Here is a 67783-nt window from a genome sequence, read left to right as displayed (position 1 = left end):
AGTTTTCATGATGAAAACAAGCATGGTTTAGTCAATGTCGACTTAGGTGAAGTTTAGGTTGAGGTTTAGCTTCTTTATTGAATTTTGAACCTCAAAACTTCGAGTTTTGGTTTTCCTAATTATTTTGGAACCCCAATTCATTGTTGGTGCAATGATAGAAATTTGACCATGTTTTTAGGGGGAGTTACTCTTTGAAAACATAAAAATCTTTTCAAAGACCTTAGAAGGGGGTTAAACCTTCGTGATGAATTAATACTCAGGGTCGAGTATTGGGGAGCAATGGAAGATTGGTTTTCTTCATTGTTAGGATGATAAATGCTCTCAGCTGAGCATTGTGGAGTAGATTACTGCTCAAGGGAGAGCATTGGGTTAATGAAGGGGATCAAACCTTCATTGGTTAAGTGAAAATGCTCTCGGATGAGCATTGTGAAGACGATTACTGCTCAAGGGGGAGCATTGAATACAATGAATGGGAGTTTCATTGGGAAGTTGATGCATGCTCTAGGATGAGCATTGTGAAGTGAAGTAGAGCTCAAGGAGGAGCTTTGGAGACAATGAAGAATATGAGATCTTTATTGTGGGGGTGTTAACAACATGTAAGGTTGTAAACAATAAAGAGTTAACTCTTAAGGAGAAGAGTTTGTTTTCAGTTTTTTATGTGTGACAAAGGGGAAGAATGGAAGGTTAAGTTAGACCTTCATCCCAAGTAGGGGGAGTTTGTCCTCTAGGAAAGGGAGAGAATGAAGGAAACCTTCATTCATGCCTTGTTATGAAGAGATTAAGGTTATGAGATTTAGCCTTGTGATAAATAAGAGGTTAAAGCTATGAGATTTAGCCTTGGTTAAGGAAAAAGGTTAAGGCTATAAGATTTAGCCTTGGTTTAAGGAAGCAGTTAAGGTTATGAGATTTAGCCTAACTTAGAGGAATTGTCAAACATCAAAAAGGGGGAGATTGTTGGGGTAATTTTCCTAGGTCAAGTTTGACCAGTTTGACCAAGCTTGAGTTGAGTCAAGCTTGAATCGAGTCAAGCTTGAGTCGGGATTTGAGTTTTGATGTTTGACAATATATGGAGATTGCTAGAGCAATCATCTGGTTGACAATGTATGGAGATTGCTGGAGCAATCGCCCGATTGTGGAGATAGTCAAGGGATTGACCAGGTTGATGAGAAGACAAGTCAAGTGGGTCAGTGTTGACCGGAGACTTGACCGGGTAAGTCCTAGCTGGAGTTTAGGCAATGGGAAAGTCCTAATTGGAGTTTAGGCATCTGGAAAAGTCATAATTGGAGGTTAGGCAAGAGAGAAGTCAAGTAGGTCAAGGGTGACAGGAGACTTGATTGGGAAAGTCCTAATTGGAGATTAGGCAAAGGTAAGTCCAACAGGAAAGTTGGCAAGAGTGAAAATCCAAGTAGGTCAGTATTGACCAGACTTGGTGGTGAAGTCCTGATAAATAAGATCAGACATTTGGAAAGTCCTAGTATAGCTAGGCAAAGGGAAAGTCCTGATGAGGAGCTAGGCAATTGGAAAGACCAAGTGTGATCTTGGCAGGGCAAGTCCTAGGGTGATTTGGCTAGGAGAACCTGATAACTAGGATGAGGCCGATGGAAGCTCCAGAAGGCAAGACATGAACAATGAGGAGATATCCGAGGGACGCAAGGCTGATGGAGGAGGCTAGAAGGCTAGTTCGAGGTTGGTCGGGAGTAGCCAAATGCTAGGCATGCAAACCCAACAGGTCACGGTTGACCGAGAGTTGGGTTTGGGGAGCTGGACTTGAGTTTGAGTCAAGTCCAGGGTGTCCAATCGATCAGGCGATCGATTGAACATACTCCAATCGATCAGTGGATTAATTGGAGTGTGCTGCGAAGGAAGAAATAACCCAATCGATTGGTCGATCGATTAGGACCATATTTCGTGAGCACAGAGTCTTTCCCAATCGATCGGGCGATCGATTGGGAGCTGCCAATCGATCTGTCAATCAATTGGGCAGGGGTGTTCTCGCGCGATCGCGAGAAGCACAGAATGCTTCTGGATCGACCCACCGATCGATCCAGATGTTCCCAATCGATCGGTCGATCGATTGAGATTCGTCCGTTGCGCAGATTGCAGGTGGTGGACGGCTGGGATTGTCCGGATGTGACGTGACAATCGATTGGGGATGAATTTGATCGATTGGAGCTACTGTATAAAGCCTAGGCGGAGCTTTTTCTCAGCATATCTCTTGCGATCTTTTGCGCCGTTCTTCAGCGATTCACAGCGAGCTTCTCCGATCTACTCACGCCAGTTCTTGAAGGCACTTGGGGAGTTTCTCCAAGGTTCAAGAGGCGACGACAAGCACAAGTAAGCAAGAAGAGGAGTTTGTTACGTTGTATTTTTGTTTCCTCTTGTTGTATTTGTGTTGTGTTGTGTGTGAGTGTTGTACGAGGCTTCTCGGCCTCCGGTTGCGACCGAGAAGGAGGTTTTCATAGTGGAGTGAGCGTGTCGTGTGGATCCTTGGATTAGTCACCTCATCTTAAGGTGGATACCAAGTAAATCCTAGGTGTTAGCATTGGTTGTTTTTGTCTTTGTATTCCGCTGCATATCATCAAGACGCAACCGATGAACACGCGACGAGACGCTATTCACCCCTCTCTAGCGGACATCAAGGTCCCAACAATATCGACAAGTCAAAGAAGTGAGTATGAATGTATTTTTTGATGTTATGTTCATTCGAAAACAAGTTTGAAGTAGTTTGTTAAACAATATGACAATGCTTTGAAAAGCAAGATTGAAAAGAAAGATAGTTTTGATTTTGCGTCTTTCAATTTAATAATCTAGTCATCAGTGGCAATCCAATTGAAAAGCAGTTCCAAAGTGTTTACACTAACAAGATATTCAAGCTGTTTTAAAATGAATTGCGAGATTTGATGTTTTGTAATACTTCATTTGTGAAGCAAGAAGGGTTAACACTTTTTCTTGAGATGAAGGAAATTGTATATGGGAAAGAGGGAACAACTAAAAAAAAAATTTCCTTTTGGATACAATATAGTGAGTTACAATGTCAGATGAAGTATTTGTGTCGTCTCTTTGAGTTTTGTGGAATTATGTGTAGACATTTGATGTTTGTTCTGGTGAAATGAAATGTCACTATAGTTTCAGAAAATTATATTTTGGAACGATGACGCAAAAGCATTAAATGTGGATATCAAGGAATCACCAATATTTATGATGATTCTTGTCTCAATGCAGAGGAAAGACGAAGATATAATAATCTTTAACCATTGTTACGGGAACTGAGACAACTTGAGTCAATAAATGATGAGAGGTGCTTTGTTTTAGTAGGGATTTTGAAAGAAAAAAAAAAAGATTTATGAATATCAATATTGGTGATTCATTAGATGGTGATCAGAACATCAACATAATACATGAGGAAGCAAGAAATGATAGCAAAAAGTTTCATAGTCCACTAAAAGTAAGGTCTCGTGGATGTCCACATTCTAAAAGAAAACAATCTAAAATTGAGCAAATTGAGACAAGGGCAAAGACAAAGTCAATTTGCTACTTTGGTGTTATGTTTTGGTGATAGTTGATTTTACTTTTATTATTTGTTATAGAGTTCTATAGTTGATAGAAAGCAAGATGAGTTATCAAATATTGAACAAATTGACAAGTTTTTAGGTTGGTTGTTGTTCAAGTACCATTGTTGTTCAGGTTTTAATTATTTTCCATTTTTTATCTTTTATTTCAGAAAAAAAGATCCACAAGTGCTTCTTTTTCTTCTTGTTGTTTTTGTTCTTCTTTCTTATGAAATTTTGTGATTAGTTTGTTTTTGCATGCTTCGATAATGCAGGTTAAGGAAGGGAGCCTGTGATTGCTTGTTCTGTGACTAGCAATGAAACTTCTCATTTGATGTAACTATAGAATGCAAGTAATGATATTCTCAAACTATGTAACTATAGTTATTGAAATTTCTACTTCAATTGTCATTGAAATTTCTTGATATTTACTTATACTAGTCTATTCTCAAACTAATGTAACTGCAAGATGCAATAAAAAAGCTTCTCATATGGATAATGCGGTTTCAGCATGAGTTTCTTAGAGTCTTGAGTTATGTTTTGCTGGAAGATATTAGTTAACCCTCTTTTATAGTCTTAAAAACTAAAACAACTTTGGTATCATTTCTTTCACTATACAAGTATTGTAACGTAAGAGAAATTGGAGAATGAATTCAATTTATTATATTGTATTATTGTATGCTTATGTTGGTACTAAAGTGAAAGATGAATCTCTCATGAGGATTGTTCTTGCAGATTGAAGACCATTGTTTGTATCTTGTTTAAATTCTATTTTTTTCAACTACCATAAAAAAGGCTTCATGGTGATGAAAGGAATTTCGAAAGATCATAATGATGAAGCTCAAGAAATCAAATAAACTATTTTTCCATAAATCCTATATCTATAAAAATCGAAGAGCCATAACGAAAGGAACTTCGAACATGGTAAGTTGCCACAAACTCCAAAACATTAGCTCATTTTTAGAACGTGATATCTATAAGAATCTATAAACAATAGCTCACAAATTTCAAATAGAAATCTTAGAATTAGAAACCAAAAGTTCCTCACCTACTGCTACTCATCTATCTCCACCATAAACGCATGCACATTGCCAGATTTAACACTGAGAAGGAACATTAAACCATGAACTACATATCAAAACCTCAAGCACCATACATTTATCAAGCTGATTGGATAGTTGTCTCATACATTAAATCATAAAACACTTAGAAGGAACATTCAAAACCCAAAAACATCTTTCAGTACTTCAATAGTTATTTGCTTATAGCATATTACATCAACCACCTCAAAATCATCAAAATTCAAATAAATACAATTACAGCGATAACAACTCTAAACTTGAACATATTCCATCACTCAACTTCATAATAATAGAGTTGTTCATATCCTCCAAGAGATTATTACAATCAATTGCACCCTCGTAACTATTAACATTTCTTCAATTCACTAATTTTCATATGTAATTTTTTGTTATCTCTCTTCAAATTATTAATAATTGACTTAGTTCTATTTGTTAGGTCATATCATAAGAAGAAGCTACATCCTCTTCCCCGAATATCGAATAAATGTAATGAAAATCCAATAGTTAAAAAACATATAAATACAGTTGATTTTGAAATAATTTTATATAAAGAAAATTTACTCTAGATTTTGGGCATGAAAAAAATCATCTTCGTAGATTGGTTTCCTTCCATGATATCCAGAGAGTATCTCTTAGCCCACAATGACATAATATGTGGGGAGTTTGACCTTGGTCATCATATATGTGTCTTCAAGTGAAAGATGTTGCTAATGAAGAGTTGGCTGCTTTGTTCCCTTGTCCTGTAATTTTTTCGAGTCCAACCAATTATATCATCATTCGTAAAAATTGATACAGAGAAATGAATTCACCATATCATTTCTCCCTAGTGTTAATATAACTCTGATAGATGCAAGTATAATGAAAAAAACCATGGCTTCCAATGATACCTCTTGATAGTATGATTTAAACTCTGATAACTAATAACTACTCTTACATACTCATAACCGAGTTTGCAAGCTGAAATTATCTAGGAGGGACAGAATAACACCTTTAAACTATACAGATTAAACTAGAAAATCATATAGGATGCTGACCGTGAGTGGAACAAACATAACACTAAGCTCAAATTCACACAGAAGAGAAAAGAAAAATTACCGAGTAGAATTTTTCATTCTATTTCTAGAAAACGAAGTGATCAATAGAAACATAATATACAGACAACTAAGGTCATCCCAAATCAGCTGATCCTGTTTGTGCGCTGAGTCGATGGACGTGGCGCTCTCTGCTGCTCTCAGGTGATCTTCGCAGCGATGTAAGCCTCCGTTGAACCTGCAACGAAGTCGGGCCGGGAAGGGGTTCCCGGCGACGACCCTCCGACGCTCAAGTCAGGCAACGACGAGATGAAGCAGAGACAAAATAACGACTATAGCTACAGTAGATGGGAGAAAAAACCATACCTCTGTCGAAGTCTGGGGGTCTTTATATAGGACCCCGGAGAGGCGCGTGCACGCTTCTCAAGGCATGCACCTTCCTCAAAGCATACCTCAGAATGGCTGTGTCAGAAAAGCGTGCCTGACACTATACCGCAACTGCCCGAGCATATCTCTGCCACGGCAGCGGAAACTTCCCCCGTACGATCCTTGGTATAGCTCGGCTGCTGACCATGCTGTTTGTCAGCGGCAGGTGTCTCGAGAATGATATCACAAACTGCCTCTTTCGTCCTCTTCTAAGCCTTTTGTCGCTACGTGGGCCGGACGGGCTAATTGCTCGGACTCCCAGGCGCTCGGGTATATATTCACCTCGGTCCGGGCGAGACGGACGCTCGATCACATGCTCGGACAGGGCACCAGCTAGTTGTTCTGCAGTTCGGCCGAGCGACTCGGCCGAACTCGGCAAAACGACTCCTCTATAAGGGAGCTTGTGAGTGTCGGAAGCTCGACCCGAGGTCGAGCTGTCTTCATGTCGGCTCAACAACTACTCCGACCGGTCGGTCAGGTGACTTCCGCCCTACTCAGTCGGAACTTTGACTCTTCCGTGTCGTTGACCCCTTCCTCTATGGGCCCCCGATCCTTACCATCAGATCATCAGCCATAGAATAAGGAAAATTATCACAGGTAGGAAAGGAGAGGAGATACCGTCGCGGGAAAGGGAGAAGGTTACATCCTGCTCTGTGGGCTGTGAACACCGCTGCCAGGTCGCACGGAGGCGGCAGCAAGCAGAGCTTGTCGTTTGGCAAGAACTCGGCGAGACAGACGACACAGTCAAAGGGCCGCTTACTGCCAAGGATCACAGATCAGGATGTAGAGAAAGAGGGGGAGGGCGTCAATATGGCTCCTCGGTGGGGAACTGGCGACGAGGGCGGCAGCAAGCGAAGCTTGTTGTCTAGTCACGACGTAGTGGGTGGAAGGATTGCTAGATCTGGCGCCTGTGGGGGTCAGTGGGGAGGCGACAACCAAGGGTGGAAAAGAAGGGAGAAGCGGCGATAAGGGAGAAGCGGCGACTAGGGCAGGTAGGAAAAGGGAGTTACGATGGCACGTTTCTTTTATTTTTTATTTATTTTATTCTACTTAAGATTCATTGATTTATCCTGAGACTTTCTTGCCTTTATCTTTTCCTTTGGGTATAATTTATCTTAAATGAAAGCAAATTAGGACTTTCTTGCCTTTCTCTTTAAGTGCTCCATTTAGCGAAGATCTCCCTCATATCTTGACCATTTGTACTAATGGGTAGTAGTTATCCGTGATTTATCTCTTTCGTGTTGACCTAGGGATGAATTAACGGGAGCGTTGGGAGCAAACGAATCATCTTTTTACCAATAAGTGCTCCATTTAGCGAAGAAATGTCGCAAATAAAATTGCAAGCAAATTAGCGAAGAAAGAAACCATAAATTGAATACAGCACAAACCACAAATTCTTTATTCTTGTTCCGTTAAAGCGATCAGTGCAGTTCTGCGCCACCGGAGGCATCGAGATTGCTTCCGGCGACATCGATGACGAAGCGATATCTGACGTCGTTGCGCTCCAGCCTTTTGAACGCTTCGTTGACGTACTCCATCTTCACCACCTCGATGGTGGAGCTCAGCCCCTTCTCCACGCAGAACGCCAGCATCTCCTCCGTCTCCTTCATGCTCCCGATAAAACTCCCCGTGATCGACTTCCTCCCTGCAACAGAATCCATCGAATCCTTATTTTAAACTGTAAATAATTAATGTCCGGAGCAATTCGGCTAATGGCTACATCACCTAGCATGATCATGGGAGTGAGGAACTGGAGCGGTTGGTTGATGACGCCCATGAGCACCAGCTTGCCGTCGAGTTTCAGCAGCGCCAGGTACGGCTCCAACGGGTGGTGCACCGGCACGGTGTCGATGATGTAGTCGAAGGTGTCGGCGGCGGCGGCCATGGCTGCCTCGTCGGAGCTGACGAGGTACGCGTCGGCGCCGAGGTGGTCGACGGCCTCGGCGCGCTTCCGGTCGGAGGAGCTGATGACGGTGACGTGGTGGCCGAGCGCCTTGGCGAACTTGACGCCCATGTGGCCGACGCCGCCCAGTCCGAGGATCCCGCCCCGGAGGCCGGCGGTCGTGAGGCCGAAGTGCTTCAGCGGGCTGTAGACCGTGACGCCGGCGCAGAGGAGCGGCCCCGCTTGCTCCAAAGCCAAGCCCGACGGAATCTTAACCAAGAATCTGGCAGCGAACGACCGACACGTTGACTACTTGACTGAGAAATGAGAATCGACCTTGACGGTGGTCAATGGATTCAATCAGCGAAAACTCACTTTTGGTGGACGACCATGGCGGAGGCGAAGCCGCCCTGCGTCGGCTTGCCGTCGAAGTAAACGTCGTTGTAGGACCAGATCTTCTTGTTGCAGTACTGCTCCACCTCGTCCCTGCACGGCCGGCACTCGCCGCAGCACCCCACTATGGCGCCGGATCCGACGCGGTCGCCGACCAGAAACCGCCTCACCTCCGCCCCCACCTCCACCACCTCCCCGACGACCTCATGCCTGATTAAAACATACCTCAATCAAACCAACAGTTAATCCTAATAAATTAAACTAGTTACCAATATCAATTCATTACCCCGGAACCATGGGATACTTGGACATGCCGAGGTCATTCCTGGCCTGGTGGAGGTCGGTGTGGCAAATGCCGCAGTAGAGCACCTTGATCACCACATCCTCCGCTCCCGTCTTCCTCAGGGTGTAGGCGTAGGGCGAGAGCAGTCCGGTGGAGTCCCTCGCCGCCCATCCGGTGACTGGCTTCTCAGCCTCGATAATGCTGCCCATTTTGATACAGTGACGAGCTCGTAAGAAAGGAGAAGGAAGGCGAGGTGTGGTGTGGTTGAAGAGATATGGTGGGATTTGGATGATTTAAATGGAGTAGCAAAGAGTGACGGCAAAGAAAGGTGGTGGGTTCCTTTCCAGTGGAGCTGAAGGTGGTGGATGGCGTTGTTGGTGCTGGTGAGAAAAGGGATGGTGGAGTTGATCGATTGCAGCAGGTGAGAGACGGAGTTATCATGTTCATGTCATGATGACAGATGCTTTACGTTAGGAAGTTCGAAGCCCTGCATGCTTTTCAAAGTAGATCAACCCTCCTCCTGTAGCGGACTTAAATATAAACTCAGAATGGAGTTGTTTAAGCTAGCTTTAGTTATAATAGATATTTTTATAATTTGTTTTCTTTAATTAATACCAGTGATAACACGAATAGTGTAATATAATATATTAAAATCATATTGATCCTTTATAATAAAATTATATTAATTAAAATATTTTAACATTAAAATATTAAAGTAGAATTATTAGGATAAAATATATGACTTTTAAAAATCTGAATTATTTGGGTCTTTAAAAATTCGAATTATTTAGATTTTCGAGTATCATCCTTATGACTTCCCTATGAAAAAAATTAATTTAATTTAATATTATATTTATCTTAGTAAAAAAAAACTAAGAAAATTATATTTTTTAATATTATCGGTCTAAAAAATTATAGAAGTTTTTTTATCATAATATTATCAATTCTAAGATGTAGGACTAAAAAGAATTATATTTTTTTATATAAAACAACCAGAGAAAATTAATAATGAAAAAAAATTCATAATAATATGCACTGAGTCTTGAACTCTATATCACTGATTTAATTATTTCACTTGTGAAATTATTAATAAATTTTGAAATTATTTTTAATGTAAATAGAAAAAAAAGATATTAATATAAATTTATTTTAGGTTTCATTAAAAACTAGTTAAAATTAGTTAGTGAAAAGAAAAGATTTTTAATAGAATAGTAAGATTTTATGTATTTAAATAAAAATAAATGTTACGTGTGTGAGGACGGGTGCTTCGCAAATATTTTATTTGAAGAGGCCCATCTCACATTTCCGGTAAGCCCCGCCATACTCTACGCGATAGTCCAACAAACGCACCAATCATAGAAGCAGGTACATTTGGAAGGTAGCCAGAAGGCCTGCTCATTATTTCTTTAGCCGTCAGAATAGAATGATTTTCTTTATCGATATGGATGCTTTTCTTTTGGACCTAGTCTCTCGTGACCCGTATTTTACCGTTTATGTTATTGGGGGAATCTCATATACTCCCAAGATAAGGATCGGGTGCATTTTTGTTGATAGTAACTTTCAAGGATGCCATTAGACAATCCCCACTTCGCCAATTAGCAGCCGCCGCTGGCTACTATTTCCGATTGCCCTCTTCTCTCCTTCCGTGGAAGCGATCCAGCGAACGAAATCGAGTTCGACGAGGATTTCCATGGTTTAAGATGCTGGTTTTGTAGCCGGATCGGGTAGACGAATTTTTGCTTTCTGTCAAAGATCGTAGCTTACTTTGTCCCCGGATTCATTGGCGGATCTTGGAGATCGAGGTTTTGGGTTCAGAATGCAGCGGCAGAGCAGGTACGAGCGGCAGGGGTCGATGAAAAGGGAGAAACGGGTCTTGGAGGAGGTGGATGGCGAGAGCTTGTGCCCCGAGCCCAAGCGCGCCAAGGTGCCTGCGCTAGCGAGGTAAGACCAGAAACACAATTTGGGGGTTTTGTTTTTTGCGACACACTGGAAGTACAGGTTAGCCCGCATTTGTTATGTTGGAACTCAATTAGTTGGTTCTTCGTACGAGCTTCCTTGCTCTCTGCTTGAAAGCTAAAGACGAGAACTTCGGTAGCAGCGGAAGCGAAGTGTTCGTGGATTTGAATTTCTATGACGCTTAGGACTCGTTGTTTGTAGTTTCGAATTGCTTTGAACGGTATTTATGTAGAGAATCATCAACTTAAGGTAAAATTGTAGCATCGCAATTGGCATGGTAGATGCATTCCTCACTGGTCTGTCTGGCGCTCATAAGTATTTCTGCTATGCCATATCTAGCACACTATTAGTTATTCCTCACAGGGTCTTGAATGCAGACTAATTTTTTGACTGCTCACCAACTGTGTTAAGGTTTAGTTGGTCAGTGGGGAAGTTTTTCTCACTTCACCAATGCATATTGATATGAAGAAACTGTTGTAGCATATGCTTGGGGATATGATAATGTTAAAATCTCACTCTGATAACTGACCTTACATTTTTAGATCTAAAAATTAAAAATAGTTGCTTTTTTATATGCCTGCTTTTCTTGCCTCTGTTGTATTGGTAGAGGAGCAAGGTGCTGAAGATAGAAAGGACACTTACAATGAGATAAAAGAAGTCATGGTTGAATTAAAATGAGAACAAATACACACAAATGTCCGTTTGTTGATGATTGGAGATACATGAAACATGGATAAAAAGTAAATAATTTTTTCAGACCCAGACTGAACATAACATTGGTTATGAAGGACTTTAAACGAGTCATATACTGGTAAAGTGAGTGAAATATGATATATCATACCTTCATTGACATACCTTCTTAAGAAGGTAAACTTCATACCAATCCTAGGAAGAATCTATCTTGATCTTTTTTGTGCCATCATTTATCAATTTGTATTACTTGCAGTGTGATTGTTGAAGCATTGAAAATGGACAGTCTACAGAAAATGTTTTCTTCATTGGAGCCAATTCTCCGTAGAGTTGTAAGGCATTTTATCTTCTTCACGATAAACTTTCATTCTTTAGCTAATATCTAAGAATTCCTTGGTCTACTAAATTCAATTACTTGATGTTTGTTAATGCCGTAGTTTTAATCCTGAAGAATTGCAATTAATTTATTTCACACCATTGCTATATCCTAAATATTGGTGTTGAAGTCACACTGCTACACTGTTATGAGGAATAAATATACATTCCATACCATCATTGATAGAGCACTTTCAGTTATGGGAAAGTAGTTACTTTGAGTCTTTGAATGTTAACTGGAATCTTTTTTTAAAACTAATTTAAGAGAAAACATAAGGTTAAATTTTACTTTGTTTTAGTATCTTTTATGCCATCTCTAAACAGTTTTCAGACTCTAAGATGTGTATTTATAATTCATTTTGCAAAACCATTGATAACTGTCATTTGAGGTTGATTAGCCAGTTACACTCTTTTTCTTCTACTCTTTTGTTGAAATATCCCCTGCCCCTTTATCTTTATATACTTATCCTATGTTTTCTGGTTTATATGTCACCTAGTTACTTTTTTAGTAGTGTTCTTCTCATTCTATAGTCATTAATTCATGTTACTGTAAATCCTTGTCTTTTTACATTGGTATCTATTGATGGTATGTTGTTGTATGGTGCTTGACCAGGTGAGTGAGGAAGTGGAACGAGCCTTAGCAAGACTAGGTCCTGCCAAAATTGGTGGAAGGTAATATAATATGGCATCATGCTTACAATTAGATTTTTTTTTTTGTCTCAACTTGATAAATCAATATTTAGGATGTCTTTATACAATTATATCAATGGAAATATTTTGACAAAAATACTTAAGCTGTTTGTGTTTTATTGTCAAATCATTTAGGTTGCATAGATGATTTTTTACATATTCAGCAAAACATTTTTATAATATTTAATGCTACTCTAATTACTGAATTTTTTGTTGAAGCATAAGGTGTTTAAAATTTGAATCTCATTCATTGTGCTTAACACATTTTTTTAAATACATTATACAAAGATTCTCCATTTTTGCTTGTAAACTTGCTTATTGTGTTAAGAAAAAATAATTTTAATCTCATCTAGTGCAATAAAATGTCAATTATTATCAAACCTATATGAAGTCTACTTTTGCACAATATTTTCTTGGATCTAATAAAAATTTCAGCAGTAAGATCTAGTTCCTGGGCAAATCACTTCTGTGACTAGGTTCAAAGAAGGCCTTCAAATTTATCTGCTTCACTCCTTTTTTAATTTGCTTCTTTTTCTCTTCGATGAAGTGTGATGTTCTTCAATTAAAATCAAGTTGATGTCAATGAGTCAGGTTTTACTATGTCTCGCAGGAGGGAGATTATGGGAATCTGGCTCCATGAGTTTACTAACTAGTGTCACATGATTACTTACATGAACACATTATTGAATTTCTGTTACAATTTTTCTAACTTAAAAGAGTGCAGGTCATCACCTAAACGAATTGAAGGACCTGATGGGAGAAATCTACAGCTCCATTTGAGGACAAGATTGTCATTGCCCCTTTTTACTGGAGGAAAAGTAGAAGGGGAGCAGGGTGCTGCAATTCATGTGGTTTTACTAGATGCAGACAGTGGTCATGTTGTAGCATCTGGACCTGAATCATCTGCGAAGCTCGATGTTGTTGTACTCGAGGGTGATTTTAACAATGAGGATGATGATCCTTGGACTGAAGAGGATTTTGATACCCATGTAGTCAAAGAGAGAGAAGGGAAAAGACCAATTTTGACAGGAGATTTGGTTGTCTCATTGAAAGAAGGTGTAGGAACTCTTGGCGAACTTACATTTACTGACAATTCAAGTTGGATAAGGAGTAGAAAATTTAGGCTTGGCCTGAAGATTGCCTCAGGTTTCTGTGAGGGCATTCGCATCCGTGAAGCAAAAACAGAAGCTTTCACAGTTAAGGATCACAGAGGAGAATGTAGGTCCCATCTGCACTATCCTTACTATCTTTTTTTATTTGAAATTACCTAAATTTTCTAATGAATTTGTAGTGTACAAAAAACATTATCCACCTGCCTTGAATGATGAAGTTTGGAGATTGGAAAAGATTGGGAAGGATGGTTCATTTCACAAGAGGTTGAATAAGCAAGGAATATTTAAAGTTGAAGATTTCCTCAAATTTGTCATTAGAGATCCCCAAAAATTGCGTAAGGTTAGTTTTTATTTCAATGTTTCTTTTTCTTAGCCAATGTTTTACATCTTATTTACTATACTGTATAATATAGATTCTCGGAAGTGGTATGTCCAACAAGATGTGGGAGATCCTTGTGGAGCATGCCAAGACTTGTGTCTTAAGTGGAAAGTACTATGTATACTATTCTGAAGACTCAAGAGATATTGGAGCAATCTTCAACAACATTTATGAATTTTGTGGCCTTATTGCTGATGAACAATTCTATTCTGCTGAAAACCTTAATGACAATCAGAAGGTCAGATACCTTGAACAATTTTTCTCCTGTCATATGTTTATATTTAATAATAAACCGTGTTAATCTTGTTTACTTATATTGCAAATGTGGAGGTTGAAGTACTAGTTATAATGTTGAGTATTCATAGTGTTGAAGAAAGGATGCTCCCTATTGGTTGTCTTCACCTAGATGCTTCTTCATATTTCTGATGTGTAGAGTAGTGTGTAGGGACAGCACAATGCACATAGAGCTTGCGAGGCGGTTGACTCAACGAGGTTGAGTCAGTATGTAATCCAGTCATCTTCAAGTAATTGTGAGATCGTTCGCTTGATGGATTAAAGCTATGATACGAGGTGAAGTCAGAGTTGAGAGGAGAAGGATTACATGAAGTAAATTGAGCTTAGTGCATCTGAGACATTGGAGGTCTAGCAAGGTGGACTCTAGGACAATGAACATTGAGTGGTTACTGGTTTGATGGCTCGGAGGCTATGACGAGCTGAATTTGTTGGTGAGGAGGATGATGAAATGGAACAAGATTGTAAAGCTTGCTGCATTTGAGGTACTGTAGGCATGACAAGATAGACTCTAGGGTGGCTCATAACAAAGTGAACTCGGAGCTGAGGAGAAGGATAGGCATGAAGCAAGCTCGTGGAGCTTGGTGCATGTGAGGATCAATGGCTTGGCAAGGTGGACTCTAAGGTGAACAACATCAACAAGGATAGAGGCTTAAGGGCTATGAAAATTTGAGTGATTATATGAGTGAAATGTAATGACACTTTACTTTTGGCCAGCGTCATCCGAATTATCTGATAAGGCAAAGTGTAGAAGGGACCATCAGCAAAATTTATTCTACTGAAGAATGAACCCAGATGACTGGAGAGCTTAGGCAACTCTGGATATACTAAACACAAGGTTTTAGTGAACATAACATTTTTGTTCGGCCAACATTTGGCTAGAGATTTAGTCCAATCAACTTCCAATAAAGCTATTGGTGGATGAACAGTCATTTGAGTTCAACCAGTTGACTAAAAATAGACAAAATAGAGATGTTGGAGAGCCTCTGCTGTATAAGCTCTTGGGAAGCTTTAAATTTGTCAGATTCCACAAAAATATACTTGAAACTCCAAGCAAAGGCTTATATTGCTCATAAGGTTTCTAAACTCAAGCCCTTGATAACTCATTCTTAGTTTTACATGCCACTGTATTAAGAGATGATATATTTCATAGTAATCATTTAGGTTACGTTTGGTAGGATGTAATCCACCTTGTAATGTAATCAAGATTACATTATAAAATTGATTACTTTGTTTGGTACAGTTTTAAAGTTGTAATGTAATGTAATCTGGATTACAAAAGGTAATGAAGTTTTGTAATCTGGATTACAAAGCAAACACCATGTAATCCGATTACATTACGAAGTCACTGTTTAATTAAAATTTAAATGCCAAATATACCCCTAGTTCATTTTCGGTATCAACCGATCATCAACAGTCTATTCCACAGCCACCGCCCCCGGTTGATGGCTGGCCGCCGCCGCTGGTCGCCCCAATATCTCTTGTGAGGCAGTTATCATTCAGGGTACCATAGGTCATGGATTAGGAGGAGAATATCTGAACCACATTATTTATTTGTGTTAGCACGTTTATTTTTTATTTTTCATATTTCCACTGCATACTCTATTAATTGACTGTAACTCACTGATAACCTTTTTTTTTAATTATGACAACATGGATGATTTGAATAGCCATAGTTGCTTAAATATCCAGCTATTGATTTTGAATTCGGATGCACAGTTCTTGGTATATTATGGTTATAGTTTTGATAGCATCTGTTTTCAGTGACGTACAAAAAAAAAAAATTTGTGATTCACATGAGGTTATTTGTATAAGCTCTTTACAGATATAAAGAGCAACTATATTTTTAAAATTATCACAAGTTAAACCAAGAAGGCCATCTTGGTTGAAAAGATTCACTGTCACCTTGCTAGTTGACACCCTTAAGGTGGTAGGTGAGCAAATTTCTACATGATTTAGTTGTCCAATGAGCTGAAAATACATAACATCGTCAACAACAAGATGAGTTTCTCTGCATGCGCTATTTGGGGTTCTTTACATGAATCTTAAATCGCCATTATCATAATTCCTAGATCGCTTTGTTTTAACTATATATTTTACCTTAAAAATAAAAAATGTTTAACAGCTGTTTATAAATCTCTAGTATCTAATCTACATAACCTACTGCAATAGAAATGTATGCTACTCATCGAGTTTCAAATAAGATTCTAAATGAATTTGGAGAGGAAGTAAGTCTCAAGGTGCCAATATGACTATTATATAGTTTCTTTTTCATATTTTCTAAGAGGACAATAAGTTACTGACTAAATCAAATAATCCTGCCAGTCTATGACAATAACTTGGTAATTTTCCATATGAATTGTTTCTTTCATCTCTCTGACAATGCCTATATTTTCTGTTATATTCTAGCTTTTGGCATCAGTCACTACAAATCATTGTCAAACTAATTGGACTAAATGTAATTTCAAATAAATTAGTGATGCCTAAATAATGGATCAATATTATATCCAAACATTATTGTCTAGCTTGGCTGTTGCTAAATCATACTGATTTTTGTTGTGGTGTGAACTTAATTACATCCAATCTGTTCAGCTGGATACTCTGATCAATAAGCTTTCTTAATGAGTACCTAGAATAAGCTGAAAAGAGCAATTAGTTGTAATCCAAATTTCTTACAAAAGAATAACTAGGTCTAATCTGTATCTCCTATCTCATCTGTAGGTCTTTGCAGATGTACTTGTCAAGAAAGCATATGATAATTGGATGCATGTCATAGAATATGATGGTGAGGCTCTTTTAAACTTTACCAAACACAAGAAAACAATTGCTGCAGGGAACGAAGCATCATCAGCTTCACCAAATCATCCTTCAAATGGCAATCAAATCTCTCAAACAAATCTGCAAGCTTCAGTTCCTTTGGAGCAGCCTTTGGTCGACATAGAAGCAACAAGAGAAGGTAAGATAAATATAGTGGTTTCCATTCTGTAAGTAAATTCTTATATCAGTGAGAAAATATGTCCTAAGGTAGGAAAAAAAATATTCCAACTCAATTGTAAAAAAGTTTTGGTTTCTATTGATTTTTTTTTTATGGTGGGAAAATGTCAACTTAGCTAGGAGTCACAATGTCATTTGTATTGGATGCAGAACGTTATGAATACTTAACTGGGGTTTCGACTTTCACCCAAGTTTTACTGAGACGAGAAACAGGACCCTAGTTGACTTTAATCAGTCTAGTTTGACTTGACTGGAAAAATTTGTCATGCTTTAGCTTGAATCTGTGCAGCTGTGCTTTACCTTTCCATCTCAAGGTTTTGAATGTTATAGACTTTCATTCTTATTTCATCAACAACCAACCTTTGCTTTCATTAGGACTTTGTTTTTTTCCTTTTGTCGGAAGTTTCATGAACAGAGTATTCATCATCGTTTTTTTTCTCCAGGAGTACCCTTATCAGGAAGCTATAATGGATCCGAAGTTGCTTCATACTTGAATAATCGTCAAACTCAAAGGGCGGCATCCGGTTCACATATGCAATTCAAGAGCCCTAGTTTGATGCCACAGAATGAGTTGATTGGCCCTGCCCCACAGGCTCTAGACATGAAAAATGACAGTGTAGCTCTAGCCCTGGCTCCACCACAGCAAGCAAGCATGGGAGGCCAGTTATGGAGCCAATCCATACATAACTCAAACATGGGATTGCATGATGATTGGTCTAATCAGCGGGACAGCCGTGATGGTATGGACAACTTCTTCTCTGAAGAAGATATTCGCTTAAGAAGCCATGAACTGCTAGAGAACGATGATATGCAAAATTTGCTCCGTGTCATCACCATGGGTGGAGCTTCGGCCAGTCTCCCTGAAGATGTATATCCCTTTCCTTCTTTTATGGCCTCACCATGTCCTAACTTCAACTTCGACGAAGAAAGGAGCCGGTCGTCCGGTAAAGCAGTTGTCGGTTGGCTCAAGATCAAGGCAGCCATGAGGTGGGGTATTTTTGTCAGGAAAAAAGCAGCTGAGAGAAGAGCTGCTCAGCTTGTTGAATTGTAAGATTACTGATGTATATGAATTGCAAACGGTTATTTTATTGTGTTGTGGCTGATGAAACAGAAGGTCTTTTAAGTTGTTTTCGCATTTGTATTTGAGAGTGTACTGCTGCAAAATGGGATTTTGGAGCTGGATGTCTAAAGGACACTGCAAGTCTCACATTATGTAGCAAATCAATTGCTTCGGTTGCCTCCAACTTATCTTTTTAGTTAAATTCTGTGAAAAGCCCATGCCAGTCTATGATAGATCATTCTGATCTAGAAAATGTTTTTTAGTTAAATTTTTTCTCTGATCGTTTAATTTTTCTAGCAAAGTTGACCTGTGAACAGGCCATGATCAGTGTCAGTGAGGCCATATAATCTCTTGTCGCTGCTTACACTACAGGTTGCACTAAGTTCATTGCTCCTAGTTTGTTCTGAAGGCCAAGCGGCTTTTAATGCTATGTTGTTAAACCAAAAGCTACTACTCTCTGAAGCCATGTGATCAATGAGATATATGTTCCTTCTCTTCTTCAACAAGTGGTGGTGCTGAAATGAAAGCAGACATCAGCCAAACGCAACTTATTGAACTACAGGTACTCTTCTTCTTCTTTTTATTATTATTGTTAGTATATATATCTTCTTGTCTTCTTGACAGATTTGAATCATTAATACTGGGGCTGGAGTATCATTGGCTATTTGACTGCTTCTAGTTGTAGATCATAAATTAGGGTAAGATACTTGGCCTAAGCTGATGGGGACTTGCAACAACCTATCCTGAAGCAAGGATGAGACTCAAAAGAACCCTTTTATGCCATACAAAAGTGCCCTGTTAAAAATTTTGAAAAAGAAAATTTTTAGAATTCAAAATCTGCCACTTTTATTGTAGATTATCTCAACCAAAGCACCAACACAGTGGTTGTATATATTATTATTGTCCCTTTTTCTGTTTCTATGCAGAATTGAATTGAATTGAACTATCTCATTTTTGAAAACTTTATAGACACCATGTATCCTGTTCTCTTTGATTGATCATACCTTTTGGACATCGACCTTCAACCATCTCACTTGATGATCTTCTTTTTCCAAATCTGAAAATCTTCTGTAGTATGTAAAGCACTTATTAGGTAGGGCTTGTTCTAGACACAAACCCATGATTTCAATCAAATATTCCCCAACTTTATTATCATATTGTCAATGAAAGTACTGTTTTCATTTACTGAAATTTCAAAGAGTAAACATCACAAATCACAATCTAACTGTGTTCTTACTCTCCATTGAATAATTGGTTGGTTTGCCGTGTTCACTTCCATTAACTTCTTGTTAAGGATACATTAGGAGTTAGATGGATCTACCTCATTTATTTCAATAATCAATGAAATTCTCAAACTCATCAGTTCCATTGAATTAGTAAACACTCTTGTAAGACTTCCATGTGTTGGTTGGGAGGAATACTATTTTAAATAACTCGGCTAGAATTTCTTTTATATGCACATACTATTCATTATTCCAAGTGAAAAATAAAAATAAAAGATTGTTTATGATTTGAAAGATTCTTAGCACAGAAGTAGATCATTTTTTTCCCTCTGAATTGAATTGGAAATAGATGACTCAGACAGTTGGGGTCACTGATTAAGCAGTCTTGTGTATCAATAAATTTGCGATCATGTACAAAGCACTAATGGGCAACTACTTTTTGTCAGATTGATGGAGATTTATTTTAAATATTATATATTATTTTAATAACTTTATCTGTTTTAATAATTTCAGATAATAAAGTTTGTATTTCCATCCTTGTCACATTAAAATATTTTTTATATGTATTATTACTTTTAAAAGACCCACATTCTAATCGTTAAGAAAATCCGGTTCGGTCGGATAAATCAAAACATTTGTTTTTTAATCGAATTATGTAGGTATGATTTTAAAATTATCAAATTGTGTATGGCAGTTGATAAAGTGACTAAATCAGGCACTTATTTTCATTTTTACCCCTGTAATACTTTCTTAGTTGAGTTAATTTTTGCCCCGGGGACATGGTACAGTGATAATATATCTAGATTATCATCTAAGTATTCATGATTCGAATCCCAGTTATGATAAATTTATAAAAAAAAATTCTCCAAATGAGACACTTAACTAAAGGATGCTGGACACCTGGACTGCCGCTGCAAGTGCTTTCCGATTTATCCTAGTGGCATGTGGGAAATTTCAGTGGGACTGAGCTAGTCACTCCAGGCTCGATGTTACCTAATCTGATTAATCATTTTTTTCGTTGAGTTAATTTTTTATTAGTCGAATTAATTTTGACTAATTCATATTTAAAAATTATTTTTTTTAATATATTAGATTAAATTTATATTTGATAGTATTTTTATAATTAGGAAAATAAAATAAATATATAAAAATTAATTTTATGTCATTTTGAAATTTCTGATCCACCAATCAATTTTGTCCTAAATATCTGGAATAATATAAAATCAATTCTTATTTATTTGCCTAGTTATCTTTATTATAAAAATATTATCAGTTAATAGATATAGAATCTCGAAGTGGTATAAAATTGATTTCTATGGGTTTATATAGTTTTTCTTATTATAAAAATATTATCATATATTAATTTAATATAATATATTAAAAGTAATGATTTTTAACACGAATCAATTAAAATTGATTAAAAAATTCAATTATATTAATAAAAAATGGACTCGACAGGAAAATAGCAAGGATAAAAAACAAAAATGAGTACATGATTTAATCATTTATAATTTTAAAATTTTATCGATTCAGTAAAAAAACTGCCAAATCAATAACCGAAGCAGCTAGACCGAACCGGCTAAATGGTTCGAGCAGCCTATAAAGAAAGAAAAAAACTCCCAAGTGATGGAGAGCCAGTCGGTGCAGAGATGGAGTTAGTCAGAGCCGAGTGCGGGATGAGGGCGCTGTCTCTGCTGCTCGCCGCCATGGCTGCCCTCCTCCTGGGCTTGGACTCAGAGACCGAGACTGTGATCTTCATCTCCAAAAAAGCCACCGTCAAGGATCTAACTGCCCTTTGGTACGTACTCCTCTCAACAATTAATTCTTGTTCTTGTTCGAGATTCAGTACCGAAAATCCTTCCGTGTTCGTTTGTTCCCGTCGCAGGGTGATGACCATCGCCGCTTCCGTGACGTCCGGCTACCATCTCCTCCAGCTCTGCAGGTGCGTGGCCTCCGCCGCGCTCGGCCGCCAGAGCTCAGGCCCGCAGAACAAGCTCGCCGCCTTGTGGCTCCAGTTCTTGCTGGACCAGGTAATTAAAGTTTCGACGAACCCGATCGGATCTCGATTCCATCTTCTAAGGTTGAATTTCACCGAACGTGCAGGGAGTCGCCTATGCGATCTTCGTCGCGACCATGGCGGGGCTCCAGGGGTCGCTGGTGGCGTTGCTGGGAGTGCACAAGCTGCAGTGGGTGAAGCTGTGCAACATCTACGGCAGGTTTTGCAAGCAGATCGGCGGGGGCATACTTTGCGGTGCGGCGGCGGCCCTCGCCATGGCGGTCGTCGCCGCCATCTCCGCCCACCGCCTCTTTCGACTCCGCTATGCCTCCTCGACCTCAAATTAAGCGATGAAGAAGATGATGACGAGAAAGTTACTCTGTTTAGAACAACAAAGGAACTATCCTTTAGTTTGTCCTGTCCTTGAGCTAGTCTAATATGTGCATGTCCTTTTCTCCGTTAAATATTCTTAAGTGATTGCACGATCCTTTTTTTTAATAATTTAAAATGTTTTTGTGATCCATTTCAAGGCATTTCCCTTTTACTTCAAGTCCATCGTCAATCAATCATATTTTTCAATTGTGACATCAGTTTGTGATTCGGTCTGAAGTCGGAAAAGATGCGTACTGAACAGGTCGTTTTTGATTTGGACTGTGAGAAAACTTGGAGTTGGAAGTAAGGGCGCTAGCGATTCTGCATATTAAAAAAAAAAAAAAGGAAAATAGAGAAAAAAATGTTAGTAATAGGACTAAGGAGGTGTTTCAAGGTAAACATTCCGACATTCAAGTTAAACAGGTAATCGAGAGGAAATAAAATGAAATAAATCATAAAATGGAAAACTCTGAGCGGGTAATGTTGCATATCTACACCTAAAACCTCTTACTTAGTGTTAATTTTCATTTTGGGCATGAATATCGATATACTTTTAAAAAAGACTAATTATTTTTGTGTTTTGTAAGGTAAAAGCTTTTTCAAAAAAATAGACTCACATGCTTTGTAAGGTAAAAGCTTCTATCGTAAAATTGTCTAGGAAATGTTTACCTAATCCTTTGACAACTGTTATATAAAACGTTAAAAAGAAATATTAGATCGTTAAGTTAAGGATCCTTAATATGTTTTGATGGTAGGTTGACCGAGTTCCCTCTGTCATCTGATCGAGTTTTTTTCATGGATAGGGTTAGGTTGGTTAAAGAATGATGACTATCTTGACTTTTGCTCGACCTCTTCATTCGATCAAAGAGTTTGATTTGGTTGGACTGTCCGATTATATCTAATGTCTGATTGACTTGATTACTCAGCCAAAACATTTGACTCGACTCTAAATGATATTAATATAACTCAAAGATAGATCTGTTATCTTAACGATCACCTAATACCATGATATTAATATAACTCAAGATTTCATGGATCTTGAGGGACTCAAGATCCAATCAAACTTATGGTCCCATCAATCAGACCATTCGAGTAAAATATATGACCATACTAATTCTAAATATTAATCTTTTTCTTGATTTTAACCATCATATCAGTATTTTTTTTATCCTCAACCCGACTTCGGGGCCTCATTTATTCGCCGTATCCGTTCTATTCCTCTAATGATGAGGACAGCCGGCACTAATTTTAATTCTAGCACTTAATTCTATATCATTATGTCTTCTATCTTTACATATCTTCCATATATTTTATGATAATTGCCAATATAATTGAAAGAAAAAAATATATTAATTACCTAATATTAATTTTAGCTGATGTAGACATTTTATTCTCTTTCAAAAAAAGACAAAAATAAAATTTACTCAAAAATATTAAAGATAATTCTGGATCATTATTCAGAAGAAAATTAAAATTAAAAAAAAGGAAAACATGAAACAGTTGGGATTTATCTGGAGTGTTCTTGGTCATGGAGAAGATCGAAGAGATCAGCCGCAAGATTTCTTCTTTTTGTTGTACGTCACACTCGGATTCTCCTGATAGCCGGCGCCGTCACGGGGACGAAGAGGGCGGCAAGGTCACTGGGTACTGGGAAGTACCCCCCTGACGGTGGCCCGAGCTTCCTCTTCGCCGGCCGCGTCTTCCTCAGAGGAGGAGGCGATAGAACCGGCTTCGCTGCTGCTAGCTTGGGCGTGACACAGCTCTCTTCCTCCTCTTCCTTTCTCAGCCATAGTCGTTCTCCAACGTCGGCCCATGGCCGGAGATCGATGAACTCCGAGCCCATGGCTTTACAGGAGGACCGAGAGCACGCCGAGGAGTCGGCAATGGCAATCGGAGAAGGAGAGGAGGCATGGTGGCGGCCAGCATGATAAGCTTTTGTAGGAAGAGAAAGGTGCAGAATATAGAAACTTTCAAAATACAGATCAGACCAGGTTCGACCGTTAAGCCCATACAGCTTGACTCAGCTCTGGTCTATAAGTTAGTCGATTCTACTCGACTCAGAATTGGAAATATTATAGGTGCTTTAAAACTCTCAAAACTTAATTCTAATAAAAAACCTTTTCAAATTTGAAGGATTTTACATCGATTTGCAACCTTTTGCAAGCATTTAGTTAGAACATGGAAGGAAACAAAGCTTCCCTGAAACATAATTTAGAACAATTTTGGACGATTAAAACAAAGCTTGTTCTTTAAAAAAAATGCACATTTAAAAAAAGGAATGCCAATAACTTCAATCACACATAAAAGAAACAAACAACTAGATGGATAAATACTTCAAACAGAGCAGGATAACATGAAGAATCCCTTTCGTGTATTTTTGTTCTACCCAACTGGCTAATATCGAGAAGATTTTAGCCTTTATGTTGGTTGCCTACTCCCGACATCCTACAAGTGACTTGGCTAATTGATTATACATAACAAGCATGTAAAACAATATTGTACAGACAAAAAAAAAAAACTGCGATGGATTCAATGATCGAGAACTAATTGCTTCCATGGAATGCCTATGGCCACAAGGATATAGAATCTCTAGGTAATAAGGTACGACTCATCGGTGAGGAGGATCTAGACAACCCCAACTTCCGCCGAGTTGCCCTGGTGACGGGTTACCCGGATACGAATTAGGTGAGGCCAGGTAGACGAAACGATGTTCAAAAAAGAACTATCAGAAAGTATTCTTGCTTACCCCTTCTTTTGCTTCTGATAAAGCATTCGGCAAAGTAGGAGGTTGATTTTTCGAAAGATCCCTCATTGTTCCCTGCAGTTAACAGAAGAATGCATTGAAGTTTCATCAGGGAAATGTAATGTGCAAACATAATAGCTGAAGAACACAAGCAAGTGGAGGTGGTAGATGACTATAAATTGCCGATTGATTGTAACTGCAGTTAAGCATCTCGAACGTGTCTCAAGCAATGTCAATGTATGAATTGGAATGCCAGTAGAAATCAAAAGTGATCTAGGTCCTTAGCTAAGAGGTACCAATTTCTAAAGTAGGCTCAGAATTTTGCATAAATACATGCTTTTCTAAATAGCAGCCAATTTCGCCAAGGAGCCAAAAGGATTAGATGTATATGGTGTGAATCATAAAAATTAACTGGCAAGTGATTATGACAGAATCAATTGTATGAAGATGCTCACTACGGTATTAACGAACTAGCAGGATCCTGAAACTACTAGTCCAACCCCTGGAACCTCACTTACTTTTGGAGCAAAAGGTAATATCGGTCCTAGTACAACGGTTCTTTGCATGGGGAAGTTAGACACCCTTTGCATGGGTGCTTAGAATATTTTACACTCATTGGGAATTGACTCTAAGACCTATTAGAGTGAACACTCATGCATGTACCAACTGTGCCAACCCGTGGGTGGAACTTCACTTGCGAAACCATATTATCTGATCTTTAATCAAATGGCAAACCTCACTAAGTTTGATTAGATTGATCATCAATAAATACCATGACTGATTTTTTATACCAGTAAAAACGTTAATCAAACAGGAAATAAGTATAAATACTAAATACATCTGAAAAGTGTTTGCAATACTACAGAAGCTAAAAACGTTATATCACAATGGAAAATAAAAATTGATCAAAGAAAATAAAGAAAGACGGGGGAAAACATGTCCTAAGCACCTTATTAGCCCACACAAGTCCGCATGCATTGCACAATGTTCGAGGCCCATTAGGTCCACGACGCATCATTGGTGTTGACCTGGTACTGATTCCACAGTGGTGGCATCTGAATAAAAACGTTAAAAGAAATATCTATTACCTCAATCAAATTGTGATTTTTTTAAAGAATCTGACACTGGAACTATATCATGTGATATTACCACAGTCAGAATCTCAGGATACAAGTACAAACAACCATGTTAACCAAACCAGGGAAATACTAATTTCAAAAGCTTACTCAGACGCTATCGGTTCCTGGTTTTCCTGTGAACTACCATTTTCAGTAGCATCAGAAGTGGCAACACCAGAATTGGGATCTTCATGCTTTGTCTTAGATGATGTAAACTGACCCTTGTTCCGTTGCATCCTACATAAAGAAAATTGAACTATGACTCGTGAAGAAAAAAATAAAGCCAAAAAAAAAAAAATGAAAATACAAATGTTTATGTTTTCTATCCAAGTGCAATGACTAACTTATATAATTGTTCAAAACAGTAAGATTCTAGATAACTTAATGTTCTGGCCTATCTAAGAGATTAAAGTAGAGATAAATCACTTTCTCATTCCATTGGGTTTCTTCCTAGTGAAAGAAATGCAGAAGATAACAATGAATGGTATACTTTCAAGATTGACTAAAATAACTATGAAAACTAGAATTACATCAAAGAGGGTCGTCTAGTATAGGAGATGAATATTTGATCCACATCTAGTTACGAGCTTCAGCAAATGATGAAGAGTACAATTCTTGCCCACTGTTACCCACTCATCCTCTCTAACACTCTTCTCCTCTAGTAAACTGTGAAAAGTTACGAGACAGCACATGATACTTTGTCAGTATCAGTAAATGCCAATCTCTGGCTTAACTTCTGGACCCTGGTTTATTTCATTTTGTACAAGCCCGTAAGACTGTAACCAAAATTACCAAAGGAACTTATAACTTGGGTGTCACAATGGTATTGAAGGAAAGTCACATTTGTCCCAACTATATAGTCATCTACTACATTAATCTTATCCTTCCATTGAGTTATATGCAATCTCACTAGTAATATTCAAATTAATTAAACTATGTTTTTATTCAATTAACTAATGTTTTCTTTGGTCTTCCTATATCCCTTGCACATTCCACTCTAATAGCTTCAACTCTTGTAACTACAGAAACTCTTGATCGTCTTTACACATTTATATCATATCATGTCAACCTATTCTTTTATTTTATCCTTTCTATTATCACCATACATGAGCTTTTATCATTTTCATCATTGCTATATTAATTTTTTGTATGTATTATTTACTATCAGTCAAATACTCCAACCCAATATGGTGGGTCATACCATAGTCTAACAAAATCTCTTTTAGTCTAAAGCAAACATGATGATTAGGCAATACTTCAAAAGCTCTTCACTATTTCATTCATCCATTCTGTATCATATTAATTATATCAACATCAATATTGTCTTTTGTTGACTAATAAACCGGAAGCTCCAAAAATTATTAAAGAGATTTCATTTCCTTCCATCTTAACTATCTCTTTTTTTTGCATGTTACTAAACCTGCATTTCATATTTTTAGTTTTTGTTTGACTTATCTTAAAACTTTTAGTTTTTGAATTCTCCCAAATTCATCCACTAGGTGATGCTTAAAACTTTCGTGTGTGCCTCCGCTACGCAACTACGAGTCGGAGCGCCCGGAAGTGACTTGGGCGCCCCGACTCTGACTCATTCAGGGCACCCCAACTCACTCAGTCGAGCAATGCAGGCGCAGAAACGAGGTGCACAACATATAGTAGTTGTAGATGTAAGACATGAATATTATCCTTATTTATTTCTACTCCATTATTCTACTACTTATATTAGATTTCTTCATGTAGTAGAAAGATATTACAAATAATCACATCACCATCTAAATGGAATCTTAATTTTTATTGTGAAATTAAGTCAACAGTTCTGGATCCAAAAGACAAAATTGTGTTGCTCACGTGCATAACAAGGTTATGTTGGAACCCCAAGGTTGTTTTGGTGTGATCAACAAGTTAAGTTAGGTCCTGCGTTGTTTCTAACCTTGTGTCTAAGTGTAGTCGAGCGGAAGACGCAACTAGCGAGAAGGACGGCAGTCCGAGGGACGAGGTGCTGCGGAAGAGTACACCGGCGGATGAGAAGGAAGCGCGCGGTGGTTCCGAGGGACGAAAGCCGGAGCGGAAGATTGCTCGGGGAGCAAGAGACGCAGCTAGCGAGAAGGTCGACGACCGAGGGACGAAGACTGCGGATGAGTACGCTGGCGGACGAGAAGGAAACACGCGGCAATTCCGAGGGACGAGAAGCCGGAGGGAAGCCCGCTTGAGAAGACCGGAAGTTGGGTTCGGGTGAGCCCTTTTCCGGATGGCAGAGATCACCCAAGTAAGCGGATCCGGAGCGGAAGACCCGGACCGAGGCGGGACTAAAACGGAGCAGAGGTCCCGGACGCAAAAGTCAACCAGAGTTGACTTTTTGCTCCGGGGCGCCCGGAACTGTCCGGGGCGCCCGGAGCAGCCCGGGGCGCCCGGAACAGTCCGGGGCGCCCGGAACGTGAAGTTTGACCAGAACGCGTCTTTCGCGTTCTGGACGTTGGGGGATAAAGTTTTATCCCCCCCAGGGCGCCCGGAACCCTTCCAGGCGCCCCGACCAAGACTATAAATATAGCCTTGGTCCAGAAGCTGTCAATCAACTGAGAACTCAAGCATTCTTTCTACACTTGTACGCTTTTCTGTTTTAAGCTTCTATTGTGCGCTTCATTGCTGTAAAAGGCTTCTCCGCCTGAAAGAGATACTAGTGCTACGCTTTCTTGGATTAACAACTTTCCCGGTTGTAACCAAGTAAATCTCGGTGTGCCTTTTACTTTTCTGCTTGTATTTATTTCTCTTATTTTACAAGTATTAGTTTAAGAGTTCGAGAAGGGTGTTTGCGTTTTGATTTTTGCAGGGCTATTCAACCCCCCTTCTAGCCGGCCCAACGGTCCTACAAGTGGTATCAGAGCCAAGACGCTTCAGGAGGACTAACCGCCAATCGAAGCAAAGATAATGGCCGGACCAAGCATCCACCCGCCGAAATATGGAGGAGATTTCGCTACGTGGAAGAATCTGATGCAGGTATTTTTTACCACAGACTTTGAATTAACTTTAACAATGGAATCCGGTTTTGTAGCTCCAGAAGGTAAGGAAAAATGTCAATGGACAAAAAAGGAGCAGGCTGAATTCGTGGCGAACGGCAAAGCAGAATACCATCTGCTAAGCGTTCTTCCACCTCAAGAAGTCAACAGAATCGGACAATACCACTCTGCAAAGGAACTTTGGGAAAAGTTCCTCGAGCTGCACGAAGGGACTTTCGAAGCCAAGCTCGCCAGAAGAGATCTGCTTCGGAATCAGCTCACCAGCCTGCAACTTGGGGAAGATGAGACAGTCGCACACTTGCACTCGAGAATCAAAGAGATCATCACCGGACTATCGAATCTCGGAGAAACGGTAAGTAACCGAGATTCGCTAAGGTACGCACTAAATTCATTTCCTAGAAATTCAAAATGGGCATCACTAGTAGATGCCTTTTATATTTCTAAAGATTTAGAAAAGATCTCGTTAGAAGAATTTTTTTTGTACTTTTGAAGTGCATAAGTCAAGATGTGCAGGAATGAAGGAGCCCAAGAATAACGTCCCCCTCAAAGCTTCGAGAGACGAACCAGAGTCGGAATCCTCTCTCGATGACGAGGAAATAGTAATGATGGTAAGAAGATTCAAGAAGCTTTGTAAATCCAGATCTACTAACCATCCACAGGGGAAGAAGAAAAAGACGATCCGCTGCTACCACTGCGACGAAGAAGGGCACATCAAGGACAATTGCCCCAAGCTGAAGAACAAGAACAAGGAAAAGGGTAAGAAGCCTATCCAAAAGCGAAAAGCCCTAAAGGCGACGTGGGATGATACGTCGTCGGAGTCGGAAGTCGAGGCATTCTCCGGACTTGCTCTAATGGCAAGTCATCAAGACGACGACTGCGAGTCAAGCTCTTCCGAAATGAGCATCGAGAGCATCGATGAAGGGAGAGCTTCGTCAGAGGAAAGCAATAGTTCAGGGGGAGACACGGAAAACGAACTCGACAAGGTAAGTCAGGTACGTTCACTTCCTCCCGATAAACTTTATAAATTTGTTAAGTTATTAACTAAAGACTGCTGTAAATTAGAAAAAGAAATAAAAAATTAAAAATAATCTTAGTTAAATCCTGCCCTCTAGAAGAATTAGATAAATCAAAATTGGAAAATGAAAAATTGAAACTTGAAAATAATGATTTGAAAATTCAAGTAGATAATTTGAAAAACCATGCATGTTCATCTAATTCTAGAAAATTTAAAAATTTAAATTGGTATTATAGATATCACCCGGGACAAATTAAGAATATCTCTAGAAAATATGTCCCTAAAAAAATTTTAATCAATCCAGTAGGCTGGAACCTTTATTGGGTTCCTAAATCTTGCTTAGTCTAAGTTTTAAAATTAAAATTAGCGCTTTTTAGTGAGAAAATTAAACAATGAATTTCTCTATGAGGTTTTATCTAAGGAAGTGGTTGTTGCTCCAATAACCAAGAAGGCCTAGTGCCTCGCCACGACCTGGAAGCCAAAATATTGAAATAAATGTTTAATTAACTTTCTGTCAAAGCATTAAAATTAGAATTAATTAATGCTTTCAAAGTTAAAAAAAATAAATATTTTTTCAAAATATTTTTATACTTAGAAAAATACTTTTTGCCAAAGTCAAATTTTCACTTAGAAAAATTCTCAAAGTTTTCACTTAGAAAAATTTTCTGCTTAAGTTACTTAGAAAAATTCTCATTTTTTGTTAATTTAGAAAAATTTTCATAAGACAATTTTGCTTAAGTTAAAAGACCATTTTGAAATTGAAAATTTCTGCTTAAAGTCTTTAAGAAATTTTTTTTACTCTTTAACCCTTAGTTCTTTTTAAACCCCATTTTTTTGTGATCAAAGAGGGAGAAGAATTAGTATAAGTCTAGGGGGAGGTAGAAATTGAAAATTGAAAATTTTTGAAATTTAATTTTGTTGCACATTATTGCAATAACTTGTTTTAATTTTATGTCTAGTTTTGACCCTAGCTTAACTTGGGTTGATCACACCAAAAAGAGGGAGATTGTTGGAACCCCAAGGTTGTTTTGGTGTGATCAACAAGTTAAGTTAGGTCCAACGTTGTTTCTAACCTTGTGTCTAAGTGTAGTCGAGCGGAAGACGCAGCTAGCGAGAAGGACGACAGTCCGAGGGACGAGGTGCTGCGGAAGAGTACACCGGCGGATGAGAAGGAAGCGCGCGGTGGTTCCGAGGGACGAAAGCCGGAGCGGAAGATTGCTCGGGGAGCAAGAGACGCAGCTAGCGAGAAGGTCGACGACCGAGGGACGAAGACTGCGGATGAGTACGCTGGCGGACGAGAAGGAAACACGCGGCAATTCCGAGGGACGAGAAGCCGGAGGGAAGCCCGCTTGAGAAGACCGGAAGTTGGGTTCGGGTGAGCCCTTTTCCGGATGGCAGAGATCACCCAAGTAAGCGGATCCGGAGCGGAAGACCCGGACCGAGGCGGGACTAAAACGGAGCAGAGGTCCCGGACGCAAAAGTCAACCAGAGTTGACTTTTTGCTCCGGGGCGCCCGGAGCAGCCCGGGGCGCCCGGAACGTGAAGTTTGACCAGAACGCGTCTTTCGCGTTCTGGACGTTGGGGGATAAAGTTTTATCCCCCCAGGGCGCCCGGAACCCTTCCAGGCGCCCCGACCAAGACTATAAATATAGCCTTGGTCCAGAAGCTGTCAATCAACTGAGAACTCAAGCATTCTTTCTACACTTGTACGTTTTTCTGTTTTAAGCTTCTATTGTGCGCTTCATTGCTGTAAAAGGCTTCTCCGCCTGAAGGAGATACTAGTGCTACGCTTTCTTCGATTAACAACCTTCCCGGTTGTAACCAAGTAAATCTCGGTGTGCCTTTTACTTTTCTGCTTGTATTTATTTCTCTTATTTTACAAGTGTTAGTTTAAGAGTTCGAGAAGGGTGTTTGCGTTTTGATTTTTGCAGGGCTATTCACCCCCCCCCCCCCCCCCCCCCCCCTCTTCTAGCCGGCCCAACGGTCCTACAGGTTATGTCAATTAGATCTTGGATATTACAATTGATCTTCACTGCAACAAACCTGTACAGTTTCAGCAGATGTAACTTGAAGACATGAGGGCGAATGAGATAGGAATTTTATTCTCGCTTTCTATTGGTTGCTTGTCCTTTTTCCTCATATTGTAATTGTTTAATTACCCATCACATGTGGTTGAGCTAAAAACAAATTTTAGACTAGATGAAATCACAAAACATCCATAAAATTTTCAGAAGGAATTTCTGTAGACTAGATGAAATATCATTATGAACACCGATTAGAGTTCTTAAAAGGTATGAACTCACAATTTTCCTACTTAAAAATACAATGAAACAAACATGGAGAAAAGGGCAGTATGTGGATAGACATGGGGCTTCCATACATGCATCCAATAATTTGTATTTTATATCCCTGTTTGAGGTAACCAGTCATAAAGAAAGGGTTTTGTGAATGATTTTAAAAATGTCATTTTTACATCAACAAAAAAGTATCATCAGAATTGTTCTTGAACAAAATTATACCATTTGATTCAACAGCGAGGGGGGAAAAACTTCCTACCTGAGGGCAACCTCTTTGCGAACATCATAGCGTATTTTCTTATCAAAATTTCTCACTTTTCTCTTCTCCCGGAACCTTGTCAACGAAGCAATCCTCTGAGGAACGTCCATTCCCTGCCAAAAATTGCAAAGGAAACAAAGAAGTTAGAAGCTCTCGAGGCAATACCAGGTGGCACATGCATTTTCTTCATTTTGGACACAAGATACCTTGTTCTGCATTGAAGGTGATGTAAATGAATTCAACCCAACGTTCATTTCCTGCCCCCCGAGCAACAGCAGCACTGCTTGAACCTATAAAGAAGAAAACCAGCAAGGATCAACCACCATCGTTCCCCTGAGTTTGAGACCGAAGCCACTCTGAACAAGCTTGAAGGAGGAAAAATGTAACCTTTTCCGGCGAGACGTTGTCAAACAGGTAGACGTCGCCTTGGAACGATAGTGTGAGCTGATTGCCTACGCCTGCGCGTGGTGCGACCGTCCTGTTAGGATCCCCAAGATTGCTCGGTTCAGAAGGCCCCTCCATCTCTATCTCCTCGTTCTCCCCGGCCGCGAACCGACCGTCCTCCATCTCATGGCTGCCGCTGCCGCTGCTGTGATCTGCCTCAGGGAACTGCAGCAAGGCGCCAGCGTCCGCAGCAGCAATCAACTCCCCACCGCCGCCGCCGGCGACCTGGTGCCGGACGGAAGGATTAGGGTTCATCTCCAAATTTCACCAGATGCCCTGATTCTCCCGAGCTGACACTTGGGAAGAAAAATAGATCCAGATCTAAACGGTGTCGAGAAAAGAATGAATCAAAGGAACAGATAACTAGATAAGGTTTCCGAATCAACAATTTAGTCGAACGACGAACGAAATCCAATGAAAATCTCGGTTCCACTACAGACGAAATCCAAGAGCAACTACAAAACCTAAAAAATCTGATCTGAATTCATAAAACCCTTTAAAAAAAAGAAAAACAAATTGAAAACTACGATATTATTTCCGTACTCAAATTAAATATTTTTTTAAAAAAATGGAAAACAAAGTAATTACATTTATACTAATCAAAGTCCGAAGATAGATCTAACCTCCTATTATTGAAGCTTAGGTACATCGCATTTGAAAAAAATTCCTAGTTAATTTCATTGATTATAGCTGGGGATGATCATTCCGGTCCCATATAAGTTTTTCATTGGTCATCAGGATAAATCAGAAAGCACACGTGATGACCAGCCCAAAAGCCGACAAATACGTCATAACTGGGTTCGAACCGCGAATACATGAGAGACAATCTATTCTCTCTCTCTATATATATATATATATATATATATTTTAAATATAAATTTCAGATATCAACAAAATCTTTTATTTCTGCGTTTAAAGGCAATTAATTGTATTTGGCTAAAAACAATTCAATTTTTTGAACAAGAAATGAAATCCGAAAAAAAAAAAATACCGCCATATAAAAATATAAATATATTATTGAAAATTTCCCTTTATTAAGTTGTATTATATCTATATATTCCCTTGCTTTTCCGGAGAAGGCTGTGCTCTGCCGAGAGGTTCTCCAGCAACCCTCCCCTCTCTTGCGCTGCGATGGAGGCGGACGGCGGTGCGGCGCCGTCGCAAGGACAACTGGCTCCTCCTGCAGTGGAGGCGGTGGCCCCGCCGAAGGTTGAGAGGCTCAACCCAGTGGTTCAGCAGCAGCTAAACCTAGAGTCTGTCAAGACCCGCGCGCTGGGACTCTACAAGACTATCTCTCACATCCTCGAAGATTTCGAAGCTTTCGCTCGCTCCAATACCACCCCCAAATGGCATGTATTTTCATTTTCCTTCGCTATGAACTTCTCTTCCTTTCTTCTTTGAGAAATCTCTTTCTAGGGTTTCATGTCCGGTGCTTTACCCCCTGCAACGTTTGATCCTCTGTTTTCGGTTGAAGGCAACTGCACTAAGTACTTTTTCCCGTTAAGAAGTTCACGGTACAGATGCGTGAATGACAAGTCCGGTTAATCTGTTTCGAAACTCAACCGAGGTTTATTTTTACGAAGTGTTGCGATTTCAGACTCTCATGCCCTAGCCTTTTCTTATCAAGTTGTCTGAGAATGATGTTACGGAATGTTACACAATTTTTGGGGCAAGGGAAGAGTATCGTCCCATGTAGGACAAAGTAATGATGATCATTCACCTTATGGGATATGCTGGTTTCTGTGCACATATTCATCCGTGAGAAGATTTTTTTCCTTGAAGTAATTTGGTGATTCATAGATATGTCTGCCTGCTTTAGTAATTGTTCCATATGCATCTGCATTAGCATTCTTTAAGTATCTATTGGAGGCAATTTTCACTGGTAGTTTGCTTGGATCACAGAGAAAGAAAAAAAAATCCTTTGATGTGATAAGCGAGCTTCTACATTGCAGGCAAGATGCACTTGGGCAATTTTCAATGGTGAGTATGGATCTCTTCAACATAGTGGAGGACATTAAGAATGTATCTAAGGCATTTGTGGTCTACCCAAGAAATGTAAATGCCGAAAATGCAACAAGTAAGACATGATGAACTATTCTTTTCTTTTTTTCTCTTATATAAACTAAAGCTTTAAATGTTATTTTCCAAGGTTTTTAAGATTTTAGAAATTCATTTTTAGTAAAATTATTTTTCATGTTTATTACCTATATGGTGAAGGGGAGCCTTGGCACAACGGTAAAGTTGTTGCCATGTGACCAAAAGGTTACGAGTTCGAATCTTGGAAACAACCTCTTGCAAAAAGCAGGGTAAGGCTGCGTACAATGGATCCTTCCCTGGGACTCCTCATGGCGGGAGCTTCGTGTACTGGGTTGCCCTTTTTTATTACCTATATGGTGCCACGAACTAGACTGTTGATTCCTTGGCTTTTATGGTATGATGAAAAACTTGTAATTATTGAAATTGATAAAATGACTTCTTTTTCATAGTAACAATAGAAAACCGATATCATGTGTTAGAAATTCGAAGCCAAATTCAGAAAGATGTTTTTTTTGCTTCTAGATCCTAAACAATAAAAGTTTGCCTGAGTCCTGCTTCTCTACAAGCTAACCTAGTGTTAAAGAAAAATAAAGTAACTGAGGGTGGCATGAGAAGGTACCGTAAATGCACATATCAAAAGAGAGAGACTGGGAGCAAATGCCAAGTCATATTTTGTTTCATCTGTTGAAAAGGTAAAATCACATATCTCAGCTTGGTTACAAATGCAATCTAGGAGTCTTCTGCAGTTTTATGGGCCATAGTCTTTTATTGACTCCTCAATGGTGATTCATTCTGAAATAAACCTAACATTTACCTGTTTTAATTATTTCTCCTATATATTTCATAGTCTAAAATATCCTCAATTTTGCCTTTTGCAACTTTTTGCTGAAACTCTGGTTGAGTGTCATCCAATTACTGACGACTTATGATAAATCATCTCAGTATTACCTGTGATGCTGTCGTCAAAGTTGTTACCAGAGATGGAAGCAGAGGATACTACAAAAAGAGAGCAATTATTACTTGGGATATCTGGTCTCCCTGTACACATGCAAATTGAAAAGTTGAAGGTAATCTGAGGGTCTAAGTAGAGAAGCAATTGCACTGTTTCTATTCCAATTGTATGTCTGCACTGCCTTTGTCTAAACAATTGGCTGCTGTAATCTAACAGACTAGAATTGACATGATTGGAGCAGCTTGTGAAGCTGCAGAGAAAGTTATATCTGACTGTCGTAAAGCTTATGGACTGGGATCACGTCAAGGACCAACACTTGTTCCAACCTTGGATAAGGTACAAGCTGCAAAAATTCAGGAACAGGAGAATCTACTCAGAGCAGCGGTTAATTTTGGTGAAGGTGCTTATGCATCATTATTCTTTACTAGGAGAGTTTCTAACTGGATTTACAAGACATAAGTTATTATGCTGTGGCCTATCCATGCTTTCCTACTTTATATTTACCTGATTTAAAGAATCTCTTCAGGTTTCAGGATTCCCATTGATCAGAGGCAACTTCCTACTTCTCTTCCTAGTCATTTGGCAGATGTTCTTTCGTTTGGTGATGGTGCACAAAATTTGGGTGATAATGCTGGTATTTGACATTAGCAATTATTATTTCAAACATAGTTTTGGTTCTTGATTGCCATACGCAAGATGTATTCTTAGGATTTCGTTGCTGTGGTTTACATTGTGGGATGTCCTTAAGTTTGTGGTCTGTTTGTAGATGCAACAAATTATGAACTAATGTTTAAGCATACTTATTTTACTGTTTCCATGTAGGTGCTTATGGGAAAAACACATCCTCGTTTTCATCTAACCAAGGAGTACTGCAGGTCATTACCCTGAGAACTTGGACAAATTGTGTTTCTGTATTTCTTAAATCCATCTAATTATTGTCTTGATATCCTTCAAGCTGGACACATTGCTCTCTTATGTTATACAAACACTTTTATTTTATATATAACATAGTTTTGAGTGGAAATAGTCGCTTGAATTTAGATGGGAGAATAACAAAGAACAAGCAAGTAGGAAGAAGTAATATATGATAATTGGAGAACAAGGTAAACTTAAAATTTAAAGACTCAAACTTCATTAAGAAATTGTCATACCACTATATTTATTGCTAAGCTCTTTGACATATAAAAACAGACAAAATTGTGCTAATAACTTAGTATTAAGAGTTTCTTTTTTACTTTTGAGCTCATATTAAAAATTTATGAAAGAACTAGACATGCTTTAATGACTTAACATCCCTAAATCAATATGCATTCTATTGGGGGTCCAAATTTAAAAATTAACCACACATTTGAAATGCCTTTGGATTGTTGGTTTGAAAAGTTGTCATTATTGGATCAGTGGTGATTATGCAGACAATTTAGGAAGCTAAACATTGGCATTAATTGTCCATTCTTGAACCAAGTTTATCAGCTTATCTCTATTCTTGAATCAAGGTCATAGCCACTATAACTTCTAATATATTTTGGGTGATTCGTAAGAGAGGTACTAGATGGTCAATGGTATGGTGGGTTTTGTCCCTATGTTAATATTTAAGATCTAGGGTTTCTATGATGAATTATAAATACATGCAAGTATCCCATATAATCCAATATAATATTTTCATTTTCCCATAATTAAATATGGTATCAGCGTATGCCTTTTAAGTTAGGGCGTTCAAGTAACCCATATAATCCAATATAATGTTTTCATTTCCCCAAGCTTAATATGGTAGCAGAGCATGCTTTTTAAGTTAGGGTGTCCCAAAGAAGAATATTCCCTTGGGGGTGGCCTCCATCAACCTCATGATCTCCTTGTGACTGCAAAGCTCTACTCTAGAGAGACTCTTCTGCCCCACATTAGCCTTATTATAAGCTTTCTCTAAAGAACTGGCTTCTTGCTTATCCCCAAGCATTTACCTGCATCCAACTCATCTTTAAGCGTCATATCCAGCTTGTCTTTAAAAAAATAGGTCATTGAATTCCTGGTTTCCCATCCACCACATGCACCATGCTCTGTTCTTCAAGCACTTCTCCATCCCATTGAGGATATATAGGATGAATTAACAACCCCAAAAATCTAGTGTTAGTCTGTAACTCTTTCAGCTTGAATGTTTGGTTTATTTCTCCTTTGCCTTGTGTGGTCTTGTGTTGAAGATTTCTCTTCCTGGTTCTTCTTTTTCATTTTTATTTTATGTGCCTTTTCTTTGCTAATTTTTTTTCTAGATATCATTTCCTTCCAATGCTGCTCTCGCCTCCTACCTTAATTCCTTTCTTCTTTCTAGCAGTTACAGCTTGCTTCTCTTCCCAGATATATTTTTTAGTATTTGGATCTAGAATCATTTTGTTTACAACTTCTTTCTTACATGCCATTTCTGATGTAAGCTGGTTGCAGACTGCTGGAGGGCAGTTGATTGGAAGATCTGTTCCATCACCATCCAATGCTGTTTCCTTCGATAATGCTTCAACACCTCCTATGGCATATGCTAATTCACCTAGATCTGGTACAAACATTATGAATACTCCGTCGCCACAGCAACAGGTACAACAGCAGCAACAACAGAGACAGAAGATTTTGCAATTACCACATCAACAACAGCTTCTGGTGCAACAGCAGCTGCGTCAATCTTCAGCCGCAGGGGTACTGGGGCAGGTATTTAACAAGTTTTGTTCACTCACTGCTAAGTTCTGCTAGTTTCCTTTCTAGTTAGGTTTTTGTATATCTAAAAAATAATAAATAGATTCTTTCTTGCACTGTCATCCTTCATATGGGCCTTGATTGAACCAATCTCCATGTCTATGTTTACTAGATGCCACGAATCTATTTGGCATCAAGTGGAGATGCATATGATCTCATGGATCGGATCTTATGTGCCTTGATTGATCTGAGGTTCTCAAGTGAACAAGCAATAAATAAGCTCAACACATGTAATTCATCATTTCATGTTCCAAGAAAATACATAACAGAACAAAGTGCATAAATAAATTATAGAAGAATGTTTATACGATCAATCAAATTATAAATAAACATATAAATGTAATGGATTTTAAAAAAAATGATGTTAGATGGATGATTGAGACAAAGACAGACAATAACTCACTGCAAAATGAGCAAAAATTCTGTCATTGGTAGTGGAGCTAGTCCTTATATGATGGTTTTAAACCATTTGTTGGCCAAGTTGCTGAAAAATGACAATTGTGCATAGCATACACATTGCATAGTTAAACAGCCAAAGTGTCTGGAAGATAGTTTACACATGATAAGAGTTGTTACAACTAACAATGGATAAGAAAACATCATACTCACACCAATATGTATTACGTCAACAATACCTAATGCCTAATATAGTTATTTGAACTACATTATTTATTTTACCCCTTTCTCAAATTGGATCAAAGATATTATCCATCACTAGCATGTTACACTAACAGAGAAAAGTAGCCTCAGAATTTTTTATATTTTTTTTGTAGATATCAATCATGTCACACATGGAGAAGATATTTTGATGGAATTTCATTTCATGTTAAAAGTTCCAATTTTTAGCTGTCATTTGTGTCTAAAGCTTTATACCTTTCTTCAGGGTGTGATGTCTCAACTACATGATTTAACAGGTCAAACTCAGCAAAAGCTGCAACAGGTGCACTTCGTGATACTTGTTCTCATAAATCATATATGTTTGTTTTGTTGATGTAAATAGTTGGGAGTTGGCATAATGCAAAAAATGTTTCATCTCTAAATTGCTGGACAGCATCAAATGTCATATTCTCAGCCTATGTTGCAGCAGCAATTTCAGAATCGGCAATTGCAAACATCACACATGCCTCATAATATTGCACAGAATCAAATCAACCAAGGAAGCCAGCTGAGGAGTCACATAAACCAGTTCTCTGGATCTGCAAACAGTGCTTTATTCAATGCTGCCCAAAGTTCACCAAACTCTCAAATGGTTAGTTATCTTCGACAAGCATAATATCTGTTGTGATTTTGCTCCTATTATTTTGGAGGTTTATCTAATCGCTATCTAGTTGCATTGTGAGTTCAATATTTTCAAACAAATGTGCTTGTTTTATATATATACACACGCTATATATATGTGGATGTATGTATACATTTCCTTAATAATGTTATGGAGTCAAAACTTTGCTTGTTAGAATGGCAAGTCTTGGTCCACAATGTTAAGGTTGTTCCATTGCTACCTGAATGACAAGGTTCAATCATGCAAAGATGGTTCAAGTGGGAGTCTAGGATGGACTGTAGAGTTAGTATTATGAGCTTACTTGAGCCTGCAGTTGAGTGGTATTTTAATGTGGAAGTAACACGTTTAAGTTCAATGAATCAGTTTGGAGTCTCCTAGTAGCATAGTTGAATTACTGGATGTCACGGAGTCATCTATAATTCTATTGGCAGCTTAATGGTAAACCGTCTGTAATCTGTTTACAAGTAAAAAGTATCTTCTCTTCGCTATCTCTTTGGACCTTGAATATTTTTTAGGGGTTGGTTACTAAATTTACTATGAACTTTTGATATTGTAGTGAATCTTGCCTTAACTCTCAATTTTAATAAATCCATGCACATCTTTCTAATTTTAAAACTAAATTACACATTATCAATGTAACACAATATATGATATTTTAAATTTCTTTAAATCAGTTAATAAATTAGTATATTTGATATTATAGTTAGAGTAACAAAAATCTGTTTCAATTAAATAATCAATATATTAATATTTTTATTGTTTAAAATTTCTTATAAAAATATTATGTAATTGGTATTTAATGTGTTAAACTAATAATGTGCTAGATCCATTGTAGAATTGAAATTATATACATAGTCATGCTAAACTCCTTAAATCTTCAAATGTCTGTCCTAGATTTAGCAGATATCCTTATTTCGTAATAAACACTCTTTTGCAGCCATCTTCATCCATGAGACTTAAAGATCATTACCCTCCGATTATACTAACACTCCTAGTTCTCGATATCTCAACACTCGTAGTCCTCTCCTTAATTACAAGTTTGGTTCAATCAAGTCTCCTCCTCACTTATGATCAACAATATTGTTCAATATGCAAGCGCAAAATTAGTCATTAGTATGTCTTCCTTCAAGCCTGAAAGTCTAAAAAGCTCACAAGTTTCTCTATTAATCTTCTCTCTATGTTGACTGGACTTATGTTCGATTCAATTTGCTCAATAAATCATTGGCAATCCTCAACTTTACACATGGTTTTAAGCAGACAAACCATCATTATCAGCTTACCCACACCGTTGAAATACCATATTGTGTCAATTGACATCAGTGAAATTTTTCATGTTCTTTGCCGCCTGATATGTGATAACTTCCAAGACCACGAAACATCATTCCCCCTTAGCATGCGACTGTTTTTTTCCTTTCCTCTGCATGCGATGAGGTGATGAAACAACATTTTGAAATTATGAAATGCTTGAATGACAACATTGTCACTAACTGTTGTAGCAAAGGTGATTACGACATCATCACTCGCACACTTTATAATGGTGGTGTCACTCATGGACTTCATTGTTGTGGTGCCACTTAGGGCTATAAATGAGATGAATGTTCGTGAACAAGCTGGTGTTCAGCTGGTAAGAACTTGTTTATGTTCGTTCAATACATATAACATCAATTAAATAAACTAGTTTGAACAACTTGTTAAACTAAACAAACAAGCGTGAACAACGTTTGTGATTGTTTACAAATTATGTTCATTAATAACACTTATCAACATATTAAATAAACAAAAAAAAACATTTAAAATGAACAAACAAGTTTGAATGATCAAGCTCAATAATCAATTAAACAAGCAAAAATTTCAAACAATCAAACAAGCTTGAATTAAAAGCTCGATAATATATAAACGAACCAAGCTCAAGCCAAACTTGAACCAAGTTCAAGCTCATTAAAAATAAACCAAGCCAAACTTGAACAATCATTTCAATGGCTTGGTTCATTTTAGGTTTGGCTTGGCTTGGCTTGACTTGTTTACAGCCCTAGTGCCACTCGCAAATGTCATTCTATGACACCGACCAATTCGATTTCCCTTCAAGTGACTGACCAATCGGCTAGTGATTTCACGGGTAGGTCCTCTTCTCCCCTCTCTGTCTCTTCTGAATCTGCTTCCTCTTTGCCTATTCCTTCTCATATGGCTAGCTTTGTTGTATATAAGTCTTAAACTAAAACACAAATTTGTCATGTCTAAGATATGTTAATCAAATCTCGATTGTGCTTTTGGTGTAATGATGATCAGTCACTAGTCCTTGGTATATTTTAAATTTGCTTAGTCATATAAAATTTATCTTTTATCCAGTACCATGTTGCAAATAGTGCTTAATGTTCTTGGTGAGGATGGTAGAATTTACCTTGCTGGTCAAAATTATCTATTAATTGCTAATTGAGGAAGAACATAGCTGGGACACTAAAGCTGCAGTTTTGTTATTAAATTTGCTGGGTCCAGAAATCCCAATTTGAAAGTTTGGAGTTGCCCAGATTGGATCAGTTTCTACTTATATTTACAAGCAAAAACTGACTCCAACCTAGTCATAAAAGCTGAGAAGGAATACCATTATTCTCGTACTAACACTCATTTAACTTAGATATAAGTTAAAGGTAATTCCTAATTTGTCTGTTGTCTTTCTTTGTTTCAGATTACAAATATGTCAGCCTCAATGCAATCTCAGTCACTTTTGCCACGGATTCAGGTATTTGATATGCACAACTGTCCACCTTAAGACACTTGATGTTTAAATTTTATTTTATTTTTTGCTATATCTGCAAGTTGTCTTTAATTTGTTGGTATTGAAGGATATTCTAATGAAATGCAAAAACTAAAATTTAGTTGACATGGTCATGCAATTCTAGCATATAAATATGTAACAAATGTGTTGCTGTTGGTGAGCCTTAACACTTACAGTCCTTAATTGGATTTATGGTCAAGCTATCAGTTGGAACTTGGAACTTAGGGGGGTGTTGGATCGGGTCTATATCCCTTTAGTTTCTACCAGAATGCAGATTTCAGTAAAAAAAGAGAAATCAATTGGATTTGGGCTTTGACATGTTTCATATCTTGATGAATCAAGACAAATGTTTTGTAGACGATTTAACATAGATTTTGTAGATAATATATCATTTCTTCTGATGAGAAGACTCTGCTAATGCTCAATGCCTGGTAGATAATAAGATCATTTCTTGTAATAAGGAAACCCTGCTAATGCCAAAATGAATGTTGGGCTTAAGCAAGATTTTCCAGCTGAAAGCATGATATGTTAAATGCCATTATGCTCATACCTGACTATCTGAGCCCACTAAAATTTACTAGTCTCAGTTGCACTGCATAATAAATTGTTGTAGATCCTAACAAGAATTTCCTTTTCCTGGAGGGCAATGACGAGCCGTCTATGGCTTAATGAGGTATGAGAGAGATCAGAAAAATTGTGTGAATTAATGTGAAAATGGCCAAGAAGATATATAAAGAGGAAAAGAGGGTGGGAGTGGTTCAAACTAAGACAAATTAGTTCTTTGAATTCCCAAAGTAGTTACCTGTAACTAGAATCAGTGTTTATTTGTGTTGGTCTCTCTCTCTCTCTCTGATCAGGTTACCAAGCTCTAATTGGAGTTGCCTTGGTTTAGTATCAAACCAAATATTCTGGCTGCACCAATCATAGGTGTAATGGATTGATCCGTGTCATTTCATTAGCACAGACTTGGTTGCTTAAAACTTCATTTAACAGGTGCCTGCCATATGGGTTGATCATCATGGATAGAATCCTTAATTTTGTATTTGGAGTCCGCTGTTAGTTTTTATAACAGTTATAGCTACCAGCTGTTCCATGCTTGGCTAGTTTGCATGACATATAACATCCATCTTCTAAGCCTTTACTTTCTTGCGACTTGTCTTAAGAATAAGTTTTCACACATCTGGTAACAGTGGAACATAATAACATGTTGATTTAATCATTACATATTTAACTGCTACTAGTTTGCACATGTTAGAACTTTTTTACTTAATTGGTACCTTAACAAGGTTTCACACACAATCTGATAAAAAAAAGGTTGTCTGCTACATATTGGCTAAAATTTTATTTTAATTCTTTGTATTTCTTTTAATTCCAAACATCTCTCTCTCTCTTTTCTGTTTATTGCTCTCTTTTTGTCGTGTAATTTCCTTCTTCATTTGTTCTTCTTTTATCTTCTTTTGCTCCTCTGCTTTGTAATTTTCTCCTCTTCTTTGCTCCTTTTCTTCCTACCCATCCTCTTTCTTTACTTCCCTCCTTGCCTCTGCTTCTTCTATATCAATTGGTATCTACTTGTACATATAGTATCCTGGTTGGTGCCAGTAAATTACAATTCAATGCATTAACTGCTATTCGGCACAGATTGATACTTTAAACTAACGTTAATAAAAAAAATTTTAGGTTTTTGTTCATTCCTGCTAAATTGTGCCTGGTGTTGACAAGTAATTGAATTTTTGATTTATGGATATATCACAGATGGCAATTGTGAAGCTTTACTATACAGTGATAGACTTACCTAGCTGCAATTTAATGCATTGCTCTTATTATTCCTAATTCTACAAACTAGTTAGATGAACAGCTTATTTCACACTATACTTGGTGTTGGGTCAAGTATATTATGTTAAGTGAAAAATTCATATCGATACTCAATGTTTTTCTTGTTAGGATCACTTTTCTTGATTGGTTTCTCTGGGTCATTAGCCTTTTCAGAAGTTAGACTACTTTAGCTGCGTTCGTGCTTATTTTATAATCAGTCTACAATCGATAATGCCACCAAGTATAGGATCAATTTCTTCATGATACTTTCTTGTTCTATTTTTCTAGTTTGGTCTAACTGGAGGGCACACACAAAGGAATCATCCATCCCAGATGCTTAATGATCAGAGTAAGTTTTATATCCTTAGCCTTTGATAAAACTGTAAAAAAAAACATAGTACTTAAGTTCTATTTAATTTTCAGGGTAAACATTTTTCCCCTTGTTTGTCACTGAAGTAACTGAAAAATGTTACAAATACTAGGTTTCTTGTTAACAAATGCTGGCTTTTCCATTTTGAAAGTTAGGAACTAATTAGAATATTGTTGGATGATGTTGTTTGGAATGTAGTGACGGATTATTTTACTTTAAATTAACTCCTGCTTACCAATCAAGGGATAGATTTCATTACATGTGGAAGTTGACAGTAAATACAGTAGTATATATGAAATGGATATCAAGAATAAGTATCTGATGGGCACTGTTGGCAGTAAGATAATAAAATGGTGACTACAAGTGAATCATTTAAAAACTGAACAAATAAACAAACCAACTAATTTGTTGTGTGTTTCTACTTATAGAAGAAAATGTGTTGGGAGAAAGAAATGCCCTAGTGCTCTTTCCCTGTAATTCCTTGGGCAGAAACAGTGAAGTGACAGGGGAAAGATTTCGCTTGCCATACCATATTTGGCCTTTCCCCAAATTGGGTGAAATTCACTGATTTGGGGCAAAAGCTCAACAGCTCCGTATAAAAATAAGGTTTTTTCTGTTTTTAATCTTGTTTGATTTCACTTTCTTTATGCTTTTAGAAACTTAAGTTTTCCTCCCATTTTTCTTTCCTGTAAAGAAACACAGTGAGAAAGTAAACTCTCCTTGATTCTTTCTCCTGAGTAAATACATCCTGCATCATCATCAATCATATGAGTCCCAACTACCTATTGTGTCATTAGTCAATATGAGTCTTAGCCAAGCATATTATAAAATTTATTTATTTATCATATATTATTGGGTGGAAGTTGGAAAAAAATGTTTAAAGAGAGGAATGAACTATGAATAGATATTTTGTTGAACTTCTGTAGCAGCATAGATTCAGTTGCTGTTGATTAACTCAACTTGTTCTCCAAGTGGAACTTTATGTTGTTTCATGACCACTCTCCTGTGTACACTAGCATGGAGTTTCAAATTGAGGAATGTAAGCATGCCTCATAATTCTGCAATCTCATCTCAAAAGAGCTGAATGGACCTGTGAATGAGAACTTCATGTTCTCCAAAGATAGCCATTTTCTTCTTGAGAACTTAGCGTCGTTACATGAGATAAGTAGATATTGTATTTTGCCTTCATCAGATAACAATTATATGAGCATAAGAATTAAGAGTGCAAGAATCCTATAAACTTATAAATAATAAACTTATGAGCAGAATCTCCATACTCGTACCAAAAATGGACCTATTCTATTGGGTCCTTGTGCCTTGTGAAAAAAAAAATCATCTGAGATCTAGTTACATACTGTGTCAAATACACGCTCACACCTGAGTCAAAGTTACATACATATATTATGTGATCTCCAGGTGGAATATGTTGCAGAGCTGTGGGTGGTATTCAAAAATTGATTTTGAGTTTAGTTAAAGATAACTTGCCTGTTGGACGTTTTCCTCATATCATCTTTCTTCTGTGTGGTCTCGGGATAATATTGGCTATAAGTATTATTACCAGAGTGTTAAATGCTTCTTATTAATTTCTTCCCTGTTTGAGTATTAAAAGAGTTCTTGTTTTTGCAGTGTTTGGAATGGGCCCCTCAAATCCTGCAAACATGATAGCAATGCAGCAGCAGCAACAAGGTGGATTTGGAAATATTTCAACTCACACTCAAAACCTGCAATCAGGGATGGTAAACCTTCCAAATACGACACAGAATCCTAACTTTCCTCAACAGAGACAGCAGAATCAATCGTAATCATCACACACACAACAGACAACTTTCTTTACAGACTGGAAGCTGTTATGTAATCTAAAAGTAGTCGATTGAGCGATCGAGGTATCACTTTCGCCTACCCCTGCGATGCAACGAGAATCTTATCAAGAAGGTCAAATTAGCAGAAGCTTTGTTTATCCACTTGTAACATCTATATTCTAGATAAATCATATGTAGCTGGATGTAAGATATTCTCAGATGTATTTTCTAGTATTATTTAATGTAACCAAGTGTAGCCATATCATCTAATGTAATGTTGTATACGAAAGGGAGTAGAGTATTTTAGTTTTACTGAGAGATGCATTTAGTGTCCAAGCTGAGATTATCATCCATTCAATTTCTGTCCAGGATTATTTCTTTTTGCAATTCAGAAAATTTCTACTCTTTGGAGATTTTTTTTACAATAAAAAATTTATAGAGTTCTTGTGTGTGGTGTGAATAAAGATGAGTATTTAGTTAAAATTGAATCGACCAAATTGATTAAGTTGGGTTTTTTTTTTTTTTGAACTGATCGAATTTTTCTATGAAAATTAAACAAATCAAATTAATTAAATATTAGTTAATTTATTTATTTTTTTACTGAATCAATAGAAATTTTAAAATTAAATTAATTATATTTAAATTTTATTTATTTAATTATATATTTTGTTTAATTAATTATATTTTAAATAAAAAATAATTAAATTAATATACTTATTCAGTTTATTTGATTTAATGGAATTATAAATTTTAAAATTAAAATCCAATCAAATTAATTAAAAAACAAACTAAATTAAAAAAAAATCGAAAGCCAAACTAAAATTTTAAATTCGATACTTGCAGTTAATTAGATTTTACCAATTTTTATTCACCTCTAGAAAAATGCATTTTGCTTCTTTGGTTTGGAGGTGAATTGATTGCGCTAAGTATGCTTCGTGGTTTGATGGGGTAGAGTCAGATCGAACAGATAAGTTAAAATTGATTGATTAATTACTCATCTCAAAATTTTAAATTGCAAGACAACTCTTTCGTAAGCCTAATCCTAATTGGCATTCCTTCAAACTGTTTCAGAATTACAAAAGAATCGATCCAACTTATCACAATCTAATACCCACTGTGCAGTGTATCAGTTAGCCACCTCAATCGTAGAAAAATATTTCCCAGTCATTTGAATGCTTCAAAGCGAAGAAGATATGATGTAGGAGGCAAGATAACACCCAAAAGAATGGTAACTGAGTTGATATGCTATATAACTGTGTAACTGGAGAATAGTTGTATCAGATTGTCGACAGCTTCGGGATAAAATTTCCTCGCAAACAAATAGCATGGTCTCTTCATTCCATTCCACAGGCAAGGTTTCCGGCTTATAAATTTCTGCAAGAAAAAGTTGCTACAATTCAATACTAGAGCAAAAGATTTTTCTTTTGAGTTCACCAGGCTTGTTATCCGAACCCACACCATGGTTTCGGGTGTTGGCTAGAAGGGGCTACTGTGAGTGGGTCGAAGTTGGTACAAGAAAATGATAGATCTCATTATTTCAAACAGATCTAAGTGGATTACCTCTTCATCACTGGTGACATGGAAATTCTCATCAATGGACTGCCAAAAACAATCATATCAGCCCATGAGAAGTTAGTGGATAGCGCAGTTAGGATCATTTTTGTAAAACAAAAAAGAAAGAATTCTTACTGTTATGTTCTTCAAGAGCTCGTAACTGATGTCTTGAGCGCGGTATGCTTTTGGATGCCACTTCCCTTCTGACCAATCCACATGTGTCACTGACCAATTAGCAATTCCAGTAGGATCCACCATCTGCAGGGTGTAGAAATAACCTTCTGGTTAGTGATAATTGAAAAACATCAGTTAACTCTTGTCCAGCAAAGGCAGCCTACGAAAGAGTTTATCTGCGTACCGTTAATAGAGTTGGGAGATAATGTTCATCAGCATAGCAATTGCGACTGTCAAAACCTGGCTGTTGACATCAACAAAGGGTAAAACTTCAATATATTTATTTATACACAATTTTGTTTCACGAGTCAGTAAAACAGCTAGCTGTGACTTCTGCATCTCTTCATCAAAATGGGAATAAAATTTTACCAATTGAAAAAAAAGCCAAGTTAAACAAATGATGATCAAAATATTCATAATTTGGATTCCATTTCTCCCCTCTTTTAAACTTTTCTCAGATATGACGCTTTAAAAGAGAAGTAGAAGTGTGCCTCGGGTGGTGTTTCCTGGCCGTTCTACTTTTCTTTCTTCTTTGTGGTATTGAGGATGCATTGCACTTCATATAACTATAACAAGATCTCTTAATTTCCTTAAAACATCATCTTTGTCTGAGACAGGGCAAAAGATTATTTAGCCATGAGAGAGACCCCGATATTTTGTTAACTTTTAACTACATTGCTCTGGTCCTAATCAGCATAGCATCTTCAGGTGTAGAAAACCAAACTAGGATGAACAAGCATGTATTTACCTTGCAAAAGAGCTTGAATTTTGTATAGTAAAGGTTGTCTGCCATGACAATTAAGGCATGTCGCCGCTTCATTGTGAACCACTGCATTGTATGCAAAAATCTGTAAGTACTCTAGGAACACAGATTGACAAATATGTATCTTAAGTTTCTTAGAGTTAAAAGAAGACTACAGACATTCCAAGACCAAGTTATTTTGTTGAAAAAAAAAGACCTGGGAACCCTTTCTGAAGTCTTTTTCTTCAATTTCGGGTAGCATATGCTCAGTATACCTTGCATTTCCATGAGGGCCAGGATCCCAGAAACTGGTAATAATGCATAAATTAATTAGCAAAAAAAATCTCAATCAGCACATGAACACTGTAACAAATAGTCCATAATAGGAGAAATGGGGTGAGGAAAAAATTAAGATGGACTTACCTGTCAATGAAGCTGACATTTGTTGCCATCAGATAGTTGTAGACATAGTCAAAGTTATGAAGAGGAACACAGCTGCCAAAAGAACAGCATCAATGGCAACAAGATAAATAGGGCAAGTAAATTTTGGCAAGCACCACAAAGGAATACCTGTCAGAAAGTAATACGAAGTGCTGATTATCAGGGTCTTGAAGTGCATTTGCTAGAAGCCGCTTCTCTGCATCAACCATAGAAATCTTTCCCCAGGTAACCTACAAAATAGACGGATACTTCTTTCAGGAAACTTAGAACATTTAGTTGAATGTTAGTTTGACATAGCAACAAACATGAGATTATTGCTCAAAACTGGAATTTCATGAGGTTATTTGCTTAGCACTCTGATGTTCTTCATGGGCATACACTAGTAGAAGTTATTCATAAGCCAGAGAGAAATTACTCAAACCTAGGTGGTCCTTTCTAATTTTCCATCCTAGGTGATTGTCAGGTATTGACTTGGCGTTATTGTTGATTTCTCATTCCTTCTTAAACTCACACAGTTGATCAAAGTACATCAAACTCAGCTATTACCAAACTAGAAGTCAAGTTTCATACTTCTAACTCTGCTAGGGTGTCTCTTTGTCAACTTACTATGAGGAAATCCATGCTAAACAACTTCTGTGCCATTTATGCACTTCTAACTGAAGTAATGGATCTTGACTCTTGAACATATAATATTTAGGCTGTGCAGTATAGCAATTTAGATCATGTTATAGTACATACATATAGCATATCCACTTATCCGATTCTGTTACGATATCTCTATCAGTTCTGTCAAAACTTTAAAGGACGACTATTTTTTTATTAGGGGAAGGAACCTAGCTTGAAAAGATTTAGTAAAACTAAATGAGAACAACAAAATTGATGGTAATAATCTGTGAACGAATTTGACATCTTAAAAAGCGAGGAGAAAAATTGTGTCAATGATAAAGGTAAACGTAGGCAGAAGATCTAGAGTATGTGACACTGAGCATTAAGTAGTGGAGATGCTATAATGGGCTGTTACAATGCTTGCGTGCCTAATATGCAACACCACTTAACAGACAAAGCAAAAATGAAAAAGAGGAAAAATTATATTATGAATGGATAAGGTGTATCTCTTAACCTCTACACTACCAAAACCATCATGATGAAACAATAGTAAAGGAGAATGTTCACTATGTCATTTGGGTCACAATATATATGATCTATAGATATCACGCTTAATTGGTTGTTTAAATTTTTGCACATGCATTTCTATGTAGATTCATGGACAAGCTCACACATAAAAGTATACGACAAAACATTTTAGTCACTAGACTCATTGACTGTTAATATGAGAATCTGGTCTATTTACAACTATATTGACGCATAACATGGAATCCAAGACATCTTGTTTTGTTTTGGTTGAGTAATTGTTTCCATTTTTCTTTTTCAGTGAAACCTAGAGCACTAAAAGGACATGGATCAATGAGAAGTCAGATTATTACATACCTTTGCGCTTCGAATGTCACTTCCCACAAAAAAAGGGCTCACGTGGACTGGCTTTTCACGTGATGCATGCACATAAATGGAGAATCTCCCATCATGACCCTGAAAATACAGATTAAGTTAGGGACTTCAATCTATAACATGAATAAAAGTCCAGCTAGGTAGCTTCAATTCCTTTTTGATTTATTCTGAGGGTCTAATTACCTCCCAACTTGCCCTATACAGCTTATTTGCACTTCAATGTTAGACATTATTGTACTAACTAATGAATAAATGATATCATATTCAACTCAAAAGCCTGATGTTTGGCCCATTATATCACAAAAGTTCTAAATTACAATAATCACTAAGCAGAATCTATTGGACAACCTGAAAAGTCCATGCAAGTTCATATATACAACTAAAAGGTCATCTCAGTGCATTTGTTTTACCTATTGGCCTTTAGTACAGCAATCTTGATAATTCTCTAATACTGGCATAATATTACCAAGCTACATAAAGAGACATGAAGCATTTCAGTTAATGGGAAAAAGAAGTTAGATCTTTACCTGAAAGAATTTCTCCCAGAGTTTCTCCAAGGGCAGTGAGCCAGGAGTCAAGAACATGAAAGCTATTTTGGGATTTTTTGGCTCAATAGATGGCATGGAGAGAATTTCCTTGATAAAAACATGTGCAGCAGCCTCTTCATCCGTATGAACACGGGGCACAGGAGGTAACCAATCCTTAAAGGGATTACAAACACTTGAAGCAGAGAAGTAACAAGCAGAATACCGGCGAGGGGGATAAACATATGTCCCAATTAAGGCTACACACACCATGCATATCAAGATGAGGATCCATTGAGGTCGTTTTGAAGTTGGTCTGTGGCGTACTAATGGCATGGTTTGCACCTTCCCATTGCCTAAATGCCATGCTTCAGGCATTTTCATATTGTTCTTCCCAAACAAGAGTCCAAAAATATTATCACAGACTATTCATCATTAACGATGACCACTTAATTGAATACTAAAAATAACCACGACACACTGGAATCAAGATTGTAGCATGCAAGTTCTATCATCCAAGAGAATCTACTGCACTGGGAGAAACAAAAAACACATCACAAATCAGATTATCTGAAATCAGAAAAAGTCTTTGTCAAGGAAACATAAAAAAACTGATTTGGAAGAGTATATACATATGGACTCTTTTACAACAAAGTACAAAAAAATCTCTTTCTTTGATATAGTTCACAATGCATTCAAGAAAAATAAAGAACACTGTTGGAAATACAAAAAGCTGATGTAGCTATGATGTGCAGCAAACCTTAGTTGAATTTTCCTTCTCCGCTTAGAGAAAAAGAAAAAACACCACAGGTTAAATTATGCTTTTTTTTGTTGAACAGATGAGCTACTCTGGAGTAGTAGGTGATCAACCTGATTTTCTTTAGTTGAGAAGTGAAACAGAAATAAGTGCGTTTATTTTTTCTTTAGTCTAAATGATTCTCTCAATTTGAACTGAAATAAAGAAAAACATATAAGAAGCACGCTCATCCTTCGAGTCTTCTCGAAGATTCTGTCAATTTGCTTGAATGATCCTTTATCTCTAGCACTATGCCTTCAAAGCTTGGGGAAAACGGTAATGACACTTGGTCAGAAAGAAAGAAGTAGATTGACTTTGAGATTTCATCGATGCGACTTCCATCTACCAAACACATTGAACCTTTTTTCATCTTGATGAAACTAACCCAATGTGCCAAATTACAGAATTAAAATCGATTCAACTTCCAAAACCAGCCTTCGACTAGTAAACTCACGACACCGATAAGAAAAAGAAACACCCATTAAACAAGCTCTCAAACAACAGCAACTCACCACACCTTGCATTTTGCCCCGATCTAAATAACTCAAAACCAAACCTAATCGGAAGAAGAAGCTGATAAACACAACCAAAGATCGAATCTTTCGAAGCAGAGGCGAAAATTTACCTGAGAGTCAAAGGAGGTTGCCCTGGGGCAAAGATCCAGCAGGCAGCAACGGAGGGGGAGAGTCAGCTTGGGGAGCCACGAGATCTACAACGAGGACTGGAAACGGAGAGAGGAAGGGCAGAAGGTAGAGAGATCCCGAATAATATAAGCTGGCCAGATTTCAAAGAACCATTGAAATGGTCAAAAATCAGCAGCTTTCACATTTTCTACCACTCTTCTCCCCGGCAAGCAATATTTTTTTTTTCCTAAAAAGAGAGACTTTTCTTCCTTCTTCGCCGCCTCGTCCGCGTCAATCCTTTTTAAACTTCGTGTTGGTGGTGGTCGTGAAGGCGAAGCAGGGGGAGGAGGAGGAGGAGGAGGAGGAGGGCGGCGAGGCAACCGCCGTCGTCGGCTTGCTCGCTCGCTCTTCAACAAGAGCGGGGGATTTCGATCCAATGCTCGTTTTTGTGGTTAGATCTCGCTCCCTTTTTTGTTTTTCTCTTCTCGCGTTAAATTGAAATGACTATGCACACTGGGTAATTCTAAAAATACCCCACATTGTAATATATTTTTAAAAGTAACCTCTGAGGTTTAGATTGTAAACTGTTTATTTTAACAATTAGGAAGTCAGCTGTAATTTCTCAAGTTTTGGAAGATGAAATAAAACAACATGCGGTGATTATGAAGCGCCTCATCCTGCGGTCAGGGTGGAGGTCAAAGGAGGTTAAAATTAAGATGATCAATGTGTAAGTGGCATTGATCAGTCGGACGAAATATGCCTCGATCGGAGAGAAGGCTCTGATCCACCGTCGCCTTCGACACTAGGAACAATCAAACAGCCGACGTTCAAGAGAGACAATGTGCAGAAGTCGAGCCGTGCGGCTACCCCGCTCGGCCAAATAGCATAGCTTGATGTGTACAGAGTTCAACTTCGGCCGAGCGACTATCCCGCTCGACCTGGCAATAGGTTTCGACCGAGCAGCTACCCCACTCGCCCTAGTAGCAGGCTTCGACAATAATAAAGTGGACCTTCGGTCGAGCAGACACATTGAGCCTTCCCTAGCTCGGCACTGACATAGACTATGTTACAGGTCCACGCAAAATTCACAGGAGGTCAGCATAAATATCACATCCCTAATTTTTCGTCACTTCGACTTTCGAACCGGATGATGAAATTTCTTTTTAGTTCTCTAATTTGTACAAATCAAATTTGTGCACACAAAGTTCGGTAACTACACAGATAATAAGTAGTACTTAAGAAAATTAATCCTTATTTTAATTTTTGTTATGTATGTCAATCTTCTTCTTCTTCTTTTTTTCCTCCACCGCCCTGAGCACGCTCTCGAACGCCGCCACCTCGCCGGGGATCCGCAGCACCCCTTCCTGACCGAACCCGAACTCCTCCTCCGCCTTCTCCAGTAGCGCCGCGAAGGCCCGGTGGTGCAGGTACTCCGTCGGGATCACGAACCGCCTCATCTCCTCCCCGACGCTCAGCGCCAGGTACCCCTTCGGCACCACCGCCGCCGCGTTGTCGGAGAACGACTGCGTCCCCACGGCGATATTCTTCCATTTCTTGAGGATCTGCTGCAGCTTCACCATCTCCGTGATCTGGCAATCTGGTCAGTTTAGCAGATCTCGCATCCCCTGTTAATTTTCTCCTCTGAAATAATCAATCTATTCCTGAACAAAAGTCGATTCTCATCTGCGCATCATACGCACCGCAAGTAATATATAGTTCATAATCTCCATGAAGATGAAGATGAAGATATCGTACGCAATCTACCAGTCACACAGTGGAATCACTGTCCTGGCACATCAATCTGCATGCGATCGATCACGTTGCGTCGGTTACGATAACCCTACTGGACTTTGCTCTCTTCAGTAATTCATTGGATTAGGGTTCTTGGAACACATTAACGTGCATGTATGAGATTAATGAGAATCCAAAGCACTGCATCAAATTTCAGTTTTGGCCTTGTTTAAAGGTAGTTTCTATCATATCATTAATTATCAATCTAGCAAAGTTAAATCTGATCATGTAAAGCTCAACTCTGTTTACAGTCTTCAAAGCTGGTCGATCAGTTAAAGTACCCTCTGATTACTGCAGTACAAACACTGCTCATCAGTTACTTTAGTTGGGGACAGTTTGTCAAACCCTACGACCGTCCTCTGCTCCCTTGGATTGACTAAATTAATTTTAGAAGAATACTAACAAGACTTCTAGCCACTCTCAACTTGATTAAAAGAAAGAAAACAAAACTTAGCTGTATTCATTAATCAATAATTAGTCTTCCTCTAGTGTTATAGGCAAGTTGCCATTCATGTGAGCAAGTTGACAAGTCCTAAAACTTTAAGTCGGAGTTCATTCAGCAACAAGTTGCAAATCACTGAATCACAGTAGTGAAAAGAAGATACAAGAAAGACAAGCACAGTCTGAAGCTATTTCGCAAGCATCTCTTTTCATGTCTATGTACAATGTACAATGTGCAATGTACAGTGAGAGGTAATCATTGTTTCATGTCTACTTGTTTCCTTCACGTTGGGAATTTCTCAATCTTCTCTCAAACATGGTCTCTTGAGCTTTCATTCCCAGATTGATTGGTAGCAGGTCCACTCATCATATCCTAAAACAAAACAGAGAAGTCTGATTCACACTAATCAAAACAGAGAAGAGACAAGAAAATATACCGAAACATGACTAGAGATGGACGAAGGCAATGATCCCATTCCAAACACAGTGTACAGCAAGTTGTCCTCTGCAAGCTCTCTGAGTCTATTGAGCTCTGGAAGTATGACTGTCGCAAGGTTCGGCCTGTCCTTCCTCCTGAGCTCAGCGCACTCTAGTGATAACTTGGCTAAGCTTAAAGCTTCCTCGACTGGCCAATCAGGAACTGACTGGTCTAACATTTCTACGAACGTCCCCTTCTCGATGGCACGATCCATGTAGTGCGACAGCCCCATGGGAGGCTTGGCAGTTATCAGTTGCAACAGCAAGATTCCCAGAGAGTAGATGTCGGACTTCGTGCCGAGCATGCCTGTCTGCTGATACTCTGGATCGATGTAGCAGAATGTGCCGGCCGTGGCTGTCATTCGGTACTGGGTGACACTGTTTGCCACGGAGGAGGGAACCAACCGAGCAAGTCCGACGTCACTGATCTTGCTCACGTAGTTCCTATCGAGGAGGATGTTTGCCGGCTTCAGGTCTCTGTGAACTAACGGCTCAGGCTTGGTCTGATGCATGAAGAGCAGGCCAGTGCCGACCTCTGCTGCAATTCGAAACCTGTGCTGCCATGGAATGGGCGGTGTGTTCCCTCTCCTGAACAAACGATCTTCCAAGCTCCCAAGTGCCATGTGTTCATATACAAGGCAACCATTTTCTGGGCAAGCTCCCAGTAGCAGCACCATGTTTGGATGTCGAATGCAACACAGTATTTCCACCTGCACAATGAAATAGCTAGATCGTTCTATTCATTCATTTGAATTCTTGACTTGTGAGTATCATTCAATCCTACCTCTTGCTGAAACTGTGACCATCCATGAGCAGCATCTGGACGCAATGCCTTAATGGCTACAGGTGTATGATCTAGATAACATCTATAGACAGGGCCATAACCACCTTCTCCAATTTTCCTATTCTCTGCAAAGTTTTCAGTGGCCAATTCTATTTCCTCTATCGTATACTTCCTATACCTAAAATCTATATGTGATAAAGCATTAAAATCCTTCTTCTTCTGCATCTCTGCGTCGAATCTCTCTTGTGCTTCTGACTCTGCCATCCTTTTGGTAGCTTCTTCTAATCTGTTCACTTCACTTATCTTCCAGTGTTGAAGCTCCATTGCATACATTAACACCATGTTAGTAAACAAATTCAGCTCCTGGGAGAAATCCATATATGAAAAATTTACCTTCTGTTTGGCTGTAAATGCTTCTTTACAGGCTGTGCTATACATGTCCTTGGTTTGCTTGAGTTCTAACTTCAGCCTTCTTATCTCTGTTTCGACATCGTTCTGCAAAATGCAAGGAATACCCATATGCCATTTAACTCACCAGATGCAGTAACTCGCAAGGACAACTCGTACCATAGATTGAGATGATGAACTCTCATGAGATAAGGACGTGCGTGGTGACTCGAAATTGGGTACACAGTTGTCCTTGTTAGAGAATCTTGGAGGGTACCCGCGGTCAACGCTTGGTCTACCACTGCTCACAAACGATAGATCACTCTCCACCATTATCTCCCCATATGATTTTGGAGTTGAAACTTGTGATCCTCCTCTGTTAAAAGGTGACCTATTTAAGGAAGATTATCCACTCTTCATCAGAGTAGAACAGACAGGGAAAATTAATTTCTGTATATTATGAGAATTCTTACTTGATTGAATCAGTCTCTTTCTGTAAATTCCATGGATTCACTGCAGTCTCACTTGCAGCTAGGAAATATGAGAAGTTCTTCAGTAATACAAGTAACAAAAGCATAAAAGTTCTGTTTATGTTAAACAACGCACCTTTCATGGCATTCTTATTGCTTTGGCTTGTTGCCTCAGACGTAGCAACCAGTTGGGCTTGGACTTGAGCGCGAACAGGGGAGATGGTCGGCGGCGGCCGAGCAGCATTCCTCAAGGAGGAGACCTTCCCCTTCGAGATGACGTAGACAGTGCAAAAGTCAGGCACCACTTTGTAGATGGTACTGCTGAGGTCTGTGCTTTTGAATGCTCTGAAGAATATATGATGACATGAATTGAATGCAATTCCACAATGCATTGTAGAACTGTGAATGTAAATTCAACACGATATTACTTGACAAATACGCCTTTGGGCGATGCACCAACAACAAGCTTTTCCACTACACAATTCGAAACAAACTCTGAGATTGCTTTGGCAACATCAGCGTCCTTAACTATGATGTCCTTGCACTGCACCTGTTCAAGAACGCTTGCATGATAAGATGCTAGCTATTCTTTCTTGAGCACTTCAAAATTAGAGCGCGATCACTAACATCTTTTCTCGCGCAAAAACATTTACAAGGGCTGATGATGTCCCTTGTGAAATCGGCAGCGTAACTAGCTTCATCCTCGCATCCTAAAAGAGAAGGAATTTGCCACATACAGCCAACTTGTCAAAGACTTCTAACCAGTGTTCGTTTAGATTGAGCACCACATACTTGAGCTCTTGGTGTTGACATGGAGGAGGGTGAGGGTCTGTCCTGCTGCGACGACGTGATCGAGAGCCCACTTGAAGGCGTTCTGGCTGCTCCTGTCTCTGTCCATCGCCACCGCGACAATTGGGGAGACTTGACCTTCGGACATAATGCTCTGCTCTCTCGACCAGCACAGGAGATGCAATGCCGCAAGGTTCACGCTTCGAATTTTTCGTTTTCTTTTTCGTTCTTGGAGCGTTCTCCTTTTTATCTTTGTTCAGGATTAGAGTGTGCTCTGTTTTAGGCGTGGGAGTCGTTAGCCATGCAACGAATAGGAAGAAGTTGCAGTGAGGACGACGAGATTGTGCGCTGGCAGAATGCAATTGTAGAGGAAATGCTAATTATGGATATGATAAATATAGTGAAATAATATTATTAAACTCTCATAAATATTTATTTTAGGTATATAGATCCGTACATCGGCCCATAATCGGCCCGATGTACAATGCTGTGGGCCCGGCGGTCAAACCTACGAAAAAATAGTGCGGTTGTCCAAATCGAACCGAGAGAATCAGCCTCGGTCCGGTTCGATCTCAGAGATATTTAAGCCTCACGTTCTCATGGTCCACGGGAGCTTTCGAATGCTCCCGGAGCACAAAATGCCGGATAGGGCTTCCGCCATCGGTCTCGCGTGCCACGGAATATGCCGATCTGCGTTCCTTCTTCGGTCTGGCTGCTTCCGGCGACCACTCCGATTTCTTCGGCGCCTCCGATAAAGGTACTGGGTTTGTCTAAAGATTTCTCTGCCGCTGTAAAATACTAAAATCTTCGGTGGTTGTGTTTCGAAGGCTGGGACAGGGCAATGGCTAGGGGGCTGCAGATTCACCGCAGGAAAGAAGAGGAAGTGTTTTTCCACGTGTTCGGTCGCCACCAACAACGATGTCGGATCCGAGGTGGAATTCCCTCGAGACTACTTCGAGCTCCTTAAGCAGGTAGTTCCAGTGGTTTTACTAGTTCCGTGACTTTTTTTTTTATTTGTATTTTATGGCTAATATGGTGATTTGCAGGCGAAGGAAGCAACTGAAGTGGCTCTGAGAGATGGCAAACAATTGCTGGTGAGTCGACGATTAACTTGTGAATAATGAGCGAGGAACACTAACATTTTATTTTATTTTTTGCCGGATTATTGTTCTGTCGCAGGAAATCGAGTTCCCTACTGCTGGCCTAGAATCAGTACCAGGTTATCATGAACTTGTGATCTTTTCTTTTTCATGCCAAATGGTTACCCGAATGTTCACTCATTCAAGTAAAATTTGCGATTAGGTGACGGTGAGGGAGGGATTGAAATGACAGAAAGCATGCAGTTGATAAGAGGCTTTTGCGATCGCCTGATAACTCCTGAAAAGGCAGCACGAACTAGAGTGGTATGTTCTTTGCAGAAATAGTTTTGTTCTACATAACTTTGTATGTTTATCTACTTGTGTCCAAGGATTTGGTTGATAGTGAACTGAAAATCATTGAACCCAAATTATGAAGAGCCAAGAAATCATATAACAATGTCAAAGACGTCCCAATGTAAGTCAATATTTGAATCTCATGAACCATTGATTCCATAGTCCACTTGGTGGTTTAATTTGATTGGGAACTATTCAATACCCCACCCTGGTTCAAAGTTACACAATTGACTCAGTCAATGACATAGCTGATCCAATCTCCTGTACCTTCGGCTGGCACATTATTTTATTGTTTGTTTGTGTGTGTGTGTGTGTGTGTGTGTTTTAAAATGTTTTGCAAGATGAACTAGTAGTTGAAGCAGGAATCAGTGCCTAGACTTGATCATTGAGCTGTCTGATTTTGAACATTGAACGTGGCATGTTAGAAACATAGTTTTTCTGATCTATTGGCTAAGAGCTCTGCACTGTGTAAATGTGTTTACTTTCTGCTTGGTATGTATGTGCAGTTCTTCCCAGAGGCAAATGAAGTTGACTTTGCAAGAAAATCAGCTTTTGAGGGAACCACATTGAAGCTTGACTACCTGACTAAGCCATCGTTTTTTGAGGATTTTGGTTTCGTGACCAAAATCCAAATGATAGAACGGGTGAAGCCAGATGATGAAATTTTCTTGGTTGCATATCCCTATTTCAACGTTAATGGTTAGTCTTGTTACCCTCTACATCATCAGTTCAGCTGCCTTATCTAAAACTATACAGTGTCTTTGTTTCACAGAAATGCTTGTGGTGGAAGAATTGTACAACGAAGCTGTCCTAAATACTGGAAGAAAGTTAATAATCTTCAATGGAGAGCTTGATCGGATAAGAAGTGGATGTATCCTGTATCACCTTTAAGAGGAATGAGAATGATAAAATATTATTAGTTTATCAATAGAAATTAGGGTGATTATCAAATGCCACCAATGTTTACTAGATCTTTAAAATGCTCTCCCCAAGATTTAATTAATGTCAGCATGCAAAACTTAGGTGGCAATTTAGAAGGGTGAAATAAATAGTTTGGTCTTAGACAGGAGCATGTTTATAATAACATAAAAACATTAATGGGTGATTTGGCATTAATCAAACTGTAGAGGAATTTTGAAAATGCTAGTAAACGTTGTGGGACATTTTGAAAATTACCCTAGAAATTATCTATGCAAATTTTATGGCTTAATGCTGTCTTTAGAATAATTCTTTGCATGTACAGCATACTGTCACAAAATCAGTACAAGAGCTGACATTTCGGTTATAAACATCAAAAAGTGTATTTTAGTTTTGTAATGTGTCATGCTTATTAATCTTCATCCCTTGCACCTAAACGACTAAACCTCTCTTGTTTTCAGTTATTAAATGCAAGACATGTAGAAATATTACTCTATTAATCTTTGTCAATAACATTTTCCCAATGTCTCTAGGAACCTATCTACAACCTTGTTCTTCAATTGTTGTCCTAAATGAGTTAGATTATCCACAGTTCTTCTACCCCAAGTTGGCTGCACTTTCCAAGACATTCCTTCCTAAGATGGAGACAGTATATTACATTCACAACTTTAAAGGACTTAAAGGAGGAACACTTTTCAGGTTTAACTTCAATATCCTGACATACTAAGAAAGTGCAAAGAGATGTTTGGACTTCAATTATTAATATTAGTAATTGTGTTAGACAGACTATTTTCCTGATATCTTAGGTTTTTTTGTTCCCCGTATTAAGGATTTTGCAATTATTTTAACCTTTTGAATCAATTTTTGTTTTCCTTTCCAGGTCGTATCCTGGCCCATGGAAGGTACTGAGAAGAATAGGCAATAAATACATGAGTTTGCATCAACAAGAAGAAATGCCATCACTTAAGGAAGTTGCACTCAACATTCTTCCATCAGCATAATCTCCATGACTATACTAAAGATTCAACTATACCCATACAAAAGGTAGTCAGTATATCACAAACCCATTCTTTCCCTATTATTCCCCATCTCTAGTTCTATTCATCGTTTGGTTGCAGAAATGTGTCCGATGCAATCTCCAGGAGTCTCGAGTTCCTTGGCAATATGACTCCAGTAGCGTCGGCTTGAGAAATTTGTAGTTCTGCGTTAGCTTTAATTTGTGTTTTCTATGTCGAATGTATCTCTTCGAATTCCAGTGAGCAAGTTAATCATATTCCTACTTACCAGATCAGATTTCTTTTATGAGTGCCTCCACCTCTAATATCGCTTGTGTAGACATTGAAATTTCTCTCAATTCATTAGAATTATATGAAATTTATAGGTCAGTAAATATCAATATTTGGTATCAATCAAATGTTTGCTGCATGTCCCCAGCGAATTTCTCTCGTTCATTACATTATATGAAATTTGTAGGCATCAATTTTTTTCCCGTTAATTCAGATCACTTATAGAACGGAGTCCAGATCCTCTCGTATGATCCTTTTTGTAATTTGTATGTTGGATCGCGGTCAAATTAGTTGCTATTTCTTCTGGATTTATTTTTTTATTTAGGTTATAGTTTTGGATTGAGTCAGGTGGCTGAAGTCCACCGCGGTCAGATTGTCAAAATTGGCTATGATCTCTCTTGAATTTACTTTCCTACTTAGGTTTATAGTTTTTAGTTGAGTTAGATGGCCGGAGGCCGTTGGCGATGGGTGAGCTGTCTTTTGTTTGGTACCATATATTCAGGTGGATCTAAAATTTAATATAGGAGGAAAGATTAACCTAGAGGAAAATATAGTTAATTTTAATGGGATTTTAATCATGATCCAACGTATAAATTATGGAAGAGATCTAGAAGAACATCGACATTATGAATAAGAGGAGCTGGTCCTTTTAGACACTGGGAGAGTTAGTTGATCCTCTTTCCTCAAAATGATGTATCCTCATGCTTTCTCGTCGATTGGACAGTCATGATATCAATGAGAGAATATGGAGACACATCATTTTAAAGATAGAGGATTTCAACTCCGACCCTACCTCTCCTTAGGGGCAGATCTTCTGATCTATAAAAGTTAGATCAATTCATGATCTAGCCTTTGTAGTAGTGGGGAACAATGACCCCCACCTGTTAACAGGTGGGGGTCATTGCCTCCCACCAATCCTCTTGTCCTGATCCGGGAGCGGACCGGGACAAGGGGACCTGAGGATCCAGTCCCCCTCTCCCCATGTACTAGGCATCACGAGGTGTAACTAGGCCGGGTGAGAATCACAATACCTTATTACTTCGGCCCGCCAGTCAATAGCCCATGGGCCGTGGGGAACTGGAACCCTAATTCCCCAACTCTGCCCTCAGCGGCTATAAGTGTCATCCCTCGCCGCCTGACTTCCTCGTCCTCGATTCATTGCATAATCTTCTCTTTCTATTTCCTCTCTCCCAACTCCCCTCGTCCGGATCTCCGAACATGGCGACTCAGTTTAGCAAGAAGCTGAAGGTAAGCTTTTGAAGTCATCGCCCTTCTCTCATTGTCAAAAATCTGTTAGGATTTTGGTTAAGATCTCTTCTAAGAGACCTTTCCTTTGCCGCCTTCTTCTCTCTATAGTTCGTTGCAGATGGAGCTTATCTGAAAGAGGTTCTGACCCGGGCGTTGATATGCGCGTGAGGCTGGTGCGAATGAAGATCGTGATCCCAGCCACCAGGACGTAGAATGTACATGGCACAGACACTTTTTTTCGATTCTAATAGAGGTCTGCTTGGCCTTCCAGTTAGGCGGTAAGCTTTGCCTTTTCAGATATATCGCAGCTAGTGCTTTTTGTCTTCTTTATCAGATAAATTATCTGATATCCTGTCTTTACCTGTATAGTCATACTAATACATCAGATTCTCATATTTCTTATTTTCATTTCCTTACAGATATATCTATTGTTTTTCATTTGTTTAAACAATTTAGATGCGATAAACATGATAGTGTACTTGTGCATCTATTAGTTTTCCTTTTTTTATTGTAATAGATCCTTGGCGAATTTGTTTTAATACCCGGAGTTGCACCTGTTGATAGAAGGTTTCTTAAAAAACTTTTTTTTTTGAAACTGACTCAATGGTGCACAAAGAAAAAGCTGTTTTGCAGCAACGGCCAGACAACCGTAGAGATGGATCCACAGATGAGTAGTTTGTAATACCACTCATCTACTATTTCTATCTCACATTCATGCTCCACAATGTCTAAGCTTTCTGATTAAAAGAGATGCCCCTTTATTGGACGTAATTTGGATCTATAGTATTTATATTTTTTTGGGTCAAGGTTGTATTTTTTTTACTTTATGCAAGGTTACATTCATAAATAGAAAGGTTGGTGCAAAAATAAAACGACGCCCTGCAGCACGAGCCAGACAACCGTAGAGACATTACTTATCTACTAATTCTATTGACTTACATTGATGCCTATCATTTGATTAAACAGATAAAACAGTGAACAAAGCTATGCATAACTTAATCATGTTTTTAATGAAAGGTTCACATTGAATATTTCTGTGGAAGCTGTGGTTGCACCTTTTGATAGAAAAGGTTCCTCTAGTTGTTTGTGGATCCTTGATTCAAGGTGCACAAAGAAAATGCTGTTCTACAGCAGCGGCCAGACAACCGTAGAGATGGATCCACTGATGTTTAGTTGACAATACTATTCATCTACTAAATCTTTCTCACATTCATGATGCTCATTGTATGTAAGCCTGATTCATTTCTAGTGATGTCTATCATTCCATCAAATAAAACAATTGAAGTTAACCGACAGAATCTGAAAATGCTTGTATTTGTTTTCCTGTTTCATCATCAGGTTCCGTAGTAATTTTGTGTGCAATGTGTTGTTGCACATATTGAACAATGGTTCCTTATGAAGTCATTTTTATGTTATGTAAATTGTAGACAGACTATTGTGGTAACAGAGATGGTAACTATCGCAATAAAGCCTGGATGGAAAAAAGGTGCCAATATAATTTCCCCAACAAAGGAAATCAACAAGTGAACCAGCTCCCGGCTGATGTTGTCTTCATAATTAATGAGAAGCCACATGGTGTGTAGACAATGATCCAAGTCCGCTATACAGTCTTAGGTTGACTCACTCTCATGCACTATGATATACCTGAAGATCCTTGATGGTCGCCGTCCTGGGCTACAAACTCATAATTGCAAATGAGGTTTGGGAAAGAAAGGCAATTGATTGTTGAAATCAATGTGAAGTTCCCATTAAGCTTGAAATTTGATCTCAGCGAGCTGGTATTAGACATGCTCTAATTGTGGATCATGGTATTAGACATGCTCTATGGAAGGTCTTCTAGTGCAAGTATTTAGACCATCCAGAATGTCAGCTCTAATTGTGGATCATGTGTCAAATAAAACTAGCTCCCTTTCATTCCTTTTATTAATGTTGGGAGTGACTCCCTAAATGTTCTTTTTATTTTTGATAATGTTCTTTTAAAAAAATAATATGTGATTCATAAAAAGAATTATCATGTAGCTTGTGGATTTTCTCTTAGTTCGTGTATGTTAGATTCACTTGTATGCTTCTTTGCCGAAGTGGCTTTCAATTATTGATGCTTAACAATGGGTTTTGTTATTATATGAGATTTATTTGCAGAAAACAAACAAAAAAAGAACTTCATTTTGCTTGAGGTTTGAATAAGAAAATGAAAGAAAATACAGACAATAAAGGATGAAAAATAGATGCTTTATCTGTTAAATTTACTTCTGCCTAAATATTGGCAGAAATTGAAGAAAAGAAACACTGATGTAATGCAATTTGGTAATATATTACACATTGATAATACACCCATACATTTACATACCAATAGTAAAGATAATAGCAGAAAAACAATCAAAATTATAGTATGCTAAGATCTATGATATATTTAAAAAATGATACTTTGGTCGAAGTCTGGTCACCCCCAAGACAAATTTGATGCATTACTGAACCTCAACATAACTACAGTAGGTATTGCTACAGCTATTGCAAGATTTCCATAGAAAGAACCATCAAAATAAAACTAGGAACCTTCTTTCAGTAGTATCTTATTTACTTCATGAAGAAAACACATGAACTGCTTGAATACCAAGTAAGCCGTTCATAAAAAATATTAGAATTCAACGTTGTAACTTCACATGCTTATTGAAATCAAGTATTTCTAAGAGACGTTAAACCAGAATGCACTGATGGAATGATCACAAAAACAGGTTTATCTTTGGGCAGCTGAGAATGTACCAAGTTTTCTCATGGCAACGCTAGTAAAGTTCTCTCTCACTTAGGACATCATCTTAGTGATGATGATGGTCTTGGACATAACGAAGACCGCAGTATTTGCAGACAGCAGGAGCTTCCAGGTCAAGGCAAATAAACTCTATCGGATGGCCAAGAGCAGGATTACTATCTGCACACAAAGAAGCAAAACAATTAGAACCGTTAAAGAGAAAGAGGGAAGCCATGGCAGAACCTGGAAGTGTGTAGTTGAGGATAACCTCCTTCACAAGCCACAATGCGCCCTTCAACTTTGATGGGAGGCACCTCATTGATCAACTCCATCGGCGATTTCTTGCTAGTATCCTGCTCAGTGTTACACATTTATTTTCATCAGTCAGTTAAAAAATTCAGGTGCAAATCAGACATATAGATTATCATGAGATGCAATTGAGCAGTACCAACAAATAATCGAAGAAACAGCCAACATTTGGCAACAATCTTTGTCCACTGCAGTTGGCACCTTTAGTAGCCATTCTATCATGTGGAATTTGTATTAAATAAAGGCACACAATTAAGATGAACTGGCTATCTGAAAGCTGGAACAGTATCATAGTGTATATCTCCAGACATTTGGCTAATTTCACACGATACAAATGGCAAATATTCATTGTTACAATTAGATAGGTCGTAACACTTCATCTCCTTGTTGGTAACCTATTTTCACAAATTAATTTTCTTTTATATGGATCTTTATCCACTGACTCCAATCCTTTTGTATGACAAAAATCAATTCCTAAAATTCTGGCATATTCTCTTTTCATAGAACTAGATTTATCTTCATTAGATTGACTATGTAAATCAATTTGATTCTCCAGAAACCTGTATGATTCATGCAGCCAGAAATTGTATGTTTATATAGATGCTCTAAGCTAGGCCACGTAACAATGTCTCCCATAGTAATGTTTTTAGTCTTCCTCATCATCCTATCTCTACACTTTAATATGAAATTTTTCTCAAAAGCAAAGAGATTTCAAGTGAAAAATTCCTCAGTAGCCACCTGATACAGTCGGGTTATTACGATCATATCAAAAATCATTACCCTTTCCCGTCAAGAATAAAAATAACATTCTTTCGTCTTCTACAAACAGATCTGCCACCGGAAGCATTCATTCAAAGCTCTAGAGAATCAAAATAAAGCCACAAAAATCAAGAGAAAAATCCTAGATTTAATCGAGGAAAAACAGCACCTGCATCCACTTGGAAGTGTGTTCGCTGACGAGAGAATTGATCGCCCTCGCCCTCGGAGGATAGCGGATTAGGGTCTTCAGGAGGCTGGGAAAGTTCCGCGTCGCCATGACCGAGATCGATCGCGTAGATGAGAATTGCAGCGACTAGTATTTTTCAGCCCTAGCCCCTATTATCGTTTGTTTCAATTTAACCCTCAACGAGTTATTTCCTCTCATAATTGCCCTTTATAATTATAGTATAATACGAGATGAGTTAGGCTGATTTTTAAAATGTTCTCTTATATCATAACAAAAATTTAACTTTTCACTAAGCCGTGTATATAAATTTATAAAATACCTATTTTACATAGGATAATTTTAAAATTATTAAATAACGCTGATATTTTAAACAGTCGAAGCTATTTAATTCTCTATTAAAAAAAGTTTGATTTTTCATTAAATCAGTTGATTAATTTATTTTTTAATCAAAGTTTATTTTAGATAAAATGATAGGTAAAATGATTATATATGTTTTATCTATCTCTCCTTATTATATTCATATTCTCAAACATCAATTTGACATTTGGTCATTAATCGATTTTATCCAAAATTAGTTAATTGACCAAATAAATTTAAATTAACATAAAACTAGTTTCTATGTATTTCTTTACCTCTCCTGATTATATTCACGCACTCAAATATTAATTTGACTTAATATATTGAGAACAATGATTTTTTTAACATGAATATATATAAAAAATTTATTTTATGTTTAAAAATCATTGCTTTCAATATATTATGTCTTTGAATGCATAAATATAATTAGGAGAATTAGTGAAACTCATAGGATCTAATTTCATATCAATCTAAGATCGTTTGGTTCATCAATCGGATTTTTTAAACACTAATTAAAATTTTTAAATATATTCATGTTTAAAAAATCATTGTTCTTAATATATTGAGTCAAATTGATATTTGAGAACATGGATATAATTAAGAGAGATAGATGAAT

General features: G+C 38.1%; 9 protein-coding genes, 1 long non-coding RNA gene, 2 other non-coding genes and 1 pseudogene across 17 annotated transcripts; 7 read left to right on the top strand and 6 right to left on the bottom strand.

Annotated features, from left to right (window-relative positions):
- Positions 1-7376: 7376 nt before the first annotated feature.
- Positions 7377-8929, bottom strand: LOC122053194 (probable cinnamyl alcohol dehydrogenase). Its single transcript, XM_042615125.1, has 4 exons — positions 8649-8929; positions 8345-8572; positions 7813-8252; positions 7377-7732 (listed from the first exon to the last, which is right to left on the bottom strand). The coding sequence occupies exons 1-4, from the start codon at positions 8852-8854 to the stop codon at positions 7509-7511; spliced, it is 1098 nt and encodes a 365-aa protein (XP_042471059.1). The 5' UTR covers positions 8855-8929; the 3' UTR covers positions 7377-7508.
- Positions 8930-10199: 1270 nt separating this feature from the next.
- Positions 10200-18394, top strand: LOC122053192 (calmodulin-binding protein 60 C-like). Its single transcript, XM_042615123.1, has 8 exons — positions 10200-10586; positions 11548-11623; positions 12280-12338; positions 13081-13574; positions 13648-13808; positions 13882-14085; positions 16860-17094; positions 17576-18394. The coding sequence occupies exons 1-8, from the start codon at positions 10462-10464 to the stop codon at positions 18181-18183; spliced, it is 1962 nt and encodes a 653-aa protein (XP_042471057.1). The 5' UTR covers positions 10200-10461; the 3' UTR covers positions 18184-18394.
- A 2589-nt stretch (positions 18395-20983) lies between these two features.
- LOC122053193 (CASP-like protein 2C2) lies at positions 20984-21909 on the top strand. The gene is made up of 3 exons (XM_042615124.1): positions 20984-21213; positions 21301-21445; positions 21519-21909. Exons 1-3 carry the CDS (start codon positions 20999-21001, stop codon positions 21756-21758), a joined length of 600 nt encoding a protein of 199 aa, XP_042471058.1. The 5' UTR covers positions 20984-20998; the 3' UTR covers positions 21759-21909.
- A 2175-nt stretch (positions 21910-24084) lies between these two features.
- On the bottom strand, positions 24085-33173 carry LOC122053191 (GATA transcription factor 20-like). Its single transcript, XM_042615122.1, has 7 exons — positions 32614-33173; positions 32433-32516; positions 32227-32339; positions 25753-25881; positions 25476-25581; positions 24530-24601; positions 24085-24438 (listed from the first exon to the last, which is right to left on the bottom strand). Exons 1-7 carry the CDS (start codon positions 32923-32925, stop codon positions 24409-24411), a joined length of 846 nt encoding a protein of 281 aa, XP_042471056.1. The 5' UTR covers positions 32926-33173; the 3' UTR covers positions 24085-24408.
- A 551-nt stretch (positions 33174-33724) lies between these two features.
- Positions 33725-46737, top strand: LOC122053190 (mediator of RNA polymerase II transcription subunit 8). Of its 3 annotated transcripts, none has more exons than XM_042615120.1 (12): positions 33725-34019; positions 34623-34747; positions 35650-35774; positions 35876-36059; positions 36186-36293; positions 36482-36534; positions 38090-38347; positions 39276-39332; positions 39477-39641; positions 42355-42408; positions 44545-44605; positions 46253-46737. In XM_042615120.1, exons 1-12 carry the CDS (start codon positions 33802-33804, stop codon positions 46426-46428), a joined length of 1584 nt encoding a protein of 527 aa, XP_042471054.1. In that variant the 5' UTR covers positions 33725-33801; the 3' UTR covers positions 46429-46737. The 3 variants fall into 3 exon arrangements, with proteins under 3 accessions (XP_042471054.1, XP_042471053.1, XP_042471052.1); XM_042615119.1 differs by having other exon boundaries at positions 39465-39641; XM_042615118.1 differs by having other exon boundaries at positions 39444-39641.
- A 714-nt stretch (positions 46738-47451) lies between these two features.
- Positions 47452-53262, bottom strand: LOC122053189 (glycosyltransferase BC10-like). The gene is made up of 11 exons (XM_042615117.1): positions 52788-53262; positions 51370-51899; positions 50825-50923; positions 49466-49566; positions 49319-49390; positions 49113-49203; positions 48902-48982; positions 48338-48397; positions 48115-48237; positions 47986-48024; positions 47452-47799 (listed from the first exon to the last, which is right to left on the bottom strand). Exons 2-11 carry the CDS (start codon positions 51748-51750, stop codon positions 47671-47673), a joined length of 1176 nt encoding a protein of 391 aa, XP_042471051.1. The 5' UTR covers positions 51751-51899; positions 52788-53262; the 3' UTR covers positions 47452-47670.
- Positions 53263-53975: 713 nt separating this feature from the next.
- LOC122053187 (auxin-induced protein 15A-like) lies at positions 53976-54690 on the bottom strand. The gene has a single exon (XM_042615116.1). The coding sequence runs from the start codon at positions 54363-54365 to the stop codon at positions 54042-54044; it is 324 nt and encodes a 107-aa protein (XP_042471050.1). The 5' UTR covers positions 54366-54690; the 3' UTR covers positions 53976-54041.
- Positions 54691-55127: 437 nt separating this feature from the next.
- On the bottom strand, positions 55128-57932 carry LOC122053186 (annotated as a pseudogene).
- Positions 57933-58526: 594 nt separating this feature from the next.
- LOC122053185 (protein LPA3) lies at positions 58527-61577 on the top strand. Of its 3 annotated transcripts, none has more exons than XM_042615114.1 (10): positions 58527-58681; positions 58752-58895; positions 58971-59018; positions 59104-59143; positions 59227-59327; positions 59864-60056; positions 60130-60228; positions 60857-60974; positions 61156-61319; positions 61394-61577. In XM_042615114.1, exons 1-9 carry the CDS (start codon positions 58607-58609, stop codon positions 61274-61276), a joined length of 939 nt encoding a protein of 312 aa, XP_042471048.1. In that variant the 5' UTR covers positions 58527-58606; the 3' UTR covers positions 61277-61319; positions 61394-61577. The 3 variants fall into 3 exon arrangements, 2 of the variants coding, with proteins under 2 accessions (XP_042471048.1, XP_042471049.1); XM_042615115.1 differs by having other exon boundaries at positions 61371-61577; XR_006132168.1 differs by lacking the exon at positions 61394-61577 and having other exon boundaries at positions 60868-60974; positions 61156-61317.
- Positions 61578-62572: 995 nt separating this feature from the next.
- LOC122053184 lies at positions 62573-64912 on the top strand. Its single transcript, XR_006132167.1, has 3 exons — positions 62573-62809; positions 62918-63087; positions 64237-64912. It is a non-coding gene; the product is annotated as an uncharacterized LOC122053184 (long non-coding RNA).
- On the top strand, positions 63358-63523 carry LOC122054546. The gene has a single exon (XR_006132831.1). It is a non-coding gene; the product is annotated as a small nucleolar RNA snoR143 (small nucleolar RNA).
- On the top strand, positions 63859-64021 carry LOC122054547. The gene has a single exon (XR_006132832.1). It is a non-coding gene; the product is annotated as a small nucleolar RNA snoR143 (small nucleolar RNA).
- Positions 64913-65349: 437 nt separating the features above from the next.
- On the bottom strand, positions 65350-66970 carry LOC122053183 (NADH dehydrogenase [ubiquinone] iron-sulfur protein 6, mitochondrial-like). 2 transcript variants are annotated; one of them, XM_042615113.1, is made up of 4 exons: positions 66793-66932; positions 66004-66079; positions 65824-65908; positions 65350-65735 (listed from the first exon to the last, which is right to left on the bottom strand). In XM_042615113.1, exons 2-4 carry the CDS (start codon positions 66076-66078, stop codon positions 65623-65625), a joined length of 273 nt encoding a protein of 90 aa, XP_042471047.1. In that variant the 5' UTR covers position 66079; positions 66793-66932; the 3' UTR covers positions 65350-65622. The 2 variants fall into 2 exon arrangements, with proteins under 2 accessions (XP_042471047.1, XP_042471046.1); XM_042615112.1 differs by lacking the exon at positions 66004-66079 and having other exon boundaries at positions 66793-66970.
- Between the last annotated feature and the right edge of the window lie 813 nt (positions 66971-67783).

Source organism: Zingiber officinale, chromosome 3A, assembly GCF_018446385.1.
Source record: "Zingiber officinale cultivar Zhangliang chromosome 3A, Zo_v1.1, whole genome shotgun sequence".
Taxonomy (NCBI): Eukaryota; Viridiplantae; Streptophyta; class Magnoliopsida; order Zingiberales; family Zingiberaceae; genus Zingiber; species Zingiber officinale.
This window is presented reverse-complemented; position numbering and strand designations above follow the sequence as displayed.

Bases quoted from the DNA above. Each gene is read 5' to 3' on its own strand.
- LOC122053194 (XM_042615125.1), bottom strand. From the start codon at position 8,854: ATGGGCAGCATTATCGAGGCTGAGAAGCCAGTCACCGGATGGGCGGCG. The intron at 8,253-8,344 runs GTGAGTTTTCGC...GTTCGCTGCCAG, and splicing joins GCCATGGTCGTCCACCAAAA to ATTCTTGGTTAAGATTCCGT. The intron at 7,733-7,812 runs GTGATGTAGCCA...ATTCTGTTGCAG, and splicing joins CACTCCCATGATCATGCTAG to GGAGGAAGTCGATCACGGGG.
- LOC122053185 (XM_042615114.1), top strand. From the start codon at position 58,607: ATGCCGATCTGCGTTCCTTCTTCGGTCTGGCTGCTTCCGGCGACCACT. The intron at 59,019-59,103 runs GTGAGTCGACGA...GTTCTGTCGCAG, and splicing joins GAGATGGCAAACAATTGCTG to GAAATCGAGTTCCCTACTGC. The intron at 59,328-59,863 runs GTATGTTCTTTG...ATGTATGTGCAG, and splicing joins AGGCAGCACGAACTAGAGTG to TTCTTCCCAGAGGCAAATGA.
- LOC122053189 (XM_042615117.1), bottom strand. From the start codon at position 51,750: ATGAAAATGCCTGAAGCATGGCATTTAGGCAATGGGAAGGTGCAAACC. The intron at 50,924-51,369 runs GTAAAGATCTAA...CTGTATTTTCAG, and splicing joins TCTGGGAGAAATTCTTTCAG to GGTCATGATGGGAGATTCTC. The intron at 48,238-48,337 runs GTACGCAGATAA...TACACCCTGCAG, and splicing joins ATCTCCCAACTCTATTAACG to ATGGTGGATCCTACTGGAAT.
- LOC122053193 (XM_042615124.1), top strand. From the start codon at position 20,999: ATGGTTCGAGCAGCCTATAAAGAAAGAAAAAAACTCCCAAGTGATGGA. The intron at 21,214-21,300 runs GTACGTACTCCT...TTCCCGTCGCAG, and splicing joins AAGGATCTAACTGCCCTTTG to GGTGATGACCATCGCCGCTT. The intron at 21,446-21,518 runs GTAATTAAAGTT...CCGAACGTGCAG, and splicing joins TCCAGTTCTTGCTGGACCAG to GGAGTCGCCTATGCGATCTT.
- LOC122053191 (XM_042615122.1), bottom strand. From the start codon at position 32,925: ATGAACCCTAATCCTTCCGTCCGGCACCAGGTCGCCGGCGGCGGCGGT. The intron at 25,882-32,226 runs GTAGGAAGTTTT...TTCTTTATGTAG, and splicing joins CGCAAAGAGGTTGCCCTCAG to GATGCAACGGAACAAGGGTC. The intron at 24,439-24,529 runs GTAAGCAAGAAT...ACCCGTCACCAG, and splicing joins TATCAGAAGCAAAAGAAGGG to GGCAACTCGGCGGAAGTTGG.
- LOC122053190 (XM_042615118.1), top strand. From the start codon at position 33,802: ATGGAGGCGGACGGCGGTGCGGCGCCGTCGCAAGGACAACTGGCTCCT. The intron at 35,775-35,875 runs GTAATCTGAGGG...GTAATCTAACAG, and splicing joins TGCAAATTGAAAAGTTGAAG to ACTAGAATTGACATGATTGG. The intron at 38,348-39,275 runs GTATTTAACAAG...ACCTTTCTTCAG, and splicing joins CCGCAGGGGTACTGGGGCAG to GGTGTGATGTCTCAACTACA.
- LOC122053187 (XM_042615116.1), bottom strand. From the start codon at position 54,365: ATGGTGAAGCTGCAGCAGATCCTCAAGAAATGGAAGAATATCGCCGTG.
- LOC122053183 (XM_042615112.1), bottom strand. From the start codon at position 66,900: ATGGCGACGCGGAACTTTCCCAGCCTCCTGAAGACCCTAATCCGCTAT. The intron at 65,909-66,792 runs GTGCTGTTTTTC...AACACTGAGCAG, and splicing joins ACACTTCCAAGTGGATGCAG to GATACTAGCAAGAAATCGCC. The intron at 65,736-65,823 runs GTTATCCTCAAC...CTTTGTGTGCAG, and splicing joins CATTGTGGCTTGTGAAGGAG to ATAGTAATCCTGCTCTTGGC.
- LOC122053192 (XM_042615123.1), top strand. From the start codon at position 10,462: ATGCAGCGGCAGAGCAGGTACGAGCGGCAGGGGTCGATGAAAAGGGAG. The intron at 10,587-11,547 runs GTAAGACCAGAA...TATTACTTGCAG, and splicing joins AAGGTGCCTGCGCTAGCGAG to TGTGATTGTTGAAGCATTGA. The intron at 13,575-13,647 runs GTAGGTCCCATC...ATGAATTTGTAG, and splicing joins TAAGGATCACAGAGGAGAAT to TGTACAAAAAACATTATCCA.